Below are 71,381 nucleotides of genomic sequence, written 5' to 3' on the forward strand. Positions count from 1 at the left end.
AGACTTCACGCAAAATGAATCTGCAGAGCAAAATGCAAACATATAAATGCTCCCGGAATAAATGCGCCAAACTTTGCCATACTGACGCACTGCCCGTAACTGCTAGACTAAAACGGGATCAGCATTCAAATCATCTTTGTCATTCATAACCTTTCCATGCAGCTCTCCAGCTGCTCGCCTAACTGACTATTTTCTACGCTTAAATGGTGTCACGTGACCGGTGCTTGTTTAGCACATGTCTCTTATCTAATAGATTTCACGCACGCTGTTTGGTTTATTGGGGTTTAACGTCCCAAAGTCACTGAGGCTATGAAGGGCGCCGTAGTGAAGGGTTCCGGGAATTTCGACCACCTGGGGTTCTTTAACGTGCACTGACATCGCACAGTACACGGGCCTATAGAATTTCTCCTCCATCGAAATTCAGCCGCCGCGGCCGGGATCGAACTCGCGTCTTTCGAGCCAGCAGCCGAGCGCCGTAACTACTGAGCCACCGCGGCGGGGCTCACGCACACCGTATCTGCAGACGCGAATGCAAAGATGTAAATGCTCCCGGAATCAATGCGTTAAACCTTGCCATACTGACGCAATACCCGTAACTGTTAGTCTAAAACGTGATCAGCACTCGAGTCATCTCTGCCAAGCAAAACCTCTCCATGCGGATGTCTAGCTGCTCACCTACCCACAGCTTTGCATTGGCGACTATAAGTAGTTCTAAGTTCTCAAGGTAGAAAGTGTCAGTTCTGTTCACTCACATGACGTCAACAATTTTTAAAGGTGCACTGAAGAGGAATCTGATCTCGTCTTTTTGCCGCGGGAGCTCGATCTACACGTTCTGAGCATTCTTAGTAACTTCGATTTATTGCCCTGTGTGGCCGATTTTCCTAATTAAATCGAATTAATGTACGGCTCCCGCCTTTCTTTTTTTAATTCTCCCTCGTACGGTGGGCGGAGTCGACCAACGCGCGGAGTGCCTTTCACCCAGTCCCGTGGCGGCTTGCCGCTCTGCCATCGTCGGAATAATACGTAGTAATCCGCAGAAGGAAATAGTCCGCGCGAATTTTTCTTTTTGCGGGCTTATTTTGCGGCTATATTATCAGCGAATTAAACTATTTATTGACGGAAACCTAAAAAACAACATAAAGCGAAAGCAAAGCCTCCACGGAGCTGGCTGAAAGGCACTCCACGCATTGGTTGACCCCCCCACCGTACGAGGGAGAATTCAAAAATAAAGGCGGGAGCCGGACGTTAATTCGATTTAATTAGGGAAATCGGCCCCACAGGGCAATAAGTCGAAGTTTCTAAGAATGCTCGGAACGTGTAGATGGAGTTCCCGCGGCAATAAGGCGAGTTCAGATTCCTCTTCAGTGCACCTTTAAGCTGTATGTGTTCTTTGACGCACTCTTCCCTGCTCCTGTGTGAGTGGAGAGTAAGGTTATTAAATGATTGTGGAAGTTTACGCAACAGTAGGGCAGCATTTTCGTGTCATTTACAGAAGCGCCTCTGTCATATATGAGTAGGATGCTTCGTTTTCGGGTAAAGGCTGATTTTTTCCGACTTTTGCGCACCATACGTGTTCCTGAAAAACCAGGTAAAACTGGAATTTTCTCCTGTTTCTTGAACAACTATGGCCCCGGAACTACTCTGCCCCCAGTTGGCGCACGGGCAATGGGTGGCCGACAGACAAAGACGAAAACCAGTTGACGTTAAGGAAATTGGGAGCCGTGCGGGGCCCATTCCATAAACGGCTGCTGAGTCTGTTGTTTATGACTACCGGCCTCTCTTGATTTCCGTGACAGACTGTATAGACTCGCTTCACAAGGAGTTTAAGCAGTACTTGCTTTGAGAAAATATCACTAATACAGGTGTTGAAGTGATGGACTATTGGCACGCACGTCGAATCTGTGCACTGCCATGGGCTAGCAAATGCGGCATTGACAATGTCATGCCAACTAATATCAGCTGTGGTGTTGAGAGCGTTCTCTCAGCCGGGATACTTCCAAATACCGGACAGGTCTCGTTTGAAAACCGACATGCTGTGCGTGCCGATGTGATTAGGTATGTTAACAAGGACGGGCAAAGAAATCTACGACCAGCTTGTGTAAATAAAATGTTTCGTGTGTCAAAACTGATCGAGACTCCTTACTGCCAGTAAATATTAAACGGCAAAGGATCGCAGAATTGAGGAATGTTTTGTTGAGAACTACAAGTTTTCACCGCTTAGCAGCCTGAAACATAGCCTCATTGTTACCTTCTGATTTAAAAAAAAGAACGAATAAATACTTGCAATTGATAAATTTAGCCAAGAAATCCGGAATTTCGGAATGTTTCCACGAAAAATACGATTTCTCTCTGTTATCAAGTTGAAAATAGCGCGTCTCCCATGCCGGGTGGCAGGCGGCTTCCGAGAGATCTGGAGAAGGAATCGCAGTAAGACGCCGGTTATCTGATCTTTGCCGTCAGTCGAGACCCTTCGAAGGTCCGCATGGCACGCTTTTGTTTGCAGTGGGCCGGTTCATTTCGTGAAGTTTTGTGAAGTTCGCTTCAAGTTGGCCTTGTGGTTCGGCATTAAGCTCTACTTCGGGGTTGTCGCTTTTCGAAGTCTATGCTCGCCTGGATTTGAGTTCGGCAAGTGCTAAAAGCCTTTCACACTCAAAGAATATTAGCTCCCGTAAAGGAGACAAAGGCTTTCACGTTTTTGTTAATGTTTTATTTGGCTTCCGAGCGATTATACCTTCGTACAACTTTCTGTGGCTCTGCAGCGGAAGCTAGGCAGGAAAGGGAACGATACGGGCCACGGAGAATGGTTTGTACGCTGTTCGGGCTACGGTTGCGGATTTGTGAAGCGGGAGATATGATGCGGGGTCGCTGGGGCTAAGGTACACCACTTACCACACCACGAGGACAAATGTCTGCCTTCTTCCCTATCCTACCCAGCTTTGGATGCAGAATCGCAGAAAGTTGCCCGAGGAGTGTATATTAGGGTACAACTCAAGAAGGCAGTGGCAAATGCCCCTCTGTGGAGGTCCTCCAGCCTATTGTAGGATAGAACATAAAAAAAACAACAACAGTTGCTAACATTGGGGCGTGGTCCAAGGCATCCTGTATTACTCCGCTGGCGAATCGCAACATAAAATGAAATCAGCTTTTTAATGTTTGACTGCATCAAAAGAATCCACGCATCAAAATTCTAGAGCTCATAATCTTTTTCTTGTGATAAGCTTCTTGTTTAGGTAACAAGAAACGCTAAAGCAGCAGACTACTTTTTCGCCGTGGAGGAATTCTGTACGCGGAGGCTGAATGTGGGCGGAGCTTCACTGCATACTTAAGTTGTATCCGACTATAGGCATTTAACGGTTGTCATGACGTCGCGGTTAATTTCATTTTACGGAGGGAGTTGCCAGACATCTGCGATTTCATGTTGTAGTCACGAAATTGGCAATGCAGCTGAGGCTGGGCAGCAAAAGGAAGGAGATTGTCCTTTGTCCCTGTGCCGTGGGTAGTGGGCTCCTAAGTTATAACGACCCTGCGCCCTATCTCTAACTATTTCCCTTCACCCCTTGTCCGAACAAACAGCCCGCTCCCCACGGCACGGGGCCAAAGGACCTTCTTCCATTCCCTGCCTAACATCTGCTGCATTTCAGCCCCGACGCCTTGAGAACCGGTCGACGGGATTGGGTGGAGGGCATCCTTTGGGAGGAAGGGGGGGGGGGGGGGAGGCAATCGGAGCACCCTTTTTATACCCGTGCCACACGCGCACAAGAAATGGCAGTAAATGCTTAAGGCCTTAAGTTTGTTATTGCCATTATTTTCGGAGTTGGTGCCACGCATCCACATTTAATGCCATTATCGAAAGTGAGGATGACGATAACGCTTGCAAGGTAGTCAAAAGATTCATCTGAATGTAAACAGTGCTAATGAGCCCAAAATGTCGGGAATGTTGTTCAAATGTAATGTAAAAATGATTTTCCAGAAAATACAGCTGTTCTTGCTTTACAAGTCGAAAAAGAAGCCATAAACTCGCTTGTCGGCACACATGTCGAGAGTACCTGTCCAAGAGGCTGGTTAAAATGGCGCTCTTCGAATCGAAAACGCGGCGTATACAGATCTGACAAAGTTACGAATTTACTGTTTGCTACTGGTTAGGAAGTTGTTACTTATGCTTTTCTGCGTGTGGAATGAGAACGAGAGTACGCATTGCACGGGCGAATGAGTTGTGGCGAACTCAGTAGCTCGTGAATGGCAGGCTAATGCCATTAAATTTATGCGTAGGGCACCGCACGAATGCCATTAAAACTTAAGGCAGTGAGCACTTCAGGGCATTAAATCTGGCCGTATAGCACGGGTATTACAGTTTTACCCTTCTAAAGTAACTTTGTCCTGCATCGATCTCTCTACATGTATCATTCATTCATAATTTCAGTGACGCATTCATCGTTTCGTTTGTTGATTTATTCATTCCCATTGTCTGGATCTGAAAAAAGGGCTCCATTTACGTCTTCTTAGAGTTCCGTCTAAGATCAAATAATCATCACGGAAGGAGCGAAAAGATGTTCAAAGAGTGCACAGAAATTAGAGATTTCTCGCCACGACTAGAAAGATCTTGGCACCTTAGAGTTCATACACCACAACTCTCCGGAGAATGAATGAAGTTCACTAGACACTGACCATGACAAAAAAAATGCCATTTTGGGAGCGCTAAAGCTGCCTTTTTTTCACACAAAAGCCAAAGGAGATTTGTCCGGAGATCTCGAATTGGCTGGAACATTTCAAGCTTTATGCAATTCATTTTGGCTTTCAATTCACTGAACTTTATTTTTCTGTCGTTCCCGCCATGCTCCTGGTCGCCGGGACAACGACGCATTTTCGCTAGCATGCCGGTGCCGCATCGAGAATCGTACCGCCCGTCCTGTTCTGGCCTAACGTGCCGTAATACAGGTGCTCTGTGAGAAGGTACTGTCTGAAAGACGGGCCGCAATACTGATCAAAGTTGTCCCACTGTAAGCGAGTTGCCATCACGCAGGCTGCTCCGGGTGGTGGCGAAGTGGACACTCCGCGTATTGCACTCAAGTCGTTCCGCGCTTTGAGCGTAGCAGTGCTGCTGGTCGCGAGGAACACAACGCGATTGTGCGTTGGTCCTGCTCTCCCGACGACAGCGGAATGCACGACACAGGATCCCCTCATGCCGTCGTCCCTGCAGAAGGATATCCTATTGCAGTGTTCATAGACGGACGTCTCAAATATGCCGCCCCCAGGGACCACCGAACCCGTTCTCACATCCGAAGTGCCATGTGTAGTGAGTAGTGCCATGTCTTCAATCATGCACAGCTGGGGTAGGCTGACCCGCGGGGCGTTCATAGCATACCGCTGAATGTCCGCGTGGATGGCATCGGTGACGCTGGAGCAGTACGCAGGCGAAAAAACCGGGCCAGGGGGGAGATACCTCTTCTTACCGATGAAAAAGTAGTCAACTACGTCAGCGACGTTTTCCACGAGAGGCTCGTAGATGCGTGAGAACGGAAACATGAAGGACACGATGTTCCGACGCATCCCGTACTGGTTAAAAGATCCGCAGAGTGTGCGCAATAAAAGAGCCAAAACGTGGTTGTCATCGTTGCTACCGCAGCCCTTACTAGGCGCCACCCAGTCTACGCTTACCCCGTCCAGGCGGTAGTCTGTCATGGCATCTGTGATGCTCCGCATTAGGCGCTGCATCGTAGCAGTGTCCCGACCTAGCCTCAAGAAATGTGGGGCGTCTTCCTGGTAACCCCCTAGTGTCAGCAGGATCTTGATATTCGGAAATCCTAGGCGGTTCGTGATGTTACGCAGCTGGTGAAGGCCGTACCGCTGGTCGAAGCTGGGAATTCGGCTGTTCAGAGATCCGTTGACAACACCCACAGACCAGTATACGATGTGAGGGCAGAGGGCGAACGGCAGCGTCTCGAACATGAAGTGGTATTGAGTTGCACTGGTGCTTATTACGTCTTGGTTGTCGTAAGCGCAAAAGAAAGGCCTTGTGGGCTGAGCTGGCTGTGTGCCGTTGTAGTGAGGGCCTACTCGGAGATTTGCCGAGGTTGGTATTGTGGCTGGTGGGATTAGACAGTGTTGAGGGACCCCGCTCCAGACATGAACGGTTGTCGCAGGTGGTGTCGCCGGTGACATCCTTGAAAATGATGGCGAAGGGTGTGTTGGCATCGTGATTGTTGACACGGGAATCGTTGACGAGGGATATGGTGGCAGCGTGAATCCTTGTCCAGTTCCAGGCAGAATGGCTCCACTGCTTCGCGCCAGGTACGGGACCAGCAGGAGCCACGAAGAGAGCACCAGTGGGAATGTCAGGGCGGCGCACAACACCCAGACTTGGATGCACAGTCGTTCGTCCTGAGCGGTTTCTTCATCGCGGGCCTGAAACCTGCGCTCTGGAGAAGTCGCGGTTTCCTGCTCTGGACTGGAGTGGGGAACGATGGCTGGATGCGCAGCGCTGGGGTTGATTACGACGATGACTTCTGGCGCCTCTGGCATTGCTCCATGCTGCAGTGGGGCTGCCGGCGCTCTGGCAATCGGGATGTACTCAGGGATGTTGGTGTTGAGATCGTCGAATATGGGTCGCGTGCCGCCGGTGTTCAGTGGCGGCCTGGGAAGCCTGCCGGTTGTTGTTGGATTAATGCCGATATGATTGGCCGCGTTAGACATCTTGCCGGTGCAACAAAGAGACAAGTGACGGCTTTTTCGAGTTCTTCTTTCTTCTTTATCGTGTGCACGCGCGTAGATTGATGATGGTGATTCTGATGTCCTCTGGTTTAATGGCACATACCAAGGGCGGGGATGGCCAGGGTGCACAGCAGATACAAACGCAGTCATGTACAAGGAGTGAAATATTTGGATAATTTTGTGTCATATACTAGAAATTCCAGCCCCTATGTAGTTGTCAACTTTTTCTTAATACTTTTCGACGCTGACTGTCCCAATGCTATCAGACATCCACCTCGTGCCTGCCCGCCTGCCTGTCTGCAGGCCTTCCAATTCCTCTTTCCCTAATTCTCCTTGATACTAAAATAACATAAAGTAAAAACAAGACGAAAAATGGAACGAAAAATTTCGTGCCGAGAAAATAATGTTTTGTACAATTTTAGGCTGATCATTCTGCAATTTTTCGAACCCTTCACGTCTTATTTCTTATGGATGAGGATGACATTAGCGTTTATCCAAGCTTCTGATACGCTCGATGTTATAAGGGATTGCATATATAGGTTGGCTAGTTTTTTTAGCACAGCCTTTCCTCTGTCGTTAAACAGATTTGCTGTTACCTGATTCTCACCCTCTCTTTCCTCCCTTCTGTAGTTCTGTCCTTGCAAGGAGCGGCCGAATACAGTTGAACCACGTTAAGCGAAGTCGAAGGGGCCCGGCGATTACTTCGTTACATTCGTAGCTTCGTTAATATTTGGCACCGCGGCGGGTAATTTTGCCCCCCGGATAGAGGTGCGGATTGGTGAAGGGGGGAGGTGGAGATACGATGCAGGTTCGCTATGGCTAAGGTACAGGCTTTGTCAAAAGTTTGGAGCCCAGGGGGTTTGCTTCTGAGCCTCACTGTGTAGTTCGTGATGCATCGGCAGCGCTCCAAATTTCCTCTGGGTAAGAAGATTTTTGGTTCTGCCTCCTTCGATGGGTAGGACTTCCCAGAATGCTTCGAGAGTACCCCTGCAAGGCTAAGAAGTAAACCGTCTGGGCTCTAAAATTTTGACAAAGACTGTACACCATTTAAACAGCACGAGGTCAACAATCTGTCTTCCCTATCCTGCCCAGCCTTGGATACAGAACCACAGAAAATTTCCCGGGCAGTGTATATTACGCAGTGTTGTTGACGTTACCGAAAAAAATAACTAAATACGTTAATCGTTACACACACAAAAAAAGAACGCGTTACCGCCCTAAGTTACCTATAAAAAAAGGGAACGCGTGAACGCGTTACCGTTACCGAAAAAAAGTATCGGACTTTATTTTCCCGTTACTCCATGGCCATAAATTTTAATCAGTGCGTCTTCGATGTAAGAACTCAAAAATAACAATGTTATTAAGCTCATATTTCACATAATTCCACTTCACAAAGAAAACATAGCTGAGCTCAACAAATTTACAGTAATTCTGGTTTGCTTCTGCTTACGAAATTACGCGGAATTTGTGTAGCAATAAAGAAATTTTTAAATGTCATAGTTACGGAAAAATATATTGGCTCACATAAATAATTTTTTTTTCACTTGAACCCGCATTATTATCGCAAACATGTGAATGTTTATGTCAAGGATATCACGGTCAGCCTCGCTTGCTTAGGAACTCAATAACCAGAAACGTAGCCGCAGTTGCAGATAGAAATAAGCAAAATTTATTTTGAAAACAATGTTGATAAACAACGACAACTTTCTTCTAGTTACAAGTTGGTGTTGAATTTAAGCAACAGCTGCATTTCAAAGCTGTCATCGGAGAGCTTGCCTTGCTTCTTAGTGAATACGTTCGCACCTACGCTAAATAGTCGCTCGACGGACGCACTGGATGGTACTCCTGTATTCACTTTCAGGAAGAGCTCAAGAAATTATGTGCAATTTTTCACAGAATTGACTATTTGCGGAAACCTCTAAGTCGTCTTCTCTGCAAGGCTTGTTTTCCAACCAAAATATCTTAAACCCAGACGACACGCTCATATTCTTCAAACGAATGAAAACTCCGGATGGTCGCACTCTGCTTGCAACAGGGTCTAGGCAGGAAAAGGACGGAGGCCGTCCATTGTCACAGTGCTGTGGGGAGTCGGTTGTTCCTTGTTCTGGCTAGGGGACAAAGGGGGGGGGGGTATGATTAAAAAAGGGAGAAAGTTGGAGCGACAGTGTTGTTGAGCAGAAAATTTTTAGAAAGCTTAGTATGAGGTAGCTCACTAGAGCCGGCACAGGAACCAAAGCCCATTTCCTTCTTTTTCCTCTACTTCGGTGCTACAGCCGGTTGAGTGTAATCACCTTTTCTGTGCTGTACCATTGTACTCTTTCGATGGCTCCCTTGGGGCCATCTTGAAGTAAACTGGCGACATTCCTGAGTTTACTCAGACAGGGGAACTGCTTCCAGAAAGAATGCGAGAGTGTCGCCAGGGAATGAGACCTTTTGGTTGCTGAACAAGCTTACGGAGAAAATGACTTAGATTTCTGCAAATGGTCCATTGGTGGCTCGGCATGCGTCCACTCTTTAGATAGTTGTATGTGTGAGTGGCTTGAGGGTGAAGACAAGTGTGTGGATGCGTGTTCGTGCTTATTTTTTTTTCAGTTGAGTGCGTCATCAAGGAAGGTGTTTTCTGGCATGCATGCGAGCCGCAACACGGGTCGTCGAGAGCACCTGTAGATTTCCTTTAATTGCAACATTATTTTCGGCAGTTTTTTTTATCTGAAAAAGAGGCGGTGGGGAATAATTGAAATAAAAGCTAACTAGTAACGTGACACCTCACGTTACCGAAAAATGTTAACGTGAGTACGTTACCCGTTACAGTTCAGAAATGGTAACGATTAGTTACTAAGTTACCGAAAAAATAACGCGTTAGCAGTAACGCCGTTACTTGTAACGCGTTACCGACAACACTGATATCAGGGTACAATTCAAGAAGTATCTTCACAGGCACTGGCCACCTCATCGCTATCTGCGGCATCCGCCATGACTTCCCCTGGATTCGACTACATCAGGCACGAATGAACCAGAAATGGACTGCCAACTGGCTTCGCGTCTTCGTTACGCAGGTAATCAACTATCACAGCATTTACGCCAAACGTTTTAGTAACCGCTCTCAGCTGATGGTGCCGAGGCCACGGCGATCTAATCGATCAACGAGCGAAGAATCAGTCCCACGCTATTACGCTCCTACTTCTGTGGTTTAACGGGATAAGTTGAAGACGAGGTCCATTTCAATTGTGTTTGGGGTGACGTATAAGATGAATCAATTCATTCAGGCATTTCAGGAACGTCAAATAGCGTAATGAAATCACTATTTGCCATTCGTGACCTGTACCCACAAGCTTGAAAGCACGAGCTGATGGGCGAGTTGGTTGTACATGATATGATTGAAACAGCGCAAGGCCGAAGGCCAAAAAAAGAGAGCAGAGGAAAGGAGGAAAAGGACAACACAGCGCTGAACTAGCAACTGACATTTATTTGGCACGCTGCGCGTATAAATACATTCAGGCACCAAAATAGAAAACAACGCATAGAGCAATTCATGCACCAGGATCCGTGCAAGCAAACACAAACTAAGAAGTGCGATTCAGGAAGCGAAGTTCTTTTTCTGATAAAGACACTGATGCAGCACTTACACATGTATCACCATACTTCTTGATATTTGAAGCCTCGATAATTTCCCGGCAAAGCTGGTCTTTGTTCCTAGCAACAACTCGGCAAAAATTAAACTGTGGGGTGCAATCACATTCACGGCAATGCATGCTAAGGTTACGAGACTCTTTGTTATCTACATTGTTGCGGTGCTGCCTGAGCCTATCATTTAAGCACTGTCCAGTCTGGCCAATATAAAACCTATTACAAGTGAGAGGAATGGAATACACGACATTTTTTTGACACTTCACAAATTTGCATTCATGGTTTTTGGGGCAATCGGGGGAAGTTTTCCCTGGGTTGTTGACACGCGTACACAAGCTAGATAATTTAACGGGGGCCGAAAAATCGAGGCTTCAAATATCAAGAAGTATGGTGATACATGTGTAAGTGCTGCATCAGTGTCTTTATCACAAAAAGAACTTCGCTTCCTGAATCGCACTTCTTAGTTTGTGTTTGCTTGCACGGATCCTGGTGCATGAATTGCTCTATGCGTTGTTTTCTATTTTGGTGCCTGAATGTATTTATACGCGCAGCGTGCCAAATAAATGTCAGTTGCTAGTTCAGCGCTGTGTTGTCCTTTTCCTCCTTTCCTCTGCTCTCTTTTTTTGGCCTTCGGCCTTGCGCTGTTTCAATCATATCATGTGCAACCAACTCGCCCATCAGCTCGTGCTTTCAAGCTTCATTTCTAGTACAAGGGGCCCTGTTTTTTTCGTCATGGTTTTCTCAACCACATCGCCTTGTGCAATTCATCGCTGTGGCCAACTGCAAGTCCAGAACGCTAGGATTCTGCATTCGGAAAAAGTTTCTTCCACCCGAAGTGCTGGCGTTTTTTGGGGGCTTCTTGCCCTCAGTCAGCCATGGCACAAGGATGTGCAAATTTTTGAGAGCGGAGTGGCTACGACAGGCCAGGTTGTGCCAGGATCACCTACGGATTCTTCTTCAACTCTCCAATCAGCCAGCTGGTTGGAAGAATCAGTGGCGCGAACTAACGCGCCTTATCCACAACACCACTGACGTCTGGTGGCAGCAGCAGCTTCCCGCACTTCGTAACCTCGTCCCGAAGAAACATCGTGGGTTCGTAGGCCAGGTTCACAACTTGAGCGGCGCTCCGCTTCCGGCCCATGTGCGTCATGTGCTGGATCTTGGCCCAAAGTTCGCCGTTGAGCCCCGAAAAAGTGCACCAGAACTTCTTGCCATGGTAAGGCATATTTCCGGATATGCTCCAGCTCCTGAGGCCAGCAGATGCATCTCAGAAGGTGTCGACGTTCTATCGCGCCCTAGGAATCCGGCTAAGATCCTACCCATCAATAAGACTGTGGACTACCTACGTGACAATTCTTTGGTCCTGTTGACTGCAGATAAGGAAGGGGGTTTTGTCGTTCTCTCTAAGGATAGTTTCAACAAAAAAGCAATGGATGCCGTCCTGTCGGTGTGTAGGGAGGGGAGAAAAACAAGTCTTTCGAAGTCTAAATGCAAGGTCAAGAAGTTGTGTAAACAGAATAACTTAGACAAGCTGTTTACCTCGATAAATACCTGTAAAATAGCCAGCTTGAGTATGTTTTTTACTCTTAAGACACATAAAACTGACGTGCCGTTCCGTGTCATTGTTTCCGAGAAAGGCTCTTGGCAAAAATGTTTAGGACAGTTTCTGAAAGAAAAACTAACACAACTACCAGTTGACGATCCCTTCCAGGTTAAGAATTCCCTTGACGTGATTAGCACTCTAGACTACTACCATGACAAGCAACTGTGTGCTTTTTCTATGGACGTAAAGGACTTGTACTACTCCATTCCGCATGACAGTCTCCTTCTGTGCATTAGGGACGTAATTGAAAATTATGGTGCCATTCGCTTTCAAAACGCAGCCGGCATGTCGGTCGAGAGCTTTTTAGAAATGTTATTAGCCTACCTTGAATCCACGTATACAGAGCGGGAAGGTCGAATTTTTATCCAGAAGAAGGGAATTTGCACAGGTTCCTGCATTGCTCCAATTTTGAGTGATTTCTTTTTAGCAATGCATGACAGAGAATAAAGTAACCGCTTAAATGGCACAGCTGTTGCGGCAGTTCGTCGCTTTGTGGATGACTATCTTGTTTTACTGACTTGTGACCGCGAAGCTTTTAGTAGGGAAGTGTCCAAAGTTTGTGGTGTATTTTCCGCTGTTCTTGCCCCTTTGGACGTAACTCATGAAGTTCCTGTAGAGGACACAATTAGATTTCTAGACTTGAGCCTGAAGTTTTCACCTTGCAGTATGTGCTGGTCCTTCGAGCCTAGGGCCAATGAACCGTTGCTACCTTACAGTTCCGCGCACTCGAAGCTTGTTAAAAGAGGAATTGTCATGTCAAGCTTCAGGAGTGCACTTACAAAATCCTGTCTACATCTAACCGAACGCAGCTTTAGTAACCAGGTAGAGAGGCTTACTGCTAGTGGCTATCCGCTTCACGTGCTTTCTTCTGTGGCCGAAGTTTTGTTGAAGAAACTGAAATGCTCCGCCAGTTCTGAACGTCAAACAAGTAAGCGAGTAGCAGCCATTCCCTATATCCACATGATATCACATAATTTGAAAAGTGTTGGTAAAAGAGTCGGAGTGGATGTTGTTTTTTCGGCCCCCGTTAAGTTATCTAGCTTGTGTACGCGTGTCAACAACCCAGGGAAAACTTCCCCCGATTGCCCCAAAAACCATGAATGCAAATTTGTGAAGTGTCAAAAAAATGTCGTGTATTCCATTCCTCTCACTTGTAATAGGTTTTATATTGGCCAGACTGGACAGTGCTTAAATGATAGGCTCAGGCAGCACCGCAACAATGTAGATAACAAAGAGTCTCGTAACCTTAGCATGCATTGCCGTGAATGTGATTGCACCCCACAGTTTAATTTTTGCCGAGTTGTTGCTAGGAACAAAGACCAGCTTTGCCGGGAAATTATCGAGGCTTCAAATATCAAGAAGTATGGTGATACATGTGTAAGTGCTGCATCAGTGTCTTTATCAGAAAAAGAACTTCGCTTCCTGAATCGCACTTCTTAGTTTGTGTTTGCTTGCACGGATCCTGGTGCATGAATTGCTCTATGCGTTGTTTTCTATTTTGGTGCCTGAATGTATTTATACGCGCAGCGTGCCAAATAAATGTCAGTTGCTAGTTCAGCGCTGTGTTGTCCTTTTCCTCCTTTCCTCTGCTCTCTTTTTTTGGCCTTCGGCCTTGCGCTGTTTCAATCATATCATGTACCCACAAGGTGTTCCTTTAGCTGCATCTTACTGAAAACGCAATTCTTTACACAAATGTACGGGCTTTGAACTGTGGTGCAGTCGTACAGTTTAGCACACATTGCACATGGCGCGTTACAGTTCATGGATTTACTGTAGAGGCTGGTAACAGGGCTAAATCTTCGGCAATATCGATAATATTCATTCGAGAGTTTTCTAGGCTCGCGAGAATGTTTTTTAGGCTCTCGAAAACTTGATTAGTCGTTCTGGCATATCTACTGCGAAGATCGAAAAGCCAGGCATCCTCTGTATCTACACCGATTCAAAATTTGTGAAGGCTTAGAGTGCGCTGCGTTGAAATGAAATGAAAGTGGAAGCTGATGGTGTTTCATCGCATAGTTGTGGCCAGGGATAATTGGCATCTGAGCAGTCTTTGATGATGTAATGTTAACTCGACACCCAGCCAACTAATTATTAAAATCAGAAGTGCAAGATGCCGGGCTAGTTGGTAATCCATGATGAAATAACAGCGCAAGGAACGGGACGAAAACACGAAGGAAGAAGACACAGACACGGGCGCTGTTTTTTTTTTATTTTTTTTTTTACTAACAACTGAAATTTTATTTCGAAGCAGGACACATATATAAAGTGCAAAGAGGGGCGTGTGTCCAAGGCGATCCTGCACAATCACCGAAACAGTGTAGTCACGTCCAAGGGTAAAAACGATAAAAAGGTGAAAAAGCCGAAAGAAAGACAAAAAGCGATAAAACCACGGTGTAAGAGGCCGGGACGGAAGTAAAAGCGATGAAAACGATGAAAACGGATATGCACATAGCCAAAAGGCAAAAAAACAGCGTTAAACTAACGGTGAAAAACGGGACTAAACGGGACATTGGCGGGACATTGGCCAAACAGGCAGGTGCCTCAACATTAGGCTTCAAGAGCACAGGAATAATGTAGACAATATTGCAATTTCTGGGCACCTTGCCAAGCACTGCAAAAAGTGCAAACGTAATGATCCGGACGAAACCTGTTACCCAGATTTCAATCGCTGCACAATTCTTGCCAGAGGACGGGATAGGATATCCAGGGAAATCGTAGAAGCATTCGAAATCCACAACGCAAAAGAACAATGTGTGAGTGCACCCTCCCTGTGCCTGTCGCAAAAAGAATTGGACTTTCTTAGGGGCAGGGTAAATGTTTAATCCTGTTCTTAAATGCCCCTCTCTGTCTTTTTTGTTAGTCACCTTGTGCCGCGATTTTAGTCCCGTTTTTCACCTTTAGTTTAACGCTGTTTTTTTTGCCTTTTGGCTATGTGCATATCCGTTTTCATCGTTTTCATCGCTTTTACTTCCGTCCCGGCCTCTTACACCGTGGTTTTATCGCTTTTTGTCTTTCTTTCGGCTTTTTCACCTTTTTATCGTTTTTACCCTTGGACGTGACTACACTGTTTCGGTGATTGTGCAGGATCGCCTTGGACACACGCCCCTCTTTGCACTTTATATATGTGTCCTGCTTCGAAATAAAATTTCAGTTGTTAGTAAAACAGCGCCCGTGTCTGTGTCTTCTTCCTTCGTGTTTTCGTCCCGTTCCTTGCGCTGTTATTTCATCATAATTATTAAAGTGTACAGCAATACACACAATCGCAAACTATGTAACCTGAAAATGACTGCAAGTTATTAATGATTCAGAAAAGACTGAAAATGAAGGCATTGGGAAGCTCTAAGAAAAGAACAAAAAATGAAAAACGAACTGAATAAAATATGCTTTACCACAGGAGGAATGGTTCGGGGAGTTGGTAGTCTGTACTCTCCGAGGAAAATGTATATGGTTCCATGAACGGAACAGCTGGGTCTATTGGAGGCGCATATGTGGAAACGTCCTCGTAGGCCTTGTGGTTTCCAATGTTCTCTTTTATCCAGGGCATGAAGGCATCCACTCGGGTGAAGACACCCGGAACACGTCGGCAAAACTTATCGCCGAAAGACGTGATCCCAACTTGGACGAAACGGTCCTTGTTGACTTTCACAAACAGCGGACCTCCAGAATCACCCTGTTAGGTATAGAGGAAAAGTATTAAGGCGGAAGCCTCTAATGCCTCATCGTTGTAAGCAGGAGTTGTCGACAGAAATGTCAAGCTTTTCAATTGGTGGAAACGGTCGTGACGTCACAGTGCGCGAATTTCAAACGGGGCGAATTGTACTTAGGCTAGTAACCATGCAACGACTTAAAGGGTTCGTATAGTGATGCTCCAAGTAAGTGGGAATGAGTTTAGTTAATTGCTTAATCACCCAATTTGTCTAATTAAACTTTCTAATCAGGCCAGATAAATAAATGAAACCGAGTAGGAAATTGGTCGAGTTTAGGGAATCGAACCCCGGTCTCCGGAGTGCGAGACGAGCATGCTAACCACTCCGCCATGCCAGCTCGATGATTTGGTTTGAACAAAGGCACGTCTAGTGAATACGGTGTCTTCGTTCACTCCCGTCTTCCTCTCTTCCCGTTACGGCGAGGTTCAGGTGTCCACCGAGGTATGCGAGACAGATACATTTCCTTTCCTGAAAAACCAATGTACCGGCGAGCAAGGCGTAGAACCGAACGGGCAATGGCGTTCTGTGGACTCCCTGGGAGCGTTGCAAGACGCTGTCGCGTTTCTTAACATCGTAACAACACATCAGTGACACAAGCAGAAACACCTCGCTTAAGGCTTTCGCCTCACCACACTTTAGGTCAGGAAAGTGCCCCCCTGAATTTAACTTCTGCTAGAGAAACAAATTTGTTCGTATTATTTTTTACGGCTGCTTTAGCTTATCTTGAATCGAGAGAGTAAGTTTTTCTGCCTCGGTCTGGAGCATCTGCAGCATTTGGGCTGGTAGGCTTGAGAAATTCATGTGGGACAGTAGGTCTCGTTGTGCTTCTGCCTCTTGGGGCCGGGCCACATTACAAGTTCCTTCACTGCTTTCGCTTGCAAAGCAGAAGTCACAAAGATATATAAGAAAAGGCGCTGAAAGTGTTGAGCCTGGGTGGTTTAAATGAAGAGCATTGGGGGTAGAGGAAAACAACGTATGAATTTACGTTAGCCTACCTTAGTGAGTTTGGTTTCGGGCAGCTAAAGTTCGAATTTCTCACATATTTGCTACTATTGTTACCTTGGCTGTAGCAAAATGTTGCCCCAGAAATAACCCACTGCGCATGCGCCGATGTTTAAAGGATACTTAAGAGGACACGATTTAAAGTTTATTAGTAACTTTTGACCGCTTGATTTTTTTCAGCGTCCGTTGACGTCCATTTGAAGCGAAAATACGCATTAATTTATAATAAATCTTGAGCTCAGAACGGAATTCTTCCAGCGGCTAAGGTGTCCGCATGCGCCATTTTCAAACCAGCTCCCAATTTTTAGGTCCTTGTGATTCTACATGTGGAATCATTCGCCACCCGTTCAATCTTCAATTGAAGTTCAGCTTATAAACTAGTAATGCGACGGCCCCAACTCGAGCTGGAAACGGTACCGACTGTCACAAAGTGCGCATGCAGTTAACTATCAAAAGGTATCTTGAGGTCATGTGATTAAAATTTTTACTTTAAAAATTTTTCCCTTGCGGAAAGCCTCTTTAGCCTTCCTTTCGTGGACATTACAAAATCCGTGTTCATTTAGGTGACCCACCCTTCTATAACAAGATAACAGTACATCCAGTATGCGCCCTGAATAATAAAGCGTACCTGGCAGGGCATAGAGAGGCGGTTATCAGTACACAGCATGCTGCCGTGCCTGAATTTATTTCTGTAGACCATCCAGCAGATTATGTCCGGTAGTACCTTGACAGTCGTGTACTGAAGGTGGTTGGTTTGTTCCCCACCTGGGTTGCAAAGAGAAACGTCGTAGTCATTCTGTGATAGTGTGCAAAGAGGTCAAGTATTGATTTTGCTTCTGTGGTCTAAGCCCACAAGTCAGGCTGTGGTCTCAGCCCACAAATCCAGACCTTAACCTGGATAGAGGGAAAACAAACTGTTCTTCGGCGCGTGCCAGGAAGCTGATCATTAAGCTCTCCACAAAAGAGGCGATCGCTCTCAACGCACCTCTCGCTTTTTTTGGAAGACTGAAACACCACCACATCGTACCAAACCAATGGCTGAATGATTTTGTAATGTAACAGCGGTTATTTCTTTTATTGCGAAAGCAATACTACTTGCACTTTCACGCCTTTGCCGTGCCGCGGCGGTGACCACCACTGACCTTCATTTCACCTTGATTGCATTAGATTGGATTAGATTAGATTGGACTGGACTGGACTGGATTGGATTAGATTAGATTAGATTACATTGGATTGCATTGGATTGGATAGGAGTGGGTTGGATTGGATTGGATAGGATATGATTGGATTGGAGTGGATTGAATTGAATTGTATGGGATTAGATTAGATTACATTATATTAGATTACATTAGATTAGACTAGAGTGGATTCGATTGGATTAGAATGGATTGGATTGCATGGGATTGAATTGGTTTGGATTGGATTGGATTGTATAACCGATGCATCACCACAAGTCTAACTACAAGCACCACCACCAGCTACACTACCAGCTGTACCATGGCGTAGGTACGGATATTGCTTTCGCAATTACCGGGCTTAACCAAGCTAAGCCACAGCGAATTTTTTTCTTTTCTCCTATTCTTTATTCCGACCTCTACCCTCTCGGTCTCTTTTGCACGTGCACAGCACTCCACTGCACACCCTTGCCCTCCTTCCTGTCTTTTGCTTGCTCCCTCATTCCATCCTCCTCTCTCTTTGCGCAGCGCTTTTCCTCACAACCTCATTCTGGTTTTCCTGCCAATCACTTACATAGATATAATTGACATGCGGCGATAGCCTAATTTCTTCGCAGCGACACTTATGATGCTAAAGCATTAATAGAATTCTTTCGTCGGGATTTCAGTGAATGCCATGCGTTTCATCTCGGCTGTACTGTAGAAACGCTAGAAACGCTGTAGAAACGAAGACTCGAAGATGCAAATGAAGACTATGTCTCGCCAAGTATAGGTACCCCAGAAAATTTATTTGTTTGTACCAGAACATGCTTTACCACAGAAGGAATGGTTCGGAAAGTTGGCGCTCTGTACTCTCCGAGGAAAATGTATACGGTTCCATCAACGGAACAGCTGGGTCTATTGGAGGTGCATATCGCGATACGTCCTCGTAGGCCTTGTGGTTTCCAATGTTCTCCTTTATCCAGGGAATGTAGGCATCCACGCGGGTGAAGACATTCGGAATAATGCGGCAAAACTTCGGGCCAAAAGACGTGATTCCGATTTGGATGAAAATTCTCTCGTTGCCTTTAATAAACAGCGGGCCTCCAGAATCACCCTGTGAAGTATAGAGAGAAAAGTATCAGCTTTTACTAAACGAGTATGTATCGTCTCATTATTTTTTATTTTTTTTTCAAACGAAAATTCATTTACAACGGTACAGTACGCACAATGCTCTAGGACCCATAGCCAGAGGCTAGCTTTGGGTCCATCACAATAATGTACAATTTAAATGCGGCGCTTGAAGACGACACATGCGTTCATAAAGTAAAAGTCACGTTCTCAACAATTTAGAGATAAACAACAACAAGCGTACACAATACACACATCCTCACAAAAAGAAAAACAATACACCATAACTTTACATATTCATCAGTAACGTTTTCAAAGATTGCGCAAAGTTTCTTTTCAGTTTAATATCGCCAGGTATACCATTCCAAATCAAAACTCCACTGAACTCTATTAGTCTTTGCCCGTAACTATTATAAATTATCCACTGTTTTGTTGGCTTATGCTAAATCAAGGGAAGTGTTTCTGCCCCGGTCTAGAGCTTTTGCACCATTCCGGCTGGAACGCTTCAGAAAACACGCTTGCAAAGTGTATTTGTTTATGATTCTGGCTCTTGGGGCCGGGTAACGTCGTAAGTTCTTTCACTGTGTTCCCTTGCGACGCAGAAAGCACAGAAGTTTACAAACGTTCGCTGCATGTGTCCTTCTTAGGAGGTTTAAATAAAAAGCAGTTGAGAGAGAGGAAAAAAGCGCATGGATTTGTGTTAGCTTTCTTTAGTGGGTTTTGGTGTTAGGCAAACAAAGTTGGGGAAGACATTAAGCTCCGCCTTAAAGGTTATGACGCGATAGCGCAATGAGATAATTCACATTTATGCAGAATGTCATTCTTTGGTATACATTCATAGATCTCCGGGAGTCCTCACACCCATCCTGGCGGAGTGGTGCAGCGGATAAGCGATTCGACACTGCCCAGCGATGGCTGATTTTAACTGCTTTAATTTAACTGCCACCTGCCACGGTGGCCAGTCTGTTCAATATACGGTGGGCAGGCTGTGATGTCGCCGCATGGTCACGTGACCTAGGTGGCCCACCTGGCCCTAAGTCGCTCTCTGGGGATCGCCTGCCAGAGTTATGCTCGTGATTTTTCGCTCAGAACGCCGACACCGGATTTTCTGCCTAACTGGGTCTTTAACTCTTTCCCTACCGCGCCCATTGAGCATCGTTAGCCCGCTGACGATCATTTCATGCCCTGATTTCAGAACTTTCTGCGTTGCTAATGAACGCGCTGCAGCTGTAGTTTGTAGGCCAGGAACCAAAGTTTTGTTTCCGATGTAGTTTTCTTTTGTCCCGCGAGGGGGCGCTTTCTAACGCGCTGCGAAGAAATGAAGACGCGGACCTGCGCTCATTGCCCGCCATGTTGCCCACAGATGATGCCTTCGCCGCTCGGCTTCGGAGCCTTCCGCGTTGCTTACAGGCACGATGCGAATCTGGCTTGTAGCCGGAGAACTGAAGTTTTGTTTGCGATAGAGTTTTTTTTTGCCCGTATAAAACGGCATTTTTTGAACGCGCTCCGAAGATGCGGTACCATCATAGTCGCTTGGCAGCCTCTGCATGCACGGCACGCGCTCTAAGACATAGCAAATCTCAGGACTCCGTTTCGTCTGCGAGTGATTTAATCGACGTCCTGTGCAACAACGAGCCTCAAAATGTTGCAAGCTGCTGAAGATGATTCAATTTTCACATCGGTGATGATGGAAACCAGCCTGAAACACAGGCGGCCGCGCTCCGATGCACAACTATGGGGTTTCCAGTTATTGTTTTGTAGCAACAATACTGTTCAAGATAGAAATGATTTTTTTTTTTGCAGAGAGTGGCCAATAGAGTAAAAAACAATTTGCACATTTCAGAAAATTTTTAACATTTTTTATTTTTAAATACAAGCGTGTTTTTGCAAGTTTTGTTCGTTTTTTGTCTAAAATCTCGTTTTTAGCAAACAAATTTTTTTGTTGCAACATGCAATTCATTGTTTAAACGTATATTAATAAAAAACACCTTTATTCAGCTCTCTTTCTGGGTATTGCAATCAATATTGAATGCAATAGTTTTTACAAAAAAAAAAATGTACCGAAACCTTCAGAAAATGGTCATTTTCTCCATGGTAGGGAAAGATTAACACTACTGGTAACAACAGATGTTCTCACGAAAAGCCATGTGCGTTGTCACATTAGTTCAGTATTAGCCAGGAGGGTCTTGACAGCACACGTTGAGCTGCTGAACGAAAATGACTAACATTTGAGTTAAACTGAGATTATAGGGTGATAGCATGACTCGCATGTTACCATGACAACCAAGGGTGTAAATTAAGTTCATTACGCTCGAAGGAATATTGGGACATTTAGTTGACAATCGAACTCATGGGCGTTAGCTTGCGAGGCAGACTTTGCGAGTCCGACCCCTTCGTTCAACTTAGTTAAAGGGAGACCTTTTGAGTCTTGTATTGTATCACGTGGTCTTGTACGCCCACTACGCCATGTTAATATATGTGCGTAAATATAAAGATGTGCTTGTTAACAAAGCAGAGCATATAACCGTGGTTGCGTCATACCCTTAAGGTGGGGTTAGGTGTCCTTGTAATTTTGGTAGTTTCTCACGCACTGGCCCCTGCTGTTACCTTAGCTGTGCCAAAAGTTCGACAACAAGTAACTCACTACGTATGCGCCGATGTTTAAAGATACTTTGAAGGTAACTGCCTCTATTTTTTATATTTTCTTAGTAAATTTCGAAGTGCTTTTTTAAATCTGTTGACATTTATTTCATGCTAAAATACAAATTAATTGATCGTACATTTGGAGCTCAAAATGAAGTACCTTCATCAGCTGTGCTGAATACAGTAGCTATGTTCTGAAAAGTTCCCAATTTTCGGCCCTTGTGACACACATGTATAGGACCGCCATTAGCTGCCAGAAGAATTTTCAATTAAAGTTCTGTTTTTGTCATAATAATACGATGGCACCAACTTGAGCAGGCAGCGATGCCGACTGTCACGAACAAAGTAAGCATGAAGTTAATTCTCAAAAGTCACTTCGAGGTTTTTTTCCTGTACACTATTTGCCCAGAGAACGTTAGTTTTGCCGAAAACCTCTGTAGGCTTTCTTTTTCATGGATATTAAGATTATTCGCTGATGATTGTGTTATATACCGTAAAATTTCTAACGACTCTGACCGCCAATCTTTGCAAACTGATATAGATTCCATTAGTGACTGGTGTTCTTCTTGGTTATTGACCCTTAATTCCTGTAAAACTAAACTTGTCTCTTTCACTCGCAAGTCTTGCCGCGTCCCGACATCTTACCCTCTCCTTAATAACCCGGTTGTACTTTCTACTTCCTACAAGTATATGGGACTACACCTTCAGACTAATTTAACATGGAATTACCATCTCAGCCAAATTCTGGCGGCTGCTAACCGCTCTCTTGGTCTTCTAAAACGTAGCCTTAAACAAGCGCCTTTTCATCTTAAAAAAAAACTAGCATACGTTACCTCAATACGACCTAAAATCGAATATGCGTCGGCCATCTGGGACACGGATCAAGCATACCTTATAGATGACATGGAATCTTTGCAAAACCGTGCAGTTAGATTCATCTTTTCGGATTATTCTCGTAATACTAGCGTCGCCGCACTAAAAGCTCGCGCCGGACTTGATACGTTATCACATCGTCGCAAACTATCACGCTTGACCCTTTTCCATAAACCTTACCATTATGTTCTGCTCCATGAAGATTTTTTTCAATCACCTGAATCTTGTTTTCCACGTCGCAACCACCCGCTTAAAGTTGAACGCATATCATGCCACACTTCTTTTGCGAACTCTTCCATACCGCGTACTGTAGTCGACTGGAATAATTTACCATCACACATCGCTCCTGAAAGGAGTCTTAACAAGTTTCAGGACCTTCTAACCCAAATGTCTGTTTAGCTTTACTAATTGATTGTACCCCATGCTGCATTCAGCTGTTTTGTTATTTTGATTTGTTCATGCGGTTGTTATGCCTCTAAAACACTGTCTGTTCTTTTTTCGTGTAAATTACAATGTATACTACACGTTTTTGTTTGTTTCTTGTTTTGTTTTCTACTTGTGCTTTCTGTATTTATGTATTGCACCTTGGCGCTTGCTCATTCTTGTTTTGCGTTCTTGTGTGTCAATGCTCCCCCCTATGTAATACCCTCGATTGAGGGCCTTTAGGGGTTTATTGAATAAATAAATAAACCGTTTGGATGTAGGTTGTTGCTTCCTTTACAACAATGTAGCAGCTCAAGCAGCACAGGTAATCGGCCCAATACGGGAAATGGCTCTTCTTAATGGTTGGCCCTTTGTATAATCGGCCTTTGCAAATACATTTTCGATATTGGGCCAATCAGCTCTGCTGCTGGAGAGGGCGGCGGCCGATTTGGGATCTGAATGGTAGAGCATACCTGGCATGTTGAGGAGTGGAAGTTATGCGTACACCACATGCTGCCCGGCCTGAAGTAACTCCTGTAGAGCAACTGGCAGACTTTGTCCGATACTACCTTTAGGGTGGTGTACTGAAGATGGTTGGTTGGTATCCCGCCTGCGTTGCAAATAAAAACGTGGTAGTGGATTCTATGCCAGTGCGCAAAGGGGTCACTTATTGAAATTGCTTGTGATGTCGCTATTCGGACCGCTCAACGTTAATGACTTTTTGGAACAATTATGGCTGAAATAGCATGAATGCAGGTGCAGTTGTGTAGATATGCTGAGAAGTTCAATATAGAAGTCTTTTTTTTTTTCAAAGCGATTCACAAAGCAAATCAAATCCAACCAAATATTATTCCGCCACCAAAAAAGTTACGAGGGCCTGCCTTTACACGCGAAACAAGTTAGCATAGAATGTAAATCGCACATACCGAACACATTAGGCACCACAGACACAATAGCAAGCGCTTCCAACCAGGAAAGTTCGTTTTTTCTGATTAAGTTTTAGCTGACTGGCAATTTGCGAGTCCTAAACTCCAGTGTTTTGTTTTCGCTTTTATCACAGTTACAGTTACAGTACAGTTCGTTTGTCAATAGCAACTTCTTTGTTCATTACCGCTCCAAGTAGATATAAAAGTTGTTTGAAACACACTTGTGCAGTGCAGAAAAACAGTTCTAGTAGTTCTTATCTTCTACCTGGCGTAGTTTTTCCCCAACCAGGAGCAATAGCCATTTTTCGGATGCCATCAAGTCTTTCTGGTGGGAGACAGGCCGGCTTCACCGTGTCAGAAAACTCGAATGGCTCCTTCACCTGCACAAAGTTCAGGAGTTGTAGTTTCCGGGAAACAAGTTTTTTATAGCAGGAGGAGAAGTGACGACTGTTATTGTGCGAATGTGCTTAAATTTCTAAATCTTCGCGAAAAAAGAGGGGGATGTATTGATGTTTTGTAACAGGCTATCTGGATTCGCATATTGACTACCGTTTTTGCGCTAAAATGGAACAGAAAATTCACACTATGCGCGTACTGAACAAGGTCGCGAGATCTAGTGCAACTTCTTGTGAGCTTCTTATTACGTGATCTTCTATTTTAATCCTTTTCTGAAAAGTCTGGCTGTGTACAGAGAGCAGAAATGCCATGACCTCCATGGTTTTCACATGAACTGTCACTAATGTGAAACGAAAGGGACTAAACATGCATTAGTAGTGCGCATTAAACTGCATGAAAGTGTAGTTATCCACGAAATATGTATTTTTTCAGCCTGGCGGGCAGCTAAATTTCGTGCTGCAAAATAGGGGCTTAATTCTCATACAACGTTAAACAACCCGGATAATCTTGATGCATCTCGGTATTGATGGAGGTGGTCTGCAAAGCGCAGTCCTGAGATATCGTGGAGATGTAGTTGCGCTAATGTGATCATCAAAAAGGTATTTCATTTTAGTGATTCCGTTTGCCCAAGTGTGGCACCTATATAACAAAAATTAATTCGAATACGCTGGCACGCAGTCTCTGACCTATGCGATCTACTCCGCAGAAGAGTTGCCGGAGAAAACATGACCATGGCAGCCTGCGTTGCTTGAAACGCTTGAACTTAACTGCAGTGAAAGCAACTATATTACATTGAGCACAATATTTCTTAAATTAAAGGGACGGAATACTCAAACGGTCATTGGCGTTAGAAGATCAGGTACACTTTTTTTAAAACAACCTGCGGTGTAATGGGACAATTAGAGCGACAAATCTGACGAATGCCTTGAATGGATATGCTCATCACAGTTCAGTGTTTATCGTACCTATCTCTCATGTGTCGAATGCGCTGATTTCCTTATGGGAGAAATTATAGAAAATTTTGTGGTTTAAAGTGTATGAGTATAAAAATAATGCCCTTTATTCCGGACGCCTATATCTCAACAAGTGATGTCGAGGGAACCTTGCGGCCATTTTTATGTTCAATCTGCTTTTTTCCGTCCTGGTCTGTAAGGAAGGTGCAAGGTGTTTTTCTAAACTTAAGAGGTCAAAGTACTTTCTACAGAAGTTGGACTTTAGTGTTTCGGCAGGCGCTATTTCTTACTAATGCCAAAGTCCAATAAACTAGGAGATGAACTGCGATGAAATACCAGTAAGATGGCGATGTCATTGACAGGAGGCTTCTCGGTATAACCCTGATGAGGCAGCTGCTTTACGACATCGACTTTCATGGCTTTTGTGACGTCGACGTTCCCATATAGGACTTCAACTTTCAGCTTCTTTCTGCCTCCTCTAGACGTAAAAAATATACCACTGATTACAGCGCCACCTGCGCATGTGGTTTGGTCATAAACATTTTCAATCAATCAATCAATCAATCAATCAATCAATCAATCAATCAATCAATCAATCAATCAATCAATCATGCAATCAACCAATCAATCATGCAATGAATAAATAAATAAATCAGTCAATCAGCCAGTAAATCAATAGATCAATCAGTCAATAAATAAATAAATAAATAAATAAATAAATAAATAAATAAATAAATAAATAAATGAGCTCCGTCCCTGTTTCCATTTAGTGAAAGCGGAGATGGATTCTTTTGCATATTATAAGGGCAGAGCTAAGCTTTGACGTTTGAAACTAAAAGCAGGAAACTTTTCAAAGAGCAGGGTTTGCTCTTTATGTATGCTCAGCGCTAAACACTAAAAAGAGATATCCTTCCGGTAACCTCTGAGAAACAGGGCTTATGGCTCAGGAAGTGAGCCGCTGAAATTCCCCAGCAGAAGAACGGGGCTGCACTATGGTCTAGTAATCTTGACGTCAGCGTCGTGGCACCTGCTAAGCGAGCCAGAAACCAATCGACGCTTCTGTCAGTACAATTATGAACTGCAAAAAATTATGGCTGTCGTAAATGTAATTCGTCCAAGGACACGAGTACAGCATTTTTGTAAATGAAGGAAAATATTTCAGCCACGTACTGCACAGATTATATAACATTGGGTAGAATGTGAAAAGCGGATTTTTCGGCTTAATTTTCGCCTAGCGATAGTAAATTGATTCAAGAACTGGAAATAACTTAACGCTTTTACTTTACTAGTATATTGATTGAGAGCTTGCATACTCTAAACACTTTACCGTGCAATTAATAAAACGACTACGAATGCACCATTGCCTTGGGTGGCATTTATACAGCCTTCTACTCCCTCCGTTTTGTGATAGCTGGAAAGACTGGCAAGGAGGTTCGGTAGTACAGCCCTTCCATAAAAAAAGCTTCCGTGTCGTTATCAGACGATGGTAGTCTATGCACCAACGCATGTGCGCACTTGCTGCTTCATCTTGAAACACCTCAAAGGCGACGTGGACCTGCACAGTAAGGACGCTAACCATGCGCTAAAAGTTTAGAATACAAAAAGAAGTGAAACTCCTAACAGCGGCCGCATCACGTAGAAACAGTGTGACTTCCCTTAGAAGTGCTCAATTCGATGCTGAGGCGTAAGCCGTACTTGCCCCATAGAGCGAAAACCCGTCTGTGTGTGTTTGTGTGTGAGTGGACGCTCGATGGTACCCATAAAAGTAGGCGACCTCATACAACTGGGCAAGTGGTGACTAAAGTAATGAGCGGTCGCTGGAGGTTGCCCAGGAAGAGTAACGGTAATGGTAATTACACTGCTCTCGCTGGCCGCACAAATGCCCATACAGAAATACAGTAATCGCTCTTCTGGCCCTTATGGCTGCCATGATATCCGATTTATGCCATATTCATTCCAACAACAAATGAATCATCTGGGTAAAGTCAGAGAATTTTTACGTAGTTCCACTGCACTGCACAGTAGTAAAGTACTATTACCGTGATGACCTTCCGCAATGAGGCTTGCTATCGAGGACTTACGAGGCATTTGTCACCGCAGTGCAGAATTATATTCCGCACGTACTGAGAACATACTAGAGCTGTGACATGCTTGCGCACAAATAAATTAATTACGTTCATCGTAAGCTCTCTAGGTACAGGGTCGTCCAAAAAGTTCCCAGGCCACAGGGTCTGCTTTAGAGCGCTGTAGTTGGGCAGCTACGACACCCCTGGAGCCAAAAATTTCTGTAGAGGATAGTAGAAGTACTATTCTCACCTCTGAGAAACTTGATGTCCTTGATGCTATCGTAAGTGGCAGTATACGCTGCTTGAAAGCAGACCCTGTGGCCTGGGAACTTTTGACGGACCCTGTACATTACATGATTAACGATTCATGTTCAATATAATGGCAACAACTCACATTTTAATGCAGTGTGCGGCTGTGAGCACGTGACGCTTGGTAATAATGGTTCCCCCGCATCCAACGTACAAACTCGGCTCCACATATGTCCTAACTTGCACCTAAAATTCGGTAAAGCGAAAGCAATTTAATCGCTCTGAAAACATGCTTATCTAGCAAAAACAAAGCATCAGTGCGTTAAAAATGCAAGCAACGGCACCAAATAATAAATTTCACCTAACTACTACATCTACCGATAAATCAGTGTTAGAGACTGTCGGAAGAAGTATTCATCTTCAAACACGATTTATTTACATATCACCGCTCCTTCTAAGCATTATTTCTTTGCTTGGCATCTTTTTGTATCTATGTCGTCATTCCTGGTTTCTGGACCGGAGGGTACGGTCCCCTTCGAAGGTAGAATTTTTAGCGAGGTATCGTCTCCTACCCTCCATGATTGGTAGTGCTTGTGAATCTACACGCCAGGAGTTTGGTGTGAGCTGAATGCTCGAAACATTTAGGTGAATTCACGTTTGCGTTCTTTAGCTTCAAGGTATCCTTCTATTAAATCAACTACCCTTCCTTATGGGTACATTATCGTGCTTCCCCCTACCAACACTACGCGTCAACACTGTTTTTAAAGAGACGGAATCAGGCATATGATATTCGAAACATAGTGGTCATGATTTTAACATTGTAAAAGTTTAATTTTATTGCTTTCTACGCAATATACAGGTCGAGGTGACTGAAGGACGTGTCTGTCAATATGTTTTGAAGTGCTTCTTGCAAACGCTGAAGAAACGGTTCGGCACACAGATGATATGACAGGATGAGTAGCAGTAGAGTTCCTCGCTGCAACGTTACTTTGGTACGGGTGACATCCTTTGTGCGATTTTGATACGCTAGACTTACGAAACACAAGCCATTTTGAAACATAAGGCTTGAGCTGATTACTATAATGAAGAAAATTATTGCGAAATTTCGTCTCAGACACAATTTTAATATTTGATGCACTCTTAGACGCTTTCATGTGTCGTGGCCAGGAAAATGCTGAATTCCTGGAAAATTATTTTGAAGTAAATAAACGAGTCAGTGCTTCAAAATGGCGAGCTGAACACCCTAAGGAACGAATCAAGCGTCGAGGCGCCCCAGACAATAGGTCATCGACCACCGTGGCTGTCAAGTGATGTTATTCTCTGTTAGGACCATATTTAGTCGGGTTACTAAACTAAACGAAAGTTTTCTATTCTTGGCCCTTGAACCTAATGCTCTGCCCAGTATTGCTAGCCAGCTATAAGACTCGGCCTGGGGTAATCTTGTCGCGACAGTAATTATGCCTGCTATCTTTTTTGCGTAGTAGACACAGTAGGAACTTCTGTGGACGGGGTTGGCATCTGAAGACCAACTCCAGATGATTGGGTCCGAAAGCAGTTGTGGTCCCTAAGAGCAAAATACCGGGGCATTGAGTGGTGCACTAAACCTGTCCGATGTTTTTTAACTGTTCCCAGGTTAGGGCTCATGAAGCAAAAGAAAATTGGATTCGCTTTCTTACCACCCAAGGAAACTGCCCCGGAGCTGCCGCCGATCCGTTGATAATCAGCCGTGGGTAGTTGGATAATCCGCAATCTTGAAAAGGCCAGTATGGTGCATAGACAGATATCATCGCAACCATTTGAAGATTCACTGTTCTAGTTACTATAATATTTCATTTGTTGTGCATTTTAGAGCATTGCATTCCCTTCGCTCTCGTCCTTCCATAAGCTCTCGTCCTGCCATAAGCTTGCCGTCCCGGTTAGCTCAATTGGTAGAGCGACTGCTCCGGTGAAGCGGTGGTCCCGGGTTCGAACCCCGGACCAGGACGAATTTTTCTTTAACTACGAAGTTTCTGAGAAAGCTGTATATGGCTGCGCTCGGGTGGACGTCAATGAGTAATTACTCCCTTATTACAAATCTACTCCACCTTGGGGGATTCCCCTAAAACATTTGGTCAACACTGTTCCCACTTCGAGTTAATGATCAATTCGCTCTCGTCCTACCCTAAGCTTGCCGTCCCGGTTAGCTCAATTGGTAGAGCGACTGCTCCGGTGAAGCGGTGGTCCCGGGTTCGAACCCCGGACCCGGACGAATTTTTCTTTAACTACGAAGTTTCTGAGAAAGCTGTATAGCTTTCCTTTGTAGCCGTATGGCTGCGCTCGGGTGGACGTCAATGAGTAATTACTCCCTTATTACAAATCTACTCCACCTTGGGGGATTCCCCTAAAACATTTGGTCATCACTGTTCCTACTTCGAGTTATTGATCAATTCGCTCTCGTCCTACCATAAGCTTGCCGTCCCGGTTAGCTCAGTTGGTAGAGCGACTGATCCGGTGAAGCGGTGGCCCCGGGTTCGAACCCCGGACCAGGACGAATTTTTCTTTAACTACGAAGTTTCTGAGAAAGCTGTATAGCTTTCCTTTGTAGCCGTATGGCTGCGCTCGGGTGGACTTCAATGAGTAATTACTCCCTAATTGCATTCCCTATTTTGTGCTCCGAGGACAAAAGGAAGAGGCTTCCTTGGCATATCTAAGGAGTACCCAAATCTGCACACACTAAGAGAACAAAGTTGGGGAATTGTTTGAATGTTTTTACAAGGATACGATGCTTTTTTGGAGCACATGTTTGGGCTAAAATAGGGCCTCAAGTAAAGGAGTCGTAATAAAAATTTAGAGCTTGGTTTCTTTTCCACAGAATAATAAACACCATTGCCTGGTATCGTGTTCATACGATCGTTCATGTACAAGACGGTTCTCGCATTCCTGTTACATGAAACAGACAACACGGTATATAAAAACTATAGAAACTGTTTACAGGATTAAAATGCTTTGTAGCGTATGGTTAACAAGTTTAAAGCGGCCTGATTCAGGGACTCTTCACCTAAGTGCTTGTGCTCACCATAACTTTCACCTCCTCATCCAGCCACAAAATTTCAAAGAACATTTAAGTAGTAAAACATGGAATACTTGCCGAATCCATTCAGTTCAAACTCTTCCGCAGAAAGCTGAAAGTGTGATAGGTGGGAAATTCGTCACAGTATCGGTACTAGAGCGAACAAAAGACCGAAATGTGGACATCACGAAATGAAAAAGCGACAGGAAGTAGGCTTCAGATCGCTGGCCAAGTTAAATCTATATGGCCAGCCTTTGGCAATATGTTTCTAATATTGGGCAGATTACCTGTGCTGCTTGGTACAGATATTCACTCTGGTTCACACTGCATGCTCCACTCTCCTTGTGAGTGACTTTATAATTATGTCTAGTCCATTGAACCACGAATGTAAAGGATTTATTCAAACAGTAAAAAATCATCGTTGAATACAGAAGTTTCGTTATGTTATGGCTTGATACTGTTTAACCTTTACTTGCAGGCCCCTACATGTAGTGCACGTGTTGACTGTTAGTAACTTGCCTTATGCGAATGCAGTTTTCGTACTGCGGATGGTCTTTTACTCTGGTTGCTTAGCTTCGCTGTACCCCCCCCCCCCCCCCCCCAGTTTTTAGCTGGTCACCAGTATGGTCAGCACCGTCGCTACTACTGACTGTTGAACGAAGGAATGCAATATTATACACAAAAAATCAAATGCATTGTCTATCTGAGGCTGAGCAGGACCTCAATGAAATTGTAAATAGTTTTTTTGCGGAAGTCCAGAGACATGGTGGCAATTTGTAAAAGAAAACATTTAATCACGAGCGCTCAGATCTAGGAGTCTCATTTGAAAATACACAGCAAAGAATACTCACCGGTGTCACCACACACAAAAGCAGGTTCACAGCAAGAACCCACAAATTCATCCTGATTGGATTGCTTCCTCGTTTGACGTACCTGATCCAAAAAATAAAAATGAAGGATGGTTTGCTACGGCCATTTTTTTCTTCATTTGAGCTCCCCCGTGTGCCGGTATTGTATCACTGTATGTGGTGTATGTACACGCGCCTTTCTGTACGCGTTCTTGTGCGTTGTCCGGTAATAAACTTAGTTCAGTGAGAGGGTCGCTCTCTCCTGTGTACTACTTGTCGGGCCAGAACTGCCCACCACCAGTAGGCGGCATGGCATAATGAAGCGTAACACCGCCTGTTGCACAACGGATAATAAACATCCTGAATACGCTTCCCTCAGATAAGCCGATGGCTTCTTGCCGCTATGTTTAGTGGTCGGGATTGTTGCATGCCTAGTTTTAGGTAAGTCATGTCTGAATATCGGAATAATGTTAACATCGTCTTAACTAAGAACATAGGGAACGCATTAAAAAATGGACAGATCAGCTAATTGTCCGCTGTTTACAAGGTATTTCCGTACGTAATTGCGAATTCAATTAGATGAGCCTTTTATATTTGTCAAGTAAAGAAGCAGGCCGGCTTTTGGAAATACTACTCGACAATGACCCTATTAACGCCATGAATAAGGTCGTAGGGGAAAGTTCAATTATAACCACTTTGTACGCTGTTATAGATTATGACAAAGCGTTGGACTCAGTCGAAATCTCAGCAGCTATGCATTCATTGACAACCACGATGTAGAACAGGCATATGTAAAGGATCTGGAAAATATCTATAGCGGTTGCGTGTTTACAAGAGATATTCAGATACGTGAATTGAGAAGAGGTGGGGAATCATTTAGTGGAGGATATCTGACTAATCTCTGATTTGTTAATGGCATCTAGTCACTAAGTAACTGACCGGCCCAACTGCGAGGCATGATCGATGATCGAAACTCGCAGACAAGAGCGGTCGGACTAAGAATTACGACGCAGAAAACTAAAGTAATATGTAACTGTCTCGGAAAGGAACAGTAGTTCACAATAGGTAGCAAAGCGTTGGAAGCGGTAAGAGAGCGCATCCACATAGGGCACGTAGTGACTGCACATGTCGGCCAGGAAAGTGAAATAATAAGTAGACTAACAATGTGGTGCAGCTCATTTAGCAGGCACTCTGAGGAGATGAGTATCAATTTACCAATATTGCGTAATTATTTAGTAGCCGTATCTTACATGTGTTGATCTGTGAGACAGAAGCGTGCAGGAAATGAAAAAGGTTGAAGTCAAGTTGAGGAAGCCGCAGAGTTAGTGTTAATTGGTTGTGCGTTACACGATTAGAAAAGCTCTAAAAAACAAAGGCACAAAACGACGACAGCAGTGGACTTGCAACTGATTGTATTTATTCGCGGTAACGGTATTTATTCTCTCTAGGTTGGCTTCCAGATGCTTACAAACGCTGATAAACGGTGATAAATGTTGTAACGGTGATGTATGTTTGTTTTTCTGCTTATTTCTTCCCTTCAAACCGAGTACTTCCTGACGCCTATGAGAAAAAATGCAGGTCGTTTCTTTAGAAAAAATTGAACCTGAAATGGCGCAGTCATCGCCAGCTCGCTTTATTTCTGTTGATACAACAATTCTTGGAGTAAGTTTTGTACTTGGTCTAGAACACAACTTGACATTTGCGGAAGTCGGAGCGGGAGGAACCTTAGGAGAAACCAGATGGGCTCTTTTACTGTTTCCGACATCATAGTTACGCCCACCAAACCTTTAATTTAAACGCTTCTCTGCATGTCCAATATAACATCTAGTAGTTGTCAAAGGAACTTCAGAGGCGACCCCTTTAACGCATCATACAAATGGCTTATCAGACCTAATTCAGTAAACGACCTTACGCGTTCTGCTCGAAATGCTTTTTCTGCCTGATGCGCTCAACTTATTCGGGGCATAGAACAGCAAATCTGTTTTCATCTTATTGCCAATTTTGGTGAGATTATCCGAAATTGATGCTTCTGTGGTATTACTGGGACTTCCATTCTATATTTTGTCTTTTTGAGCGCTCTCTGAGGCTGCAGAGCTCCACCTTTTGTGTTTTAAACTCATTGTTCTGCCCCTGATGCTAGCATGTGGGGTGGATAGCTGGTGTCCTTCAAACTGAGGACATTACAGCCTGCTATGGAATAGAACATGATAAGTGTACCTTTGAGGGAGAGGCCTGGAGCAGAGTGGGTTAAGAGGCGAAACGTGTCTGAATGATATCCTAGTCGGAATCTAGAAGAAGAAGAAGGGATCATTGCATGGGAATGTAACGGAAAATGAAATTGGCGATGGCCGTTAAGGCAACGAATAAGATTCAAAGAGAAGGCAAGTGTAATAAGGGGCGGCAGAAAGTCTGGTCGTCGGATGAGCTTAGAAAGTTTATGGTGATAACGTGGTCAGAGCATGCAGATGAATCGATTCATTTCACGGATATGAAATAGGCCTTTTGCCATGTAGGGGACGCAATGAAACTGATGATGATGACGTTTTAGGGTGGGGGCGGAAAGGTGCAAACATTACAAAAGTTTGCGACTTATGTAGCTACACGAAGATATCAAAGAAAATGCTTTCGCATCGTGTACACTGTCAATGCCTCCTGTTTTCCCCAGCAGAACGAAAAAGCAGGCGACGCGAGGCGCCAAACAAAGAATGATCCGTACCATTTCGTGGGCTAGAAGTGCTGCTTCTGCTGCAGGTGCTGAGAAAGTGTAATTCTTGGATCCGCATCTCCGCATGTGATGCGAACTTCCAGTTATTGCTCCCCGAATTGAGCAAGGAACTCATTAAAACGCAGTAGAAAGCAAAAGGCACCCCTAGGCGATGTCTCCGTGCAATGTATATGTGCGAAGAATGCAGTACGGGCCGCTTAGTCTTCTTTACCCAGTCCCTTCTAATCTGCTCACAATTTATATAATTCGCTGCATTTTCACAAGTTCTCTTTAAAGCTCAAAAATCAGCTATGTGTTTTTTCTATTTGAATTCCTACATCCCAGTGTTCTTGTAGGCCACCGAAATGGTCTTGTGTCCATTCCTGAATCCTCTTCAAGCCTTATTATTTAAAAACTATATGCAGCTTACATGTCTGCGATGTCGCCTGGTGTTGTGTCATGTCAGTCTTTGAAGCTAACGCTTTAAGTGAAGCTGAATCCGATGTTCTCGATTTTCGAAAAATGCACCAGACGCTAGGATTGAAATTTACGACGTTTGTAGGTAAACAACTGGAAGTCTTGTGATGCTAGCGTTTAAAATAGTGACATAACCACTGATTAAAAATGAGATTAAGTTTAGGCTTCTGCTTACAGCGCTGAAGAAGTGCGGAGAAGTTGAGGCTTGTCGTCATCAATGCTCAGATTTTAGGTTCCCGCTCTTTTCGCCCTAGCCAAGCCACGTTTCTTTCGGTGCCGTGAAGCAATCCTCCCAGGATTTACCTGTTACGACGTTATTTTCTTCTTTAGACTACCCTTTTCTGCGCTGGCGATATACTTCCTATGTTGATGACGCCACCATGCAGTCTCCATCCAGCTACTGTGCGCGGCGGAGAAAGCTGAACGCCATCCCCGGTAACTTCTACACTTGTAAAGCTAACACTGACAGGCTTCTTATGCTTCACTTGCAAGTTTCCAACCTTCGAGCCCTCAAGTTTCGTGGAATTCGGAAACCTGGGCAGTTGCCTTTTAGCGCCTAGAGTTAAAGTGAGTGAGTTCGAGCCTTCAAGTCGTCGAGTTCTGAAACCTCTGCAGTCATCTTTAGTGCCTAGAGTAAAGTTACTTAGCGCAGATTTGCATGCTGACCGTGCCACAATGGTACCAAGCCTTCAATGCACGCTTGGGCTATCGTGCTTCTGCTGTTTGCGCTTACTGTATCTCTGCCTATATGAAGTGGTATTTATAAACTACGTCACTACCGTTAGACGCTTACTCTTCAGCTGCATCTAAAACTCTTGAAAACAAACAGCTAAGATCTGGAGAAGTGAAAGAAGTACTTACCTAGGGTCAAGGCAGGGGAGCCGCACCCGTCCTCTCGGCAACGTTGCCGCCGAAAGAGGGTTTGGTGGGCAGCGCTGTCAATGAGGCGTTTTGTACCTCACTTCTAACCGAACGAAGTCAAATCGACACAATGCACAGTGATCTAAGCGTGTGTCGGTATTGTCTCGCTTCGCTGTCCCGAGGAAAAAATATATCGCTTCGTGTAGGGGCTTTTAACTGAGACGCACGTTTTGTGCTATTAGAAAGAGCTAAAAAACAGAAGTTGCATGCAAGAAGCTTCTGTGATGTATGTGGGGAAAATATTGACTGAAAAGCAACAGATGAAAGAAAGAGGACACGTGCTGAGTCACCACCAGTCAACCACGTGTAAAGATTTTTCGGAAACTATATCGGTACAATGCCTTTCCGTGGCATGAAATGAGTTATCCGAATGAGACCGGGCAAAAAAAGAAAGAGGCAGAAATAACATTGAAGAATGAAGGCACAATACAACGGCAGGAAAATGAATAGAGCTGGCCAGCGAGAAAAGTGGCCTAGTTAGATAATTCACGCAAGAATTTGTATTTTATTCTGTATTCCTTTTATTAAGGGCTGCAGTCACCTCGTTGGTGCTTGCTATAGTAGCGATGAAGCGTTGTTTGGAGGACCTTCCTTAGTTTTTTTTTTTGTGGTGGGGTGGCGTCAAAGATGCATGTATATCTATTGAAAGATGTGAATTCTTTGAGCGAAGCAAACAAACATTTTTTGAGGATTCAGACATGCACATGAAAGTATTTAGGATGCAGCCGTCTATTACGTTAACCTACTATATCACCCGACGAAATATTATTGAGAATACGATTGTTTTTATGCCTCTTCAAATAGCTGCTCTGATGACTCACTTGTTCTGGCCTGTCGTCGCTCGACAGGTGTCGTTGATAAGAAGAAACCGAAACTCTGATTTGGGATGCCGTTCCATAAAAGCTCATCTTTCCTCCTTAGAGCATAATGCAAGAGCAAGTTGTTCCGATTCTCCTTCTAATCTTTTTTTGCGGATAATCTGCTAGATCACTTTGGACTGATTGCAATCTTATTCCAACCTGTTGTCATCCATCCAACTGAAAAAATAGCTTTGCAGGCTCCAAAATATAATTAATTTGAAAGCGCATATATATTATTTGGGGACTCTAAGTTACACAGCATTTTCCACGATAGTAATTGCAGTGAAAGATATCTTTCGTTGTACCGCTAGAGATGGGTCTGTTTTTTTGGGCAGTAAGAATATTTGGAACCCAAATGATTAATAATGCTCCGAAGTGAATTTTACACATGAATAAGTGTGTATAAAAAAGAGTTATTTGCTTATCTGAGAATTTTTAAACACCTTGCCTCTTCATGCTTTACCTAACAGTAACATTCTAAATATTTCTCATACTGTGAGGAAAGTTTCAATAAAAATAAGCAGATTACTATCAAATATCACCAACCAAAAAGCAAATCATTAAATATTTCTTTAATTTGCCTTTATTTTGATCTACTGCCTCCGAGTACATCTCGTTTATGATTTACAGCAAGAACAATGCAATGAGGCTTCAGACTGTATAATGTGTTGTCTCGTCGTGGAGAGTAGGTGCACGGTACAAATGAATTCCTAGAAATGCTTAACACCTTCTAAAACTGCGCTCTCCTCAAGAGGTCGGCTTCTAGATTGGGGCGTGTTCCACCATTGGCTCGACGCCTTGAGTGATAGTGGCGTTGACTCGGCAGACTTTCGGTCGCATTCGAACCAGAACGATGGATCTGCGGCAGGGGTAGCTCCAGGGACAGCGCTAAGCATTATGCTTTTACCTTTTCCGTGTCTCCGCGTTTTTTAACCCCAGGTGGGGCGCACACGAAGATAACCTTTGCGGGGTACCCGTTCTCTCAGTTCAATGTCCCTCCACTGGAGTTTTTCGATCAATATATAGGGAGAATCATCATAAATGCACAATGCGTATTGTTGCAGGTTGTAGTAGTAATAACCTTAGATATAAACCTCGAACCTCGTGAGGCCCACACAATGCACAGGTTCTTTAACTTGCGCCTATGTGGATACCATTGGGACGAAAAGATTCGGAATGTTTAGCATCATTCTCAGTATCATACACGGCTTTTTGTTCGGCGGCACACTCGGCCCCATGATCATAACCGCGTTTTTCCTCATGCGAAGGAAGAAGGTAGCCTGGGCTACATAGCGTTCTTCGTCGCTATGTATTCTCACAACAAACTCCTTTGACAACCGGCTAGCCGATGACCTCTTTGTCCAGGTGGGTCTGGGAAGGAGCAGTTTCTGGAGCGGCTTGATGACCGAGTGCCGCTGTCAGCGAAGCGGGAGGTTGAGTCCTGTCCTCCATTTCAGCTGTACTTAGCTCTCTTCAGCGCCAACACTGACACTGGATTTTCTGGTGAACAGGGCCTTTAAGTCGTGTTAAAAATGGAGGGGACATTGAAGCCCCTAATTAGGTTATAACGTCATAACTTAATGGGTCAATTACCATATATGCCAACTATCATTGTCGACTTTATATTCATAAACTCCTGGGGGTCATAATACCCTTCCTAGCTCAGTGGTGCAGCGGTGAAGCGATGCTCTACTGCCCTGCAATGGCAAGTGCTCCCAGCTGTGGGCCTTGTGCGACCCAGCTTGCTGTTCCGATGCGACCAATCATTAACTGAACTTACTCTTGCCACAGTGGGCAGTTTGCTCACTATCCGGTGGTTGTTATGACGCTGCAAGGTCACGTGACGTAGGTGGTCTACCTGTCCCCTAGATTGATCCCTGGGGACCGGCTCTCTATTATGTGTGTCATACGAGTATGTCATGACACGTTGTTTGTATCTGCACTTCATAGTTTTGGTATTCCACATGTGTCTCTTCATAAAGGGAGCAAGAAGGTGAGAGATGTATAGCTAAGGGAATTTTTATGACATTTAAGGTTTATGACATTTGACAGAGGGCCCTTGGTTTTGCATACTTGTTTCACTTTTGTGAGCCGTTTCCTCTCGAGATGCCAAAGATGAACCTTGATCGGCGCCAAGAAACAGACATCGGAACCAACCTAGAGAAGCTGGCGGGGACTCCGGCGGAAACCACAGCGCTGAGGAGTGATCCTGTCCGAACAAGTGGGTTCGGTTCACGGCAAAAAGCATGGAGCCACATGTGCACTGAACATCTGAATGGAATTTGGATGTGCTTGGACAACGAGAGCGACTGGCATCCAAGCCATGTGGAAGCAGTTTGTCTTTCTGTCACACTGTCTGGAGGGAGGGGTGTTTCTTCTAGAAGTTTTTTTCAACAAAAGCTTGTTTATGGACAATCTTTTAAACAAATGCGCCGAGGTCATCGGCTTGGCGAAAGCTAATCTCGTTACCCAGCGCCTGACGGTTAGTTATCGAGACTTGCTCATGCTTTCTTGAGGCCAGTGCAGACTGCTGGTGATTAGGCACCCTCCTTGAAGAACAGTTTAGTCACCCTTCAGAAGAGCCCGGCGGTCGGAGGGGAGGAGAGAGTAGGACACAGCGACGAGGCCCCAGTAGTTCGAGCGAACCCGTATCGAGGAGCAGTTCTGCTGTCGGCCTCCGTGTCGAACCTTTATAGAGTCATGAAAGTATTGTATATAAAGCCTGTGTCGTTTGTTTCGACTTCGACTTTTTTTCGGCTGGCGTGCCCTTGTGTGGACGTTGCGCGACCACAACGTCGCACAGGACTAACAAAGCTATAATCTCACGCCATGATGCTCGGCACATAACTGGCAACATGTGCTGCTCTAGTTACCCATTAGTCAACCGTTATTAGCGAAAGGCTGCCGTACCGATACTTTATCCGTACAGCATGGTAAGGTCTGTTTGGAGCTTCAACTCAAAGTCTGTTTCAGATATCCTTCATAAGTCCTGTCATTCCGTGAACCCTGAAGTGTTGCACGTTGTCCACCTCGAAACTCATTACAGGCTGTAGAGTTGGCGTTTTCTGTGCACGTGACCACTCCTCTTCATGTAGTTTATTAGGCGGACTCTTTAGAATCAAGACGACAGTTGTTTTTTCACGGGGGCCAATGACCTGACGCATATCTTCTCTCTGCACTGATCTTAAGAGCGCTTCTCCTTGAGGCAAGGAAGCAGAACTGAAATCACTTGTGAGCCTATCCTTCCGAAGCCAACGGCAGCACTATGCTCTTTATTGACACATGAGTACATGATTTGCTACGATGACAATCTCGTGAGTTCGAATTTGGGATATCTAGTGAAGCAGCGCAACGGCACAAGGGCAAGGGAAGAAGAGGACAAACACAGCGCAGTTCATGTTCTACGAATTTGGGAGAAAGATCCCAACAACCAAAGACGCATATAACAAGCTTGATGACGTCGTGTGAATTACGATGCAAGACGGAAGCCGCGCTTTCTTTCAAATGCTGCCCTAACCCACCGGTGCTTATCTTGGAACCAAACGCGAAGCCCTGTCTTGGGCAGCACGAAAGGCGCAAAGCCAGTGATGCTTCTTACAAAGCACGGATGAGATTGCTGTAATCGCGGCGAAATCCGGGGCACGGAGCGCGCTGTCACGTGATGTTTTTTAAACTCCGCGGGCTTTCGTTTTTCCCGAATAAAAACGGCCACGCTGTCTACCTCGTTGGAGGTGCCTGGGTTGGACAATATTTGTGAACCTCCACAACTTTCCTATTGACGCCTGAGCATTTCAAGCTATATTTAAAAAGTTAATTTATTTATCTGGAGTAATTAATCAAATAGAAGGTGCGAAAAAATTGTGCTGCAAGCTTAGATAAATCCTAACAACATCCACGTGATTTCAGTTCTGAAGAACGCTTAGTTTTTTTTATAAAACTTGGTCCAAGTTAGCTGCGACACCCTGTATATCAAACATAACGGCCACACGTGCAGTAGAGAAAGGCTGATCCTCAGTTACAGCGTCGAGGTCGTTACGGGCGACCTTTACCGTGCAATGTAAACTGACGAGGGTAGGTAATAAGAGTTACGAAGGGGATAAGCTCAGAACTTTCAGTTTATCGGCAAGATTAATGTGAGCAAAAAAAAAGAGGACCATGAGAAGTTCATATGCATTGTTTACTGGACTAACATGGAAGCACCTCACAGCAAGGCATATTCCCACTGTGGATCGTACGCAGTATACGCGTCGTCCGAGTCAAAAGTGAACGGGTCTACTGAAGACTCTTCAGCTAACGTGAACTCTTGCTCTGTCTCCGTGATGTCCTGGTATAGTTTATGTTTCCCAATGTTCCTCTTTATCCAAGGCATGAAGACACCCAGGTGCGTGAAGACAGTCGCGTGGTTCTTGCAGTAGGTCTTATTACCGGATCCAAACGATGTGATGCCAACTTGAATGTACCGCCGCTTCTCGACTTCAATGAACAGAGGCCCGCCAGAGTCACCCTGAAAGCGTAGGGAAGAAGTGAAGATCAAGAGACGTTATTAACTACGCTGTTCATGTTCAGAATTCATGTTGCGTGCAGATACAATCATTTTAATGTCTTAGAATTCTATATACATCCGTCCGTCGGAAGAAGCACTGTTAGGTGACTAAATGGACAGAGATAAATACCCTTTTCGCTTTCTGAGTAGTGGCGGAGGGACACGGCTGACGAAGAGAGGGTGGAGAAGACGGGTGACGAGTGCGGGAAGAGTTAAGGGAGTAAGCGGTGTTACACAGTGCAGCTGCATTGGTTTGGTTTGGTTTATTGGGGTTTAACGTCCTAAAGCAACTCAGGCTATGAGGGACGCCGTAGTGGAGGGCTCCGGAAATTTCGACCACCTGGGGTTCTTTAACGTGTGCTGACGTCGCACTGTACACAGGGCTCTAGAATTTCTCCTCCGTCGAAATTCGGCCGCCGCGGCCAGAATCGAACCCGCGTCTTTTGGGTCAGTAGCTGCATTGGATCGGGAGAGCGTAGCGTTGGTACGGCGTGCGTACATTGATTGACGGACTAATAACGCCACTAGATCGTACGGTCTGATCCCGCCAGTGGTCGTGGGCTCGTGGCTGCTTCATGTGGGGGACGCTCTAATGTTAACGTACATTATGCCGCATCATTCATATTCATGGTGTGTACCTTTTTTTAAATTAATGCCATGCATCAAATGGAAGCTAAGTTTGTTGCGAAATTCTGTAGGGGTGATTTTTTTGCATCAACTGTTCTCTGCATAACTGTAGAATTAGCGAGAGTTTCGAAAAAAAAAAACTCGAGGGATATCTGCGCAGTTTATATGATAGCTCTAGTGCTGTCTCCTGTCGGAGTTCTTTATTTTGAATGTGTTTTTGGAAGTAGCACGAAGATTTAAAAACAAGAAAGCGTGCACTGCAAAAGTGAAATGTGTAGACATTTCGGCGTACGAGTTTGCTATGTCTTCTTGCATTTATTGGTCTTGTCTGACCAAAGGATACCCTAATGTCCTCTATATCACACATATGTACAACACAAGTTCATGAGTTAAAATTTCTGCTTTCCGGACTATCTAAAGCTGCAGCTGATCCTTTTATTTCCCAAATTGGCCTGGGGACATCTCCTCTCCGATATTATTTTTACTATAATCATGATTCTTACCTTAAAAATTGTAATGTTCCGTCCATTTCATGGCACCACCAGGGAGTGCAATGTATGTATTGCTGGGAGCTTCGCCCCGCAGACAGCACATACTGTAGCACACACACTAGACTGTAGCACATACGACTATCGATGCTGTCATTATGCTTTAGATAAGAAGACTGTTCACTGCTCCTAACCTTACTATGGACTAAAGCAATTGACATACACCGGCATTTAGCCCTCGGGCTGTATTTCAGCAGCTGACCATGTTATAAAGAATTTTTTTTTTCAGTGACAGAACTGAATCCCGCGTACCATAATCCGGAAGTTACGATATATATGCAAACTTTTTCTGGGTACATTTATCTCCACACTTTAAAATTCAGAACTTTTGAGCGCAGTGAAAAAGTTCCAATATATTGTTATCTTTAAAGTAAGTTTTGCCTGGCTCCATTTCCAGCTTGAAATAAAGCCCGTGAATATAAAAACCGTGATGTCTTAAGGGCCCTCTTGTAACGATGTTGACAGGGTGTATCTTCCACAATGGAAGCAACTTGTTTACACGAAGCCTATATCAGCAAGAAGGCCACCGGGTCGACACGGAATTTTCCCTATTGAGGAGTAAGCAAGAAACTAACAGCGAGAGCAAAAAGTCTTGCTTACGTGACAAACAGTTGTGTCGGTGCCTTCGGCGCATAACATGCTCCTCCGTTTGTAGCGGCGTCCATGCTCCACCTGGCAAACTTTGTGCGGCACAGTTCTAAGAGTCGTGTACTGAAGATCGCTTGCGGCCGGCCCACCTGAGTTTTGAAGAAAAACAAGATGAAGTGCAGCTTGTTTGCTCGACACTTTTTGTTTTGATTAAACTGAAAAGACATGTGTCGCGATTGAGGCCGTGATGAATTGAACGCGTAGAATCTAAGCGCAAATTTGAAATAATGCTCTTTATATAGCCTTGAAATGAAAATGCTAAAGAAAACTTTAGGCAACAGGTAACTAAATCCACAGCTACTTAGCAAAACGCTCTTTGTTGCCGCAGGAGGAGACAGAGAGCAACGTTAGCGGGGCAATAAGTTCAACACTACGTTTATCCTGTACAACGCATATTCAAAAACTTGTCCAGCACTTGTCAAGCCCTTGTATCAAATGCAGGTGGATTCAGTAGCTGTAATGACGTGAATGGTGCGCACAAAGTGGCGCTTCTATGGGCTCTTCATTACCGTTGTGCATTTCACGTGCTGAAGCTATGGACAACAGATGACCAATTTTAAAGGGACACTGAGGAGAGCACTATTAATATATTTTTTATAGCAAAATCCGATAGTTCGGCATGTCATGGCTTTGTTGCCACTTGGCCGGCAGCGAAAAATGCATTTATTTCTAAGAAATTTCGATTCGAAGTTGAAAAGGTTTTTCCCGCCGCTGTGATTCAAACTTGGGATTCGGCTATGACGACAGAGGACTAAGTGACGTGAAACATGACGTGACATGACGTGATGCAGACTCCGTGATTTCTGGCTGCCAGCAGTGCGGCCTAGCAGCAGCCGAAAAGAAAGCTACCGCCGGCCGCACGTTGAAGGCATCTATCGGCTATTGCGGCCGTCGCTACAGTCGCTTCGCTTACGTTTGCACCGGCGTTTTGCGAGCGTTACGATGGATCTCGTTCTCGAAGTCGTCAACGAAGTTCTCGCAAATAGACACCTTTAGCATACCGTGTACCTTGATACCGCTAGCGGAATACCGGGAGCCCGCCTAACGCCGGCGAGCAGGCGCTGATTGGTTCCGATGCTTCAGGCGAGCGCGTAGCTGCCCGGCACGTGGCGCCATCTGGCGACGTCAAGGAGATTTGCGCATGCATTGGCTGCGCCTCAGTGATTTGTGCTTCTCGTGTCCTAGCGTTGGTTCTAGCAACACTGTTTTGTTATATGACGTCATGACGCTTGTACTTGCGAGTTTGGCCTGTGGCGGCGATACCTGTATTTTGGTTCTTGCTCTTTTCTACGTTACAAGAGCTTTGTTGTCAGTATGAGTGGCGTTTTTGTAATCAGGAGCTGGTATTCTGTCGATACAAGCCAACTTCAATTTCTCCTCAGTGTCCCTTTAAGCCATGCTTTAACAAATGACTTATCTATTACGTCTGATCATTGTTTCTGTGCACTTGCACCTCATTAATACTGTCGTGGAAATGAAAGACGAAAGGATTTAGTCACCGCAGCACACTTCAGTTCACGCATTATGGAACAAGTCCAAGCGTTCACGTAGGATTCGATAAGGTGTGTCCACTGCGGTAAGCCGCCTTGGCGTTCTGTGGACGCTCCGTGAGCTCCATCCGAGAATATCTTTTTATGCTTCTGAGCGAAAACCTGGCGGCTGCACATGTTCCTTGTATGCAATTCTAAGCGGCAAATTTGACAGCAGTTTTGTATGCGTGTTTATTGCATCTTTGTTTCATGAAAGTGATCTTCCATTCGCCGTTTTTTCTCTCGTAATGAAATGGCTCGCAAAATGACCGCACCTCATTGTTTTGGCGTTCAGACTTCTGCTGACGGTATTGAATGCTAGCTGGTGACCTTTTAATGAAGTTGTCTGGATGGTCAGGATGGTCTGATGTTCACGGCGCCACCAAATTTGAAAATCGGAAGATTAGAATGTTCGAGTACGTTCCATTAGATTATCATATGATATTATACTAACACGACCTAATTTTCCACCTTAAACCACCCGCTAATTCCATGAATGCATGCTAGTCTGCGCACTAATTTCCACTAAACGCCATTACACGCGCACTTATACCAATTAACCGCCTTAATACACCCACTAATCGCCACTAATCTACCGTATTCCAATCTATGGCATCCATCGGAGGTCTTTTTGGAATATTTCCGGGTGGGCCAACTTACAAATGCTGTCGCACAACAGTCGGCCGAACACTGCTCCGCTTTCAGTTCTACGATCTTAATAACATTTTGAGACAATGTCCTCGGTGCAGTACCTGTCGTCCGACGCTTTCCTCTGTCCTTGCTTCCTTGGAGGTGGCTTTTTTATCACAACTCCAATTATGCATGAGATATACCAGTTAGTTCGCATTGTTACTGCGTCGTTTCAGCGGCACCACTGATAAAATGCTCCCAGAGTTTCACTGAGGATGAACTTCCATAGGTGTTGGTAGGTATAATCACAAGATTAAGAGCTTTTGTAAATCATTATACGCCGTACCTTGTTGAGTGCGACCCCAGCCAGCAGCAGTGGCATCTCTGTTGATCACATTCATCCTCCTCGGAGGGAGGCAGACGGGTCGCACTTTGGACGTGTACTGGAATGGCCTGCTTACCTGCGTCCAGTGGGACAGGCAGCTTTGTCATGAAAACATGTCATCCCTACACGTGATCACGCACTCGAATATATAGTTATATATAGAGTGGCTACTGATCCGGGTCATAACTGGGAAAGAAGATTACGAATGGGGTGGAGCGCATATGTAGTTTGCCAGTATACCTCAAGAGAAAAGTATACAACAGCTATATCTTACCGGTACTCACCTATGGGGCAGAAACGTGGAGGCTAACAAAGAGGGTTCAGCTTAGGTTAAGGACAACGCAGCGAGCTATGGAAAGAAAAAATGGCTGAGGCTTAACTTGGTTAAGCCTGGAGAATGCGAAGCATCATCGTGTCGCGTAATTTGGAGGCGCACAACCACAGCGACGGCGCGAGGTGGGCCCCCGTTTCTCCACTGCCGTGACGTCATCGTGTCACGTGATGTGACGTCATGTATCACGTGATTTGGAGGCGCATAACCACGGTGAAGGGCTGAAGTGGTAGCTAAAGTAGTATGCTTCGCATAAAATGGTAGGTGCAACGTTAAGAGATCAAAAGTGGGCGGAGTGGGTGAGTGAACAAATGCGGGTTAACGACATCCCCCAAGCAGCACTGGTAATTGACCCAATATTGGAAACGTATTAGCAAAGGCGGGTCCTACATAGGACCACTGTGAAGCCATCCATTTCCAATATCGGACCGATTACGTGCGCTACTTGGGCCTAGTCAAAATAAAAAGGAATACAGGGAATGCAATGCGAAGGTCTTTAACTGTAACGGAGTAGATTCCACGAGAAGGCAAGCGTAACAGGGAGCGCCAGAACGATAGATGGGTGCATGAGAAGAAGTTGTCGGGTATACGGTGGCCACAGCTGGCAAAGGACAGGGTTAATTGAAGAGACTTGGGAGAGGCCTTTGCCCTGCAGTGTGGCTTAGTCACGCTGCTGCTGATGATGATGGTGATAGTATTTATCAGTGCGCACATTTATATCTTTCGTCAATAGTCTTCTTGCCACCCGCTTTGCCTTACGATGCATCCTTCATGACACCCCTATGATATTTGTAGGCACATTGATGGCGCTGTTACAGAATAAAAACTCTTAAAAGTGTAGGAAGATGGTTCTCTACACTATCTTGAGTTACATAAGTTAGCAGCTGCGTCATAAGCTTCCTCATATACGGTATTCAAATAATGCATGTGGCAAGATCACTTTTAACCGACGGTGCAAGTGTTTGCAAAGAGTTTTTGGCAGCTTCGTGTGTTCTGCGCATTTTGCAGCTGATATTGTTTTCTCAACTGCCATGAAGCTCTTAATGGTGTGCATGTGCCTAATCACGAGGTAGCTTTGAACCCTGCTTTCCACGCTTTACATGTGCAGCATCCCGTTCGATGTGCCCCTGGCTTTTTCTGCCGGATCCCTCTAGGTTGTCACCAAGTCTACGTTGGGCAGATTGGCAGATACCTGAGCATAAATTTCAAAGTGCCCACTGCTGAAGTGACTGCGTGCATCAGTCAGAGCAATATTTCATGGTTCTGCGTCAGATTCAGGTTATCGGGCTTCGGAAGGAGAGCCTACAAGCTAATTATATATAAAAATAAAATATGCAAAACGGCACATGCATACACCACTAGTTAAGTTTCGAAAAATACAAAAGTTCTGGAGTGAAGCCGAAAACGGCCTGGTTATAAGCTCTTCTTCACGCCAACACAATTTTATAGCCTTCAAGCCTGCTCAATTGTTTTCCCCTTTTAATCAAACTGAACATGATATTTTGTTTCTTTATGAGCATTTTTCTCTTTTCCGTGGGTGTTTATTCCTCACTGGTGGAATATTTCTTTTGGTCTAACTTTTTCCTCGCACCACTTCATATGTTCTTAGAAAAAATCTGACCTTCCGAACTATCAGTCCACCTTCCTGATACTATCGAGAGAAACCACTGGCGTGCTTTATACCAGTTTAAGAAGACGAACTAGGAAAGTATAGTTAACTATTCTGAGAGAACAGGCTGTGTATACTTGTCTCTACATGATGTGGCGTGCGTTAACGATTAGTAAACGCATGTTTGCGTCCCCAGCAGGTTACCGCAAACAACAAAATTGTGTAACTTGTGCGGTTAATGAAAAATTTATACAAGTTATCGGTGAAGCCGTGATCATGCAGAGAAAGTCTAGCTGATTTCGTTTCCTTGACCGCAATGAAAGGAGCGCAGCGAACAAGTGATAAAACGGATAAAATACCAGAAGGATGGCGATATCATTGGTGCGTATAGGACGGTAAGTGTAGCGTGGATAGATGAGCATTTTCTGGACGCTGACACTGCTCGCTTGGAAGAAGTCGGGGTGGCCGTAATAGACTCCGACGATGGTCGCTTTCACCCCTTCACTGCGTAGAAAGTGAGAAAAAAAAGCATTTCAGAGAGGGAGCTGTACCAAACCAACGCCGGTGACCGCACTAAGGCCGGCTAATTGACGTTTTCTTTTAAATATTTGCGTGCTATGCTCCCTACTAGTTAGGTAGGATAGCGTGTAACTATTTAAAAAAACGTAGATAGTAACAGCGACAAATCGCAGTTCAAACTGGAGAACTAATACAAAAGATGCCGGAACTTTTCGCTTGTAGTTTCAGCCTAGATTTACACTATCTTCATTGGAAGCAATTGATGCCAGTCATTGGATACAGCGGCAAAATATACATTAGTGACGTTACCATCACCAGAAGGATGCGTGCATTGGATGCTTTCGTAGATTCAGGAGCCACCATTCCCTTCTATCTGAACACCGCACTCGGCGCCCCCTATGGTGCCGATGCTGTAAGTTGTGCCGTGAACTCTTATTAGTGCTGGGCATAATGGTCCGCGTTCCTTAGTGCTTCCATTGTTTAACTTTCCGTAGCGCTTACCCAGTTTTCGTCATTTTACTTGCCCGCCTCCTCATCTTCTTGTCCAGCCGCCTTCTGAGACATAGGGTCAGGGTTGCCGTTGGTGGCTACTTTGCGCCAAATTGGCTACTTTTCGACCCCGTCTGGCGATGAAAATTTCACGCTGGCTCCTTGGCTACTTTCTGGCTACTTTGAACTTCTATTTTGGCGCATTTACTAGCCATTTTTTATTGCAATTGCATATACAATAGCAAGCAAGAACAGAAAATAACAATTATTTCCAAGCTTTGCTGTCCTCATTGCTGTCCTGGTCGCCTTGATGCGCGCGCGTCCTCGACGCATATATTCCTCCAACGAACTGGAGTCTCAAATACGCCAGCAGCAGAGAATTAGCGGTGCCCTTGATCGCGCATCATGTTTGACTTTCTGGCACGCAGCGGCATCGTACAAGGACACTTGCGGCGAATGCCCTTTTCAACACCTGGCTCAAGGAGCACTGAACATTTTGACCCTTCCAATTTCTAATGCTGATTCAGAGCGCGTGTTCTCTTGCGTTAACTTGACGAAAACAGAGATCCGTAACAAAATGAAGCTGAACTTGCTTATGGCGATTCTGCGAATCAAATTTGGGCTACGACTCCAAGAAAAATATCATCGTTTAACGTTCCTGCTGAGTTGTTGAATAGAATGTGCCAAAATTACTCCGGCAAGAACACTAAACTACGTGGACTGAACTTTTATTTATTTGCAACGTACCTGATGCTTGAAGGCCAAGCAAGAGGCCCAAAATTTCGTGCTCTTTATTTACTCTTTGTTTTTGTGTTGATTCAAAATGATATTATTTATTGTTCATTAATAAAAGTTGCTTATAATAATGGTTCTTTTCTACTTGGCTACAAATTTGGCGCCAAGATCAGGTGGCGTGGCTACTTTTGGCTACTTTTAGCTTCAGTTCTGGCTCTTTTTGAAAAATTCCCAACGGCAACCCTGCATAGGGTACCCTCTCACTGCTGCGGAGTATTTCGTAGAGCAGAGCTAAGGTATAGCAACTGGAGGGCACTCTAGCTTCACCTTGGGCGTATGTCGCGAAAGGGTAATTAATGTATTTCCATATATTCAGAAGGTCATTGTCTACTTTACATTAATAGACACCTGGGCGTCCTCACACCCCTTCTGGCGCAGTGGTGCAGCGGTTAAGCGCAGTGGTGCAGCGGTTAAGGCAGATTTCTCACTTTCCGGTGGGCAGGTTGTGATGACGACACAAGGTCACGTGACCTAGATGGCCCGCCTGCCTCCTATGTTGCTCTCTGAGCACCACCTGCCAGAGCCATGCTGAGAATTTTTCGCTCACAACGCCGACGCCGACAACGCTGACAACGATTTTTTTGGGGAACAGGACCTTTAGTGTTATCGCACTCAAAAATAGCGAAGGCGGAAAATTTGGTAGCCTTCTAATGCTATGTGCTAAACAGAATATATACCAAAAAGCGCAGCCTCAATTATAATTAGATCTGTAGGGATGGGGGCCGAAGATGCCCTGTTTTCGTCTGCGTTCTTTCAAATTTTCCTCCGGAAGTTTAATGGGAAAGCTAATTTTTTTTTTGTTTATGGTGCACGCCACTCAAACGGAAAACTGTAATATTTCAAGAACCTTAGTCATCACGTCGGGGTTCTTTCGCCGTCGTATTGCGGAAATCTTTGACTTGGGTTGTCTAAAATAGGCGCAAAAATGGTTTCTTGAATGAAAAAGGCATCGCACTATTTGCAACTGATTGTGAGGCCATGAGAGGTATGTTTCAACGGATTGCGGTGCATAGAACCGAAACTAGAAACAAGGTGGCTTCGGTGTCAAGCCCCAACCGCATCCAAGGCTCATGCCAAAGCAAGGAGGCGTGGGAAAGAAGGGGAAGTCGAAGGAGCCAAGAAGATTTCCTCATGCGATTCCGGCTCACATTTGGTTGCGCCTAATATCTGTACAATCTTTTTCAGTTTCCTGACCATGTCATAGCATTACCATCTGCTTGCTGTCGCTTCAGAGAATATTAAATTCGCATGAGAAAACATCCTTGCTTTTAACTGCAGCTGGCGAAGTTATGCAAATTTCTTACCAGCTTTCTATGAACTGCGCGTTACATTGCCGTAACTAGAACGCAATTTTTTGTTTTAAATTTGTGGCTCATGTTATGTGGAAGACAGTATACGGGTCGTCTTCATGACGTCAGCTTACTCATTCACTAAGCAGTGGGCGGCTGTGAGCACATGACGCCTTGTTATGATGCTTCCTGAGCACTCGCCGGCCGATGATTTAGGGAAATGCATTGTTAGCTTGACCTGAAAAGTAATGAGAAAGATGTTTACTCCTCTGTTCACAAACTTAAGACAGCATGAAAAAGATGAAGCTGTACAAGCCCATTGATGTACAGGGCACCGCTGTGAGATCTAATAGTGCCTTTGTTTATGGAAAGAAAGGTGCCAGTAGCAGATACGGAGTGCTGGATATTGCAGTGGGGAGCTTCACATGTGGACTTTCCTTAATGAATTACTTCGCTTTATTTGCAACACTTGTGCCCTAACTCTGTTTCCCAAAGTCTCTTTACCTCCATTGTTAAGCATTGGCTCATCTTTCTTGCGATGTGTAGGGCTATAAAACTTGTTTAGGAGCCAGGATACAGAGAAAATTCAGAGAGATTCAGAGACCAGAGAAAATTTTTGAAACTGGGAACTTTATCCAGAGCGCTCTGCCAAAGCCTAGAATTGCCGAAAATGTCCCCATTCCTCAGGGAACTCAAGATTGAGAATAAACTGTAAGCTGTGCCACATACCATCCACGGAAATTGCCCAGGGATTACAGCACTCCCGTTTATGACCAGTTTGGGAATGTCGGATGTTCCGCATTCTGAAAAAGCACAAATTTATGTCTTGAATAAGATTCAGCGCGCACCCCTACTGTTAATTGTTTTTTTTTAAATACTATTCAACATAAATCTTTCTCATATAACTTCGTTCTAACTTACTTAATAACGACTCGGGCGTTGTCTTTATAACAATCAATAGTTTAATTAGACTTATCTCTCAGGAAGCACGTCAAGAATTTTTTAAGTACAGCTCGCATGCATTTGTGCTCATTCATTCAGATATGGCGGGGAGTTAATAATTTGGCGTTTTTGAATGGGTCATGACACATTAGGTTTTTCTGTATTTTCCAGGTACCTTTACCCTCCTCAGCCTATGCATGTCTACTCGAGGACAAAGGCATGCTCTATTAATCAAAAATTAGCCGTCTGCGCCACCTTCTGCGGCAATCTGACATCTGGAAACTTTCAAATCTCGTCCCCCCATCTATATCTCCGCCGCAGTGCGCCTACGTTTGTGTTATCTTAGATTTCATTTTTTTTTGCCTTAAGGGACTATCGCCTATCTTTTTTGTGCCCTCTAGACAATTCGTACCCTATCCTGCGCAGTGGCTTACTGTATTGCGCGTTGGGCTGCTGATACAATTTCGCGGGTTCTGTCCCAACCGGTGCAGCCGTATTTCTATGCAGCTTAATTACAGCCCATCTGTGTAACGTACGACGATGGCAGCGTAAGTTAAGGAGCCCGAAGTGATTTAAATTAACCTGTAACGCTGCACTACCCGCCCCGAATGGTTGCCATCAAGACTTTAACCCCGAAATTTGAAACTATAATCTGAGATCACAATTTCCATTTCTTACACTGACAACGGCTGCGCGAGAAAGCCTAAAAATTAACCTTTACGTAAGTACAGGGTTGCGTTTCCGGAAATTCCTTACACAAAGTATGCTTCGCTAAAATTTAAATTGGCTTTTTAAGGAAAGGAAATGGCGCAGTATCTGTAACGCTGAAAACATTTCTCGCAATTACATTCTGTGTTTCTGTTTGGCAGCGTTTGTTTGTGCTATTTTCAGTAGCCGCGAAGACTTTATGACGTAAAAATTTTCAATAACGTAAGTTCTGCTACTTGCCGGATCCATTTAGCTCGAAATCCTCGGCCTTAAGCTGCAATCAAAAATAGTACAGGAGTGGTTAGATTGAAGCAGATGACATATTTGACTATCCATATTCCTCCCTAAACAGCCGAAACTACCTAATAAATGGAGAAGTATAATATGCGGACAGAAAAGTATTAGTATTTTACCGAATTGCTATGCAAGCAACAATAAATATTTTTATTTATTTATTCGTACTGTCCGCCTGAGCCAGGACAGGAGTTGCAAGATATATACAATAAAAACTATAACACCTTAAAAAAGGAAAAAAGAAGCGAAAAATAAATAAACTTAATGAAATTATACAATTCGAAACTATAAAATTTAGAAGGTACTCTTAAATGAGGAGAAAAAATAACCTCCGATTTACATAATTAAAACCACAGGCAATTTAAGTGCGCTAGCACATTATTTATGCTCTCACTGCATAGGTTTTTATCACGGTTCCAGAGACAGCGTAAACTGCAGCTGGCATGACGCAGTTTCTGCTTTTGCATTTGGATGCAGCTGACGTGTGCATGATTTGTCCATTCCACATGGCTGCAACTGCCGCGGAACAGGTTTGCCTCCTTCACTAGGACTTGTCGTGCTCTGATTAAGGAGGAAAACCTAGCACATGGAAGAAAAACGTTTCCCTCTCCACTTCGTCACCTGCAACCCGTTGCGTGCCACCTTCTCTTCGTTTTCCCTCTCCTACTGGAACTTGCCTCTCTCGAAACCTGATGAACCTAAGCTGCGGCTAGCGGGAGTAAAAGGGCAGAGAGAGGGAAATAAAGGGGGAAGCTATGGAAGAAAGGATACGGGTAGGGCGGCAATGTACACTATGTATAAATACAGGATATTGAAATACCATCCGCAAACAAGACGGCTTTTTCACTATCGAGGAATCAAGTGCTTGAGCAATAAAATGTTGCGGACAATCATTGCGATTCATATCGCAGAGTAAGCGTTAGTAGTAGCGTTCCCTCCTGAGGGTGACGGGCAGCGTGATCTAGTCCATCAGTCACGGTGTGAAACGCCGTGCCCCTCCCTCCCCACTCCTCGACTCTGATTCTCAACCGTGGTTTTCGACCGACTCACCCTCTCTCTTTGTCTCCACCTTCCCCCTGCTCTTTCCGCACCTCCTCTCTCCTCCCTCTCTTTTTCCTCACTCTACTTTTCCTCCTCTTTCCAGACTTCATGCGCCGCCGCCAGCGCCGGACACTTTCTGCACTAATAGGGGTTCTAAGGCTAACGAAATAAAAAATGACAAAACCCGCAAGAACTCAACCTGCACAGATCAGCTATTCGGCACAATAGCTAGTAGATGTCTTAATTCTGTATAACGAGCTATCTCGTAAATTTATGTTCATAATTAATTCTGCACGCGTATGTTGCAAGTAAAATGCTTTCCTAAGCCCCGATTTCTAGAAAAAATTGAGAAACGGTTACGAAGGTCGGTAATGCGAAATTTGAGCGTAGCTCTACACGTAACCTGCCACCACTGGCAGGTTGTCACTACCGCGATTGTCAGGCGGCATGTTACGCCGACAACGCCGACGAGGGCGACGCGGAATCCACTAATGGACGAGCTGCGCTCTCAAACTGTGTTCCCTCGCAACGAGCTAATCATGAGCCTGAGCAGTAAACTGGTAATAGAGAGGAGTGCAGCATTCCTCTTCTGCCATACACAGGGCCGGGACTCATCACTACTGCGCATGCGCAGTCAAACTCCGCTCGGGCCATGCGCTGCACTCAGATGATTTTTTGTCTCCTTTGCTCAGAAATGCAACTTAAAAGGTGGGCAGTATACATGCTCCTATTAAAGCAATATAAACTTAGTTGTAACGTGCTATCACCGATAGGTAACGGAACACAAAACTGTACAAGTACCAAATGTGCTGAGGCTTTCTGGTACATATGTACCTAACTGGAGCATGTACATACTCACCTTTGTCAATACGGCTATGAGAAGACTCACTGTAGACACCAGGAAATTCATGGTCCTTCACTTCGTTGCGTTCTTATTATTGCTAAGGAAACAGGATACCTAAAAGGAAGCACATTAGCAAGACATTTCATGTCATTTTGGAAACTCAATTACGTCATACTTGGGGCTTCTAGCAGAAGCTATAGCGGAATTTTTCCTATCAAGCTTTCCTGTTTTGCTACGTGACATTTGTGCAAAAATGCGGGTCTTTCACTAGATTTTCGCATGTTTTTTTCTGGTGCTTCTTGCGAATTCGAAAAAAATTTGTCTTGCATTCTTTGTCAAGACGAGGAAGGTAAGTTTTATTTAAGGCCAGCACTACAGCCCAGTTCATGGTTGAAAAACAGCGCACAAAAGACTAGAGACAAGAGTAAAGGCGACGACAGGACAAGTGCCTTTACTCTTGTCTCTACTCTTTTGTGCGCTGTTTTTCAACCATGAACATATACCAACTCGCCCAACTTAACGTTCTACTATAGCCCGATGAAGAAGCTCTGCTAAGGCCGCTTTGATAATCTGCCCTGTACGCGTAAGAGCAGCAAAACTCTCAGCTCACAGTATTAGAAGAAGAGACAATTTCGTGTTCTTCCTTTTACGCTTACTGTGTTTCCTTTCCCACCTAGCATGCTACCTTTCTTTGAAAATAAGCGTGGCGAAACATCTTGTTAAAACTTTAGTTTTTGTAAGTTGTTTTATGCCAGTCTTTTGTGATTCCTTTTAATTTATGGGACATAAAATTATGGGCTTAATTTCTTTACTGCCAGCCTTTCGCACTTGTTAGCTCCTCAGCACCGTGAAGACAAAAAAATCTCACAGATTAGTTGAGGAAATATTCTTCACTTTATCATTAGAAGAAACAAAATTGATTCATCGTGGGTTTGCTGAAAATCAATAAATCTTTCTAGAAATAAAATATATGCCATAATTTTGTACAAATATTTAAGACCATTATTTTGGCAGGTCAAGCAGCTGCACGTAAGGTGATACTTTAGGATGTTTTTTGGGGGATGAACAATTTTCGCATCGGATGATGGTAAAGGATGCCTTCTTTAATTATTACAGGAGACATTCCTAAGACGAGCGTGGTAGCATGGAAACAATGTTAGCCCCGCCGCGGTGGCTCAGTGGTTATGGTGCTCGGCTGCTGACCCGAAAGACGCGAGTTCGATCCCGGCTGCTGCGGCTGAATTTCGTTGAAGGCGAAATTCTAGAGGCTCGTGTGGTTTGCGATGTCAGTGCACGTTAAAGAACCCCAGGTGGCCGAAATTTCCGGAGCCCTTCACTACGGCGTCTCTCATAGCCTCAGTCGCTTTGGGTAGTTAAACCCCAACAAATCAAATCAAATCAAATCGAAACAATGTTATTTTCTTAGCTGACAAAAGACACAGTTCACATTTGTATGGTCTGTTCAGTAGATGACAATTACAGCAAGGGCAGTGGTTCCACGAACTCTCTGTGAGCACCGACATTTTATAAAACAATTTAAATTTAAATACCAGCACCGTAGAGCGACTGCTCTTATCATAATCATCACCCTGACTACGTCAGTTGCCGGAGAAAGGCTTCCTTCATATCTCGCCAGTTGCCCATATCCTGACAGTGCCATATTTCCTTCGAATTGATTCGTCGACACAAAGCCATTTCTCCCCTATCATTCTTCAATAAACGAGGCAATACAGAAGAAAGACCCGTGCAGCGATTTCGCTGCCTCAACTAAGAACCTTATACAGGCTTTCTGTATTCTTGGAAGTTCCTAGCGAAAACCCTGTAAAAGCGCTAATAGTACTTGCCTGTCGTCAAGCGGAAGATCTATTCGTCGTAGAAATCCCTGCCGAAGCAGAGTGCTTGAGGATGTGAAGGGTGTCAGCCAGCATTACTTGTTCTCTGGCATTTCAGCTCACAATAAAGGCCTTTCACAATGCACAATGGGCACAGCGTCTGCGGTGGTAGTGTGATGGTTTTTGCGCAAGACGAATAAGTCTACACTCACACAGTGGCACTTCTGTTAGTAAGAACGCTTTTTACCGCCTTCAAAAAACACTAAAAACCAACTCGCTGACAACACCGTCAGAATTTAATTCTGACAAATACTTTAGGCCGTGATGCAGAAATATACGGGTAGACCCTGGCTTAAATTTCCTTAGCAAAACACATATAAAAATATACGCGTATAGAAATGGGGGCAGAAAGCAGCACCATGAAGTCGGATAGAATATTGTCCTGAAATATGAGAATATGAATAGTTAATACCGTCGAAAATTTCGTCATTTTCCTTTAAACAGTTCAAATGACAGGCTTTTTTTTCCCAATCCGCTCTGGGCTGTTAATAGTAGTGTAGTTGATGTGATTTAAATGCAGCCCTTTTTTTCCCAAGATTTTAAGGCGAGTTTAGCCCCCCTTTTATATACATAAACATAAGCATAATAAAACCTTTCGACACGGCAGTGAATTAGAGACAGTAAAGTGCACTTAGGAGCAGATGTCCAATTTTTTTCTAGTGGACCGAATGTCAGCTTCATATAATCGACGCGAAGTATATCCTCTCGCCTATATCATTAAAGAAACTGGTGCACTGAGATTCTTGTTCTTGAGCTCGCTGTTATATGACGTCAGCTGTTTCTTAGTTCGAAAATATTTCGACCTTTAATGATCCTGACCAACAGAAGAATGCCTTCCGGGAAATTGCATATCATCTTAGCTTGAGGACCTCAAAAATCAACGCCCACAGAGAAGATGCGATCACGATTAGGGCGCCCCGACCAGCCCATACACTGACATTATCTTAAACAACTACCAAAGGAGCGCTAGTGTTACTAATATGAAAACCTACTTACAACTACCACTTTTATCGACACGAAGAAAGCTATCTCGCCTGTCTCTCTTTCATAAAATATACCATCATAACACAACCTTGCGCTATCTTTGGGTTCAACCACCGTCATACATTTCAACTCGCCGTGACCACAGCAAAAAGGTACATATTCCACACTCAAATACGCTTGCATATTCATACTCGTTTATTCCTCGGACAAGCAATGACTGGAATAACCTACCAGCATCACTAACAAGTATATCTGAAATTGAGAACTTGAAATCAGCATTACACAGTTTCTTTTCATAGCTAGTGCTCATATCATCATCATGGCGTTCATAGATGGTGTTCATATTCCCAATACGACTGTTTGTTTATTAGGAACTGCTTTCCTTGTTTATTTGTTTTCCTTGCCATATTTTTCTGTATTTATTAACACCGTTACTGATGTCGTAGTTTACTCTTTGTACCTTTGTTCTTTTTCATTCTTTTTGTATGCTTACTTTCGTTTTTGTACTGGTTTTACAGAGATTGTGTATATTTTTTACTAATGTAAGGAAGAGAGTTGGAGTTCGATGCCCCAGCAGCTAGCGCCGACGATGGCGAGGAAGAAGATAGGCGAAGCCGACGAAGTTCGGGTTTTGCGCTTGCGAACGCTGGCCTGCTGAGCGGCACCGCTGGGACAAGGACTGTGCCCGTCCACGCTAACTGTGCGAGTTTCCACATTACACTTGGTGGAGGTGCTGCTTGTTCTCCCCGTGGAACTACGCCACGATGCCCAGGCTACAAGGCTCTACCACGACGTCCGACACCTCGGTCCAACTAGCCCAGCCTGTCCTCTGTTCTGGTGCCGTCCGTCAGCGCGACCCGGCGATCTTCAGCGGCACTGACGACACTGACGTAGAAGATTGGCTCGCCTCCTACGAACGCGTGAGCGCATACAACAAATGGGATGACGTCGTTAAGCTCACGAACGTCATCTTCTACTTGACCGACGTCGCCAACTTATGGTTCCGCAACCACGAGGCGGATTTTACAACCTGGGCGGCTCTAAAAGCAGCCTGACTGACGTTTTCGGCCGCCCCGCTGTCCGAAAACTTCGCGCTGAACAACGGTTGCGCAGTCGTGCCCAACAGAACGGCGAGAACTTCACAAGTTATATCGAGGACGTCGTTGATTTGTGTAAGCGGCTCAATCCATCTATGAGCGAGGCTGACAAAATCCGACACATTCTGAAAGGGATTGAGGACGATGCGTTTCAAATGTTGGTGTCTAAAGACCCCCAAACCATCTCCGACGTCGTGTCTTTGTGCCAGAGCTACGACGAGCTCCGCAAACAGCGACATGTCACCCGCCGTACCACTTGCTCGGACGCCACCATTTCGAGCTTGGAAGCAGGTGCCGCTCAGCAGGCCAGCGTTCACAAGCGCAAAACCCGAACTTCGTCGGCTTCGCCTATCTTCTTCCTCGCCTTCGTCGGCGCTAGCTGCTGGGGCATCGAACTCCAACTCTCTTCCTTACACTAATAACTTTTTTGTGTAAATTGTGTATGCCTCTGCATCCGCCCCTCCCCTCTGTAATGTACATTTGTACCCTGAGGGTATAATAAATAAATAAATAAATAAATAAATAAATAAATAAATAAATAAATAAATAAATAAATAAATAAATAAATAAATAAATAAATAAATAAATAAATAAATAAATAAATTCCTGCACTAAAACCTCAAATCTCGAAAAATTTTCGGAGGGCAATTATGACTACTTACGTGCTGTAAATGAGACAACATGCACTTGGCGTGCTCGGCTGCGGCGATGGCGTTCTACCTTAAGGCAGTTTCCAGCGAAGCTGACCTGTTCGCGCCGCCCGAGGGGAAGTTGACGAAGACAACGGTGCCAAACGAGGGCCTCCGGGGAAACGAGACAGAGCACGCATTGGCCCGAGGACTCACACTCCGGGACCCCAATGCAGTCTCGCCTAGCAGAGAGCCCCTTCAGAGGGACGAGGAGCTGAACAGGTACCAAGATATTCTTAGCCATTACAGATAAGGAAGACAGGCACTACCTGGGGCATGCAAGGGCCTCAGCAAAAAGGAAGAGGTCATATGGAGAAAATTACAGGCGGCAGTTTTTCGAACCCACTAGCACTAAGCAGATGGCATCCGGTGATCCAAGACCCGAGGTGTAAACAGTGTAATGAAATAGCAGACATGATCCACATGGTGTGGACATGCCTTAGCCACAACGAACCGGACAGGAGTATAGAATTCTGGGAGGCTTTAATGGCCAGCCAGAGAGAAGCAGAACAAAAAGAAGTCATCCGTCTGGCCCTGGGCACCGCTGAATCCCAAGGGATCCCAGCCTGCTGAAAGGGGAGGTAGAGTGATGGCGGTCACGATTCAAGTCTTCATCGCCCTCTGATTCCTTGACGGGTGAAAATAAAGTTATTTCATCAGTGCCAAAACCCAGTACGAGAGACTGGCCGTTAAGCACGCGGGGTGTCTTGCTGCGGTTGTGGCGCCATGCTCTAATGAAATGGCTAGCGAAGCCGCTCTGCCGTTCCCAAGAAAGCCACTTGGGAAGAAATTTTATTTTACTTTCTTCATGATGATGTCACCACTGCCGGTTGCATCATAAGGTTTCATGGGCTTTGGGTCGGCTTCCAGTGGATTAAACGGCAGAATTTTTTAATGATTAGTCATATACTGCTTTCGCATTAAAAACCCATTGTCTGTGATGTCTGAAGGCAGCTAGAGTCGCAGAAATAACCCCTCGTGTTTGCATGTCGACGTCTTCAGTTTCCATCCGTGGACGCGGAATCTAGACCACACTGCTATCTCACTGTCCTCACAAGTTGTGTTAAGCAATGCTATAGATTTATAGTGCGCTACCACTGAGATCTCCAGTAACCGACTTTACAGACCTGAACCCTTATCTCGGCCTTGATCCTGACAAGATAAACGCTGACCTTGAAACGGTAACTAAAAAGGCTTTCATTTTTTTTTACTATGAGAACGCCTGAAAAACTATTCCCGGTTTCAGATAAGTTGGGCCTAACTTAAACTGACCGGGGGTCGTACTTAAAAAGAAAACACCAACAGCAGGTCCGCAGGCACTTCTCTTGACCAGATGAGCCTATTGTTAAGTAAGTTCAATATGGCGCTTACGAATTTTAATTACATTTCCAGAGTTGACATCGCCGTGGACAAATTTTAGAGGTTGCTTAGAGTTTATATTGTTGTTTTATTATTAAATTTGGCGTAGTTCTTTTTCTGGGCATAGAATAAATCTGGTGTAATACAAAATATTGCCTCATGACGAAGCCTCTGCGTCGCTATGAGCGCGCACAGCGCGCCTGAACCGCGCCCCTATTGCATGAACTGCGTTACACAATAAACGCACAATGAAAAACGCATCATCGATCACTGCTATTATTCGCAATGTACACTAGCTTCTTTCTTTGATAGGCTTGTGATATGTAGCAAGAGCACGACCACGCCGTCCCTGCTTAATGGCATACCAAGCATTTTTTTGATGCATCCGAATTGGTTGAATATGTCATTAAAGACGCAAGTTTTGTAAAGTTTGACAATACGAGCTCTTAGAAATGCACATATATTGAGTACGAAAACGGTAGAAATGGCCATGAGGGCTCAAGCCTTCTAGGACACTGCGCTATCTGTTAAATCAGGCGAATAAAAAGTACAAGCCTCCTTGAGGAATTCAAGGATACTTGCGCGTAAGAGTTCTCGGGAACTTACTATTTGGTCATGAATGTTTCTTTATGAGAGTCCACCAGATTTGTGGGTTTGTATAACAGTGTCCCGAAGGAAGTATGTAAAGGTGATTTTTTTATACACAAAAGTTGAACGGGTAGATCAAAATGATCATGGTGGGATTACCGAAAGCGCTTTTGAAGTCACAGCAGAAGCTACCTTGGCAAAATTTTGTCCATCCTGTTTTACAGCGCTATCTTTAAGCGAAGATCTCCGAGGCAAGCTCGTTTTTGCCATCGCCACTATCTTCTAAATGCGTCGATACAGCTTAGCATGATGGTGAGAGGAGGGAGGGCGCAGGCGCGGATAGGACGCCCCCTATCCTCCACACACTGTTCGGCGTGCCATCACAAGGGGTGCGAGCGAGTCACCACTCCGTCTGCACAGCCTCATGCTTTGTCCCAAATAAGATAAAAAAACAAAGCTGAGGTTCTTAGGATATGCAGATTTGTGCTCGTGATTTGTGCGTCCGTCCGCTCAAGCCCGACCGGGAACAGGGCAGGTGGCACAGATATCCTACGCTGGCCGCATCTCTCGGTGCGCGGTCATTATCGCGTTCGGTCTAGCGCTGATTATCCGTGTTGCAAGTTTTGCAATCAGCATTAATTTTTTTAATATGCTCCTCGCTTTGGAGCTTACGTAGCGGGTAAAGCAAAAGCTGCTGATAAGGTCACTCAATAAATGCTGCCCTAGAGGAAAAGAGATGCAAAATCCACGATGCCCAGGGACGAGTGCATCTCCGCACAATTCTTTCTCAAGTTGAGGTTCTTTACAACGCTATTTTCTTTAAGACAAACCTGCGGGCGGCAAGCAAGCAGGTCCAGTTTCATTTCTTGAATGAAACCACTGCACCAGCGCAAAGAGCAACGCACGATGAATTTTCCTATTCGGCAACGGAACGCAGTCGTGCCTTCGGTTTTTATCTGCGAGGTTGTTTTCGCTAGTGCTCTTGCCATAAATGACCGCTGTTTTCTCGAATATTACTCCGATTTGACGTTAGAAGCGACTTCGTGTTGTACAGTCATGTATTACCTGCCATTTCTGTTGCGTCATCATCAGAACTCTCATGCAAACAAAAATCTGGTTGGCGGACACCTGCCGGTGACGATCAGTCAAGGAATCAGAGAAAGTACTTACTGCGCCTTTAGCGGGGATTCGAACCCACGACGGCTCGTCAAGATCAGCTTCAATGGCCGTGGCTTTGGACCACTCGTCCATCTGCGTAGCCTTTCCCCCAGCGCGTTATAGTGCCAACCTGTCGTACTCTGCTTCGAATCGACGTTCGCGGGAATAAAATGGCGCCAGCTGAGAAAAGATTAGAATAAGTTGGAGTGCTATGGAGCAGCATTTATCCAAGCATGAAATGTTAAAGATCTCATAAAGAACAGAATTATTAGGTAATAATTCGGATTCTATGTTCGAAGCAGCTTACGCAGATAGAACGAGTGCAAGTTGAAGACTGGAAGTGAAACTTAGTGCTTGAAAAAATGAGTTCCCCTGGATACTGCAGGTATTCAGGGGCATGTGTCAACAAAGATGTGTAATCGAAATGAGGTTAAGCCTGTGCGTAAAATGTGTATCACAAGAACATGCCGGGTAATAGTTTGCGCACAAAGTTTATTTAATTCCCACGGAAAGGGTGTTGAAGCAAGAGATACACAGACGGTTATTCGTATGCCGTATCGTCGGAGGAAAACGTGTACGGCATTAATGGAGTTTCATCGCTCGTTGTGAGCTGGTACTGCATGAGGTCTTCATACGTTTCATGCTTTCCGATTTTGCTCTTTATCCAGGGCATGAAGGCATCTACGCGAGTAAAGACATTCGCGTATGACTTGCAATGTGTCTCACTACCCGCAACGTATGAGGCGATGCCAATTTGAACAAACCGGCTCTTCTGGACTTCAATAAAAAGCGGTCCTCCAGAGTCACCCTAGAAAGTTGGAAAAGCAAGAAAATTAAACGGTGTCGCCTTGCTTTGTACTTATTTAAAGCACAACTCCACCACTTTTTCGCAATTCCGCGGTATTCAAGGATTCAGATCTACATACGCTGTAGGTAAAGGATGAGAAGTTTTTTTTCCAAATAACGTTCAAAATGGTTCCGTAATCGGCGATTAAATTGTATGTTCTCCTCACAGCGCTGGAGGAGTACGAAAGATCTCGGTGTGACGTCACGGATGGTAAGAATTAAAAATTTTGCTGCTGACAACCCCACCCTGCTCTGCGTTGTTCGGTGTCGCTAAACCGCGCCCGGCTTCGGCTTTTTTTCTTGAAAGCAAGTATTTATGGGCTGGAAATGTGCCAGTTCCCTGGATAACATCATAGTGCCCCCCCCCCCCCCCCCCCCCCCGCGTGTCAATCTTCAGAGCTGAGCAACTTGAACGCTGCTGCGTTTTAAAACGGGCATTACGTCATCATTTGAAATGATAATTTACACAACAGAGTTTAGCATGCTTTACCTGCAAAGTTCACACACTCTGCCCCGTTAAGCTTGTCGAATTCTAAATCGTGCAGTTCCACTATAAGACTCCAAGTTGCTAAACGTATTTTCCGCAGCTTGTAACCTGCTGGTTGGCAAGTGGTCATGACCAGATTTGAACGCGACGGATTGCCTGCGGTGACTGCTCTGACAATTATGTTATTGAGGCAATATTTATAAACAAGCATCATTGAAATAATTCGTGTGTCTTTGCTTGCATGTTTCGCATTGAGAATGCTCTTACAATGCCATCATTACTGGTATGAACTGTCCGCTTTTGATCAATACTTCGAAAATGAAAACTGTAGCAAAAACGTGTTTTCGTTTTCCTTCTTAGGGTTGTTTATTGCTTGCATTCTGATGTGTAGTAAGTTGTAACTGACGTTTGAAGAAACATTTTCTCCCATGAACCAATGCGTTAAAATTATCATTTGCATTCCACACATCGCCACATATCTGCGATAATTTGGGCCTTATTATGAGCTCACTTTGCATTAAGTTTGGACTTTTGTACAAACTGCACTTGCACGAGTGTTGACAAACCTATATCTCGTTGACTATGAGGTTTAATCAAGTCAGGAAGATGTAGCTACATATGATTCATTCAATGGAATGTGGCCTCTAGCGTGATGGTGGGAGTACTGAGAAAAAGCATACGGCTGCGAAAGCGCAGTTTTTGTGGTCAAGTTTCTTGTGGTCAACTATCTCAAGAAAGATATTTTAATAAGAAAATTTGTTTCCTGTAATTCTGAAACACAGTTCTTAGTCAACTGTGGAAGTGCACAGCTTTCAAGGAGGTATAAGTTTTGAAGCAAGACCCTAGAACTTTTCTGCAATTATATTCTAAAGAACGTTGAATTCAATTCTTGCTTGTGTCTTTTATTAAGGTTTTTTCACGTCACGCAGTAAAAGTGCATAAACTCTTAAGAGTGTTACTGTAATAGTAAGTACTCCTGCTGACCCCAGGTATTCACCAATGTTCAAGTATCCTTAGACGCTAAAGATTTTCTTTCAGCACGGAGGAACATGTCAAACAAGCGTTCCATGGGCACTGCGTTCCGCATCCTAGTGCAGATAATGTCTATTGTTTAATGTGTTTGGTTTTTCCATCGACGATCTCTGGATTCTTTTCAGCTTGCCGGAAATATCCAGAACCCCACTGCCAGCTGCTCATTTGCTGTTAAAACGCTACCTCCAAATAGGACGAAGCAACTGCGTTTGCCGGCGAATAGCAGTACATACGTGGCATACAGTCGTGTCGCGGTTATGAGCACATAACATTGTCTGCCTTATGTAGTTCCATCCGTGCACCATCTGACAAAAGTAGTCCGGTACAATCCTGAGAGTCGTGTACTGAAGATAGCTCGCACCAGGCTGACCTGTGTGGAGAAAGAAAAATAACAACTGAATTCTCGACTATTGCTCCACTGAAACGTTTCCGTATTGCAATTCTAATGATTTCGTGTGGCTTCTGTGTGAAGAATGCGCAATCTGTGGGGTTTGTGCAGAGAACACCGATGCACACAAAACGCAAAGGCGAGAACGGAAAATAAATAAGGTCGTTGGAGACCTTTTCACAATACTTCACAGTTCAGGAGAAATCGCTTCTAAGCTGCATAGTTGGGCTCTTGTAGCCTTGGTAGAAGTCAAATTTAGGAGAGGGGCAGAGTACATTTCCTCTCAGCTTCAAGTTCTTTAGAACGCTTAGGGTGCATAACGACCACAATACGTGACCAATGAGCAAACGACTCCGGAGCATGGCCACTGTAAGTGCTAGCGCAATAAAATGCATAAGCTTCCGTTATGACGCGATTATAAACTTTTATAGCAGCACATCGTCAAGTGTTTTCGGTTTATGTAGCAGTTTACTGTCGAATTTTGCATCTATGCAAAAACGGCTTTCCTTATACGTGTTAGAACCCTAAAGGCAGGACATATATGTGCGCTGACTGCTTCTTGTACACGCAACTGTTTGGCAACATGAGACAAGCCTTCACCACAATTGTGGTCCTCGAAGGGCGCAGTAGCTCAGAATATCAGAACGCCTTTTCTTCTGCAGTCGGAGCTGACGCAAATTGTCACAATGAGGAATCCTTAAAATTTTCTAGACAGTCGCGAAGCTAAGAAAACTTCAGCTGTTTTTACCTCTTCAACTTTGTAAAGGAGTCGAACTGTCACCATAAATAGATACCATACTATATCAATACGTTGTGAAAAATGTTTATTTCAGGTTGTTTTGTTAGCTCAACGTTCATCATCATCATCAGTCTGACTACGCTCACTGCAGGGAAAAGGCCTCTCTCATGTCTCTTCAATTAGCCGTGTCCTTTAGATACCGTATCCTCGCAAAATTCTTCATCTCAGCCGTCCACCTAACTTTCCGCCGCCCCTTGCTACGCTTGCCTTCTCTTGAGATCCACTCCGTTTCCCTTAAGGACCAGCGGTTGTCTTGCCTTCGCATTACATGCCCTGCCCAAGCCCATTTCTTCCTCTTGATTTCTAATAGGATGTCATTAACCCGAGTTTGTTCCCTCAGTCACTCCGCCCGTTTCCGATTTCTTAGTGCTACACCTATCATTTTTTGTCCGGAGCTCGCTGCTTTGTCCTTAACTTAAGCTGAACGCTTTTCGTTAGCCTGCACGTTCCTGGTCAAGGTTACGCGGAGATAACGCTGAAGTTTTGCTCGTCATAAGCTACTTAGTGCGGCTTCATTTTAGCGCTTTGAAATGTATTTTTCGGCCTATTCTAAGCTACCTGCGATAATACCGTTTTCCTGGGTGGCGGGTGGATCGGTTCTGGTCTGTTGTAAAGGTACTTTTAAAATTCGTTACTATGTTCGACGTCGCCACCAAACTACTTAGACTTCACCGATATTAATTATAGTTGAAAGCTATACTTGTGTGGTCGCTTGTAGGAGCAGCGCACATTTTTTTAAGATACTGTCAGTGGAAGCAAGACCCGTTAAGAATTAATATTTCTGGAGCTCACAAGCAAAAATCCCCTATGAATCTCACCATAACTTACCTTGATGGGTGCGGCCCCAACCGGCAGCAACGACATTTCTATTCATAATATGTATGGTGGACAGTGGAAGACACAGGGGTCCCACCGTTGCCGAGTACGGAAATGGTTCCTTTACCTGCGAAAAGTGGGATACTCAAACATGTCACAATTCGACTGTCCCCGCCGCGGTGGCTCAGTGGTTAGCGCGCTCGTCAACCGAGCGGGAGCACCCGGTTTTAAAAACAACCGCGGCGGCCGCGTTTCGATGGAGGCTAAACAGAAAAAGGGGCCCGAGTGCTGTGCGATGCCCGTGCACGTTGAAGATACCCAGGTGGTCGAAGTTATTCCGGAGGCTTCAACTACGGCTCTTTCTCTCTCTCTTCTTTCACTCCCACCTTCCCCCTTTCCTTACGGCGTGGTTCAGGTTCCCAACTAAATATGTGAGACCGATACTGCGTCACTTCCTTTCCCAAAAGCATTTTTTAAAATTCAGCTGTCAGAAGCATGATCTTACAGCGGCATTTTGCCGACTGTATTTATCACAACTTTCACCAAAAGGAGTACGTAGAACAAGTCTTCCTGTATTCTGTAATGCAAAAGCATTACATGGGTCATCGATACAAAAACACGACGTCACCAAAAAGGTAGCGGCGTTGCGAAGGTCGCGATTGGTCGAAACAATTTGACGTCTGCTAAGGCGGGAAAATACGAAATGTTAACCAGTATATGGATAGGGGTTCAGCGTCCCAAAGCGACTCAGGCTATGAAGGGTGCCGTAATGGAGGGCTCCGGAAATTTCGACCCCCTGGGGTTCTTTAACGTGCACTGACATCGCACAGTACCCGGGCCTCTAGAATTTCGCCTACATCGAAATTCGACAGCCGCGGCCGGGATCGAACCCGCGTCTTTTTGGTCAGCAGCCGAGCGCCATAACCACTGAGCCATCGCGGTGGCTCTTAACCAGTATGTTAGTACTTGTAGTTAGAACTGCACCAATTACAAAGATATAGAATATGTTTAGAGTGGAATAGAAGTAGAATAAGAATAGACTTGGAAAATAATTGGAATGCTTTCGCATTGCTCACATGTAGGTTATTTAAGTGCACCCTTAAATTTTCTATTTCGCACTAATCTAAACGCTGATGACGCTGCATCCACGGTACCGCGGAAATCGAGAATAGGCGATGTGCGTTTCAGGCAAGTGGACCTCAAGCCAGGAAAGCCGGTGCCCCAAGCAGCGCAGGTAATCGACCCAATATTGGTAACGTATTGGCAAAGGCCTGTCCTACGAAGGACCAGAGTGATACCATCCCTTTGCTATATTGGGACGACTACACGGGCCGATTACCTGGGGCAGTATCTCAGTGGTTACGGCGCTGGTCTACTTAACTGACAGGCGCGACTTCGCTCCCTACCGCGGCGGTCGCATTTCGATAGAAGCCAAATGCTAGAGGCCCATGTACTGTGTGATGTCAGTGAACATAAAGAACCACAGGTGGTCGAAGTTACCGGGTGCCCTCCACTACGGCGTCCCCCGTGGCTTGAGCCGCTTTGGAACGTTAAACCTTGTAAACTAAACCTAAAAGAAGGCCTCCTCTCCTTCACATGTCGATGGCGTACTTGTTGCGCACATCTATCCTTCTCTTCCGCTCCTGGGAGGGCATTCTGCTTGCCGCGTACCTGGTGAATCGGCGAAGAGTGCTCACCCGGGCGAGTAGTGAGAGGGAGGAAAGATTCATCCAGGGCATTTAGGAGCCCTTTAAGAAGTCAAGAGCTATTTTTTTATAAAGTTTTTTCCCCCGTCATTCCTTCCGCGGTAACATCACTTTGTGCCTGACTAATGAACGTTCCTTAACTGATGTAGCCTGACTTAAAGGTTCTTGTTTAGTGGGGTGCACCTTTATATGTCCATCTTTAGGGATCGTTAGCAGTCATTATATCGGGAGAGGAGCTAAACAGGAGACGATACTTCTGCTCCTCCTTAGCAGCAGGACGGTATAGGGTTAAATTGTTAATTCCAATATATGCGCAAGTGGTAACTTTTTACTTTGCATTCAGTAGATCACTAGGAGTTCCCATGCGACTCATGGCGTTGTGGTGCAGCGGTTTAGCGATGGGCCGCTGCCCTCCGATAGCAGGTTCGGCCGCCGATGGGGTTTGTGAGACTCAGGTTCGCTCTTCCCGAGCAAGCTCTCGCGACGAATCATTAATTTACCTTCCACTGTGCCACGGTGGGCACTTTGCCCGCAAGCCGCTCGGCAGCATGACTTCACAAGGTCGTGTGACTTAGGTAGCCCACGCCGGGTTTGCCACTGAAAGAGACCCTTAGCACTTTGGCGTTAAAAATTGCATTGCTTTCAACCTCGTCTAAAGCGAATGGCTCATTATTAAAATTTTGAAGAACACATGGAGAGAAAACAAGAAGTAATAAAACATATCAAAATAGATAAATTACCAAGAGGATGCCGATGTCGTTTCGCATAGGATGGCGGGTGTAGGCTTCGTGCGGCAGCATTTTCACTACTTCGACCTTAGTGCCCAGCTCGTAAGCGTTGTGACCGTAATAGACGTCAATCTTCCACGCCCTTACGCCATTGCTGTAATCACAAAAAAGGAAGTGTTTAACAATAGATGCAGAGACAATCTCATGAAGCTCTCGCCCTTAAGAGCTCATTTGTTCTTTGCGGCAAGTAGTGTGGGAATCGGCATTTGAATGCTAATGTTAATAGCACGTAATTGCAGCGTAAAATAGCCCTACCGGCAGAATGACTATTACATAGAAGAGAGGAAATTTTCAATGACGGTTCTAGACTGTGGTTCATTTCATACCGGTAGCCTACACTTTCCTCTAAAAAATCGAAATATCACTTATGTTGCACAGATCCTATAAAATAGCGCTCTCCTTTAAGCTAGTTGGTTCTTCTCAATGGTACGGAAAATTTCACAGCACGAATAAGGTGAAGGCACACAGAAAGAACCAACAAGAAAGGACAGGTGCTGCACTTCCAAAAAAGTCAGAAGTGTAGCAGCTGCCCTGTCTTGTATACTTTTTGCCTAATTCTTGGCCTCATTCGTGATGCGATTTTTTTCGCATGATGGTGATGATGATGGACTTTAATGGCGTAGGGGCATTTGTGGCCAAAGAGCACCATGGCACAAAGGGTTTTCTTATACTCAATGTGGGGTCAAAAACCCATTTCCCAAGCATTTCACCGTATAGAAGCCGAGCACCAGACCAGGGCAAATGTTGTACCCATTGTATCACCGGTGTGTACCCGGGGGCACTGGGTATCGGACCCAGCACCTCCCGCTTGCGAGGCGGATGCTCAGACCACTAGGGCACCGCTGCGGTTGCGATGTCTTCTACAGCATTGATCCCATGCAGCCCTCGATCATGATTGTTGGCTCCATGTGATGCACGCTTCAGTCTCGACAACAAATACAACCTGATTCGCATAGGTTTCAAAATGCGGGAGCATTAAAAGCGACACGGCTTCTTTCTGACGTGGAAAGGGGAATTACGTATCATAAGCGGACAACGTAGCTGTTTGGTGTAGTGTAGTGTAAGAGACAGGAGCAGGGAAGAGTGCGTCAGGGAAAAAAATCACAGCTTAATGACATCCCAGTCGAAATCAAGAAGAAGAAATGGGCATGGGACAGCGCATGTGATGCGAAGGCAAGATAATTGATGTTCTTTAATGGTAACAGAGTGGGCGGTAGAACGTTAGGTGGGCGGATGAGATTAAGAAGTTTGCGGAGATATGGTGGCCGCAGCTGGCAAAGGGCAGGGTTAATTGGAGAGACATGAGAGAGGCCTTTGCCCTGCAGTCGGTGTAGTCAGGCTGATGTTGATGTGGCGCTGTTGCAGGAGATCATTCATTGAGTAATACAATGCCCTATTCTAAGGTTTCTTAGGAGATGTTTGCAGCTTTAGGAAGCGTGATAAATGACTCTCCGTTTGAGGTGAATTTACCCCTCACAGAAGCTTACTGTATAATGCAGTGGGCAGCAGTGAGCACGTGACGCCTTGTTAAGATGCTTCCTCCGCAACCTCTAGGATCAGGTGAATCGGGAAAGAGCATTATAAGCTTGACCTGCAAAATAAAGCAAGTTAACAGTTTTTCTTCATTTGCGAACATTCAACAATAAATCCATGCAACATGCAACATGCATCCATGAACATGCAACATTTTGTGCTCAATGAACATTTAAGCATAAGCCAGATAGCATGAACGAATGGAATATTTGGGCATGGTGCCGTTGCTACAACAATATCAAGGGCGTAGTTTAGTCAGATAAAATTCCTGTGTTAATATTCCTCAATATTCCTCAGTATTCGTCAGATATGGTGGAAGTCGAAACTTTGAAGCGACAAGACAGTAAGTTTCTTTCTTCTGCATGATATATGGTACGCTGGCGATGTCATATCATTGCACTGCTTGGATGGGAAGCAATTTTTGATGCATTGATTGTTTTCAGAAAAATTTCAGCGTTTTGTCTCTATTAGCTAATTTAGTATCTTCTTCAATGTGTAGGCCTGTTATTTTATTAGTTGCACTGTTTTGGAACCGCCGCGGTGGCTCAGTGGTTATGCTGCTCGGCTGCTGACCCGAAAGACGCGGGTTCGATCCCGGCCGCGGCGGTTGAATTTCTTTAGAGGAGAAATTCTAGAGGCCCGTGTACTGTGCGACGTCAGTGTACGTTAAAGAACCCCAGGGGTCGAAATTTCCAGAGCCCTTCACTACGGCGTCTCTCATAGCCTTAGTCGCTTTGGGACGTTAAACCCCACCAAACCAAACCAAACCAAACCAAACCAAACCAAACCAGTCGCACTGTTTTGGAATAGATAGGGCATAGATGAGCTTCATTAGAGATATACGCCATTTTACGGACCCCTCAACCAGAACTTGACTGAGGGACGAACGCCTTGTTTACAACATACGCAAAACCGCGTTGCATTGCCAGCCTTATTTTCGTAAGCTGAATTCAGCCTCCTGAGGTGTTTCTGGTGCATTCCTTTTGAAAAAAATTATAGTGCGATAGGATAGAGCACAGGAGGAAGCAGACGGGACTCGTACGAAATTTAGGCAAGCATTTTTTTCGTCTCGCGATGTTTGTCGACGTTTCAGTTTCATTCATTTCTTTTATTTATTTTCCCACAATT

The 71,381-nt window shown here is 44.7% G+C and overlaps 3 protein-coding genes across 3 annotated transcripts; all 3 read right to left on the minus strand.

Annotated features, from left to right (window-relative positions):
* Positions 1 to 11,338: 11,338 nt before the first annotated feature.
* Positions 11,339 to 31,412, minus strand: LOC149330558 (chymotrypsin-2-like). Its single transcript, XM_089559447.1, has 7 exons — positions 31,362 to 31,412; positions 27,607 to 27,707; positions 25,483 to 25,624; positions 24,063 to 24,177; positions 23,345 to 23,481; positions 18,638 to 18,918; positions 11,339 to 11,582 (listed from the first exon to the last, which is right to left on the minus strand). The coding sequence occupies exons 1-7, from the start codon at positions 31,410 to 31,412 to the stop codon at positions 11,339 to 11,341; spliced, it is 1,071 nt and encodes a 356-aa protein (XP_089415573.1).
* Positions 31,413 to 40,521: 9,109 nt separating this feature from the next.
* LOC149330559 (chymotrypsin-2-like) lies at positions 40,522 to 50,494 on the minus strand. The gene is made up of 5 exons (XM_089559877.1): positions 50,397 to 50,494; positions 47,530 to 47,674; positions 45,192 to 45,306; positions 42,639 to 42,775; positions 40,522 to 40,824 (listed from the first exon to the last, which is right to left on the minus strand). The coding sequence occupies exons 1-5, from the start codon at positions 50,486 to 50,488 to the stop codon at positions 40,522 to 40,524; spliced, it is 792 nt and encodes a 263-aa protein (XP_089416003.1). The 5' UTR covers positions 50,489 to 50,494.
* An 11,905-nt stretch (positions 50,495 to 62,399) lies between these two features.
* Positions 62,400 to 70,305, minus strand: LOC149330560 (chymotrypsin-2-like). The gene is made up of 5 exons (XM_089559878.1): positions 70,208 to 70,305; positions 68,673 to 68,814; positions 66,239 to 66,353; positions 64,457 to 64,593; positions 62,400 to 62,666 (listed from the first exon to the last, which is right to left on the minus strand). Exons 1-5 carry the CDS (start codon positions 70,297 to 70,299, stop codon positions 62,400 to 62,402), a joined length of 753 nt encoding a protein of 250 aa, XP_089416004.1. The 5' UTR covers positions 70,300 to 70,305.
* Positions 70,306 to 71,381: the final 1,076 nt, after the last annotated feature.

The sequence above is a fragment of the Amblyomma mixtum genome, chromosome 9, assembly GCF_055824585.1.
Source record: "Amblyomma mixtum isolate Tamu chromosome 9, ASM5582458v1, whole genome shotgun sequence".
Lineage (NCBI taxonomy): Eukaryota > Metazoa > Arthropoda > Arachnida > Ixodida > Ixodidae > Amblyomma > Amblyomma mixtum.

What these genes read in the sequence shown, in the direction of transcription:
- LOC149330559 (XM_089559877.1), bottom strand. Translation starts at nt 50,488, where the DNA reads ATGCATTTCCCTAAATCATCGGCCGGCGAGTGCTCAGGAAGCATCATA. An exon ending in CTGGGGTCGCACTCAACAAG is followed by an intron (nt 42,776 to 45,191) that starts GTACGGCGTATA and finishes TTCAAAACTCAG; the next exon opens with GTGGGCCGGCCGCAAGCGAT. An exon ending in CCGACACAACTGTTTGTCAC is followed by an intron (nt 40,825 to 42,638) that starts GTAAGCAAGACT and finishes CTACGCTTTCAG; the next exon opens with GGTGACTCTGGCGGGCCTCT.
- LOC149330560 (XM_089559878.1), bottom strand. Translation starts at nt 70,299, where the DNA reads ATGCTCTTTCCCGATTCACCTGATCCTAGAGGTTGCGGAGGAAGCATC. An exon ending in ACGACATCGGCATCCTCTTG is followed by an intron (nt 66,354 to 68,672) that starts GTAATTTATCTA and finishes CACTTTTCGCAG; the next exon opens with GTAAAGGAACCATTTCCGTA. An exon ending in TTGGGGCCGCACCCATCAAG is followed by an intron (nt 64,594 to 66,238) that starts GTAAGTTATGGT and finishes TTCTCCACACAG; the next exon opens with GTCAGCCTGGTGCGAGCTAT.
- LOC149330558 (XM_089559447.1), bottom strand. Translation starts at nt 31,412, where the DNA reads ATGAATTTGTGGGTTCTTGCTGTGAACCTGCTTTTGTGTGTGGTGACA. An exon ending in TTGGGGAAAAACTACGCCAG is followed by an intron (nt 23,482 to 24,062) that starts GTAGAAGATAAG and finishes TTTGCAACGCAG; the next exon opens with GCGGGATACCAACCAACCAT. An exon ending in TCCGAACCATTCCTTCTGTG is followed by an intron (nt 11,583 to 18,637) that starts GTAAAGCATGTT and finishes TGCTGGCCTCAG; the next exon opens with GAGCTGGAGCATATCCGGAA.